Here is a 60,948-nt window from a genome sequence, read left to right as displayed (position 1 = left end):
TCTGGGGGCTCCCCCAACACAAACAACAACAACCTTCAAAGTGTCTCTCCGCACGCAGCTGCTCTGAGGGCAGATTCAGGTTTCCCCCACCCCCTTCTCCCCATCCCTCCTTGCAACACCCACCTGGCAGCTAGTTAAAAACAATCTTTGGGTTTTTCAGGTGTGTTGGAGGGATTTACCTGACATATTCTGCACCCCCACACACACACACACACTCTTGTAGCTGAGGTCCTGGATTTCATGGCAATACTAGTTAATCTAACAGTAAAAAGCTCTGCGATTATTTGGCTCTAAGGCTTGGGTCCTTGCCCAGCTCTGACATACACACACACACAAGTTCACTTCTCCAGCGAGGGAGCGGGCGATGCCTCTCCTCTTCCTCCTCCTCCAGTCCGTCACGGAAGGGCTGGCTCTTCAGCGAGGCAGTTCCACCTCCTGCAACTTTCTCCCTTGCTGCTCTCAACCTGTGCTGCCGGAGTTTCAGCCAGAAAAATCCCTTCTTGCAGGAAGTTCTCTGAGCCCTCTCCTCTGATTTCCAAGCACCATGGACCCCCGGCAGCCAGCGAGGTGCTGCTGCGGGAGAGGATTTTCAGCAGTGAGAGCAGAGAGGCAGTAAACTTCAGGAGAGGTCTCCCTCCTGTTGCAACAGGTAAGGCACGCTGCTCGCTGGTGTGGGAAGTTGAAATGACTCAGGGAGCAGTCTGTACAGCATGGATGGAGGAAGGCATGGAGGATGCAGAGATTTAGTCATGAAACTGCTTTTGCCTGTGAGTAACTTTTGCTGGAAACAGCCTTATCCTAAAGATAGGGATTCGGGATGCAAAGGGAGAGCCTTTCATCTTTTCCTTCCTTCTGTCAGCCCTAGCATTAGAAGGGGTATGGAAGGAGCCAGGAAAACTTCAGCTGTGTTTGCACAAAGTTTGCATCTGGTCTTAGCTGGGAAAGTTTAGCACGTTGCAGCCAGTGCAAGCAGGTGGGCTCCAGGTAGCAAGCATGGAAGCCATACTGCTGAGCAAGGCGGGTGAGGAGGGACTGAACAGAGAAGCGCTCCAGGTGTCTGCATGGGGCAGGATTTCTGCAGGGAGCATGCTTGTGCTGGAGTAAATGGATGTACTGCTGCGGGAGCAGCGATGGCGTCCGGCTGTAGGCTCAGTTGTTGGCCATATACAACCTCACTAACCGGGGTGAGGCGGTACCACTCCAAGCTCTGTCTCCGTGTTCCCCATTAAACCACTTCCATTGTCACCTCAAACTTTGCTGTGCCTTGGGGATCCCTGAGAGTAGTCACAGTGCTGGCGTTTCCCAGCCCTACCTCCTTGTACAGCCAGGCAAGAACTCCTCACCTGCCCTGGTCCCGCTCCGCGACCAGCAGCAGAGCCAGGGAGCTGAAGCGAGAGCCACCATCCCCACTTCGCACGGGAGCGCGTACGTAAACGTGTGTGTGTCTGCATCAGTGCAACTTTGTTCACTGTCAGGTGCCTGATGGCAAAATAAGATGAAATCCCAGAGCAAATCCAGTCCCAGTTCAGGGCGTGCAGGAATTATTTCCCGTGTATGTGCGCGGTGCTGAGGAAAAGAGGTGGAAATAGAGTGGGAGTCCTGGGCACTTGGATCAAACAGGGCCCTTCCAAACAGCAGTTATCAGCTAATCAGCCTCCTGGGGGAATTAAAGGCAGACTTGGTGGAGTGCCACACTCCAGAGGGGCAAAGATCAACTGTCACACGGCAGGGGTTGTTTTGGACAAAACTCTTGAAAAAGCTGGTGCTCACTTGGGTTTGGGGCTGCAAAGGGCTGAGTTTCCAGGACACATGGAAACTCAGGCTGTGCGGCGGCTTGAGCTGGGCAGGCTTTGCTGGGGCAGGCAGGGCTGTGACCCACAGGCTCCCGTTTCGCCCAGGGTGCCCTGGATCCAGGCAGGAGGGCACGGAGCCCACTTCATCCTCTGCTCTGGCACTCGGGGGGCCAAAGAGTGGACATGGGATGCATAGGGAGCTGCCACGGCTCTCCAGGCTGTCAGCTAGAGAGACCTAGGAGGTTATCAGAGCCTCGGGACGGAAAGCAAACAGTCTGTATCGGGCTGCTGAGGAAGGCTGGGCTGTCTCGGTATTCGAGGAGGCAAAATCACCGGCTTGGTATTGTGCACCCTTATCACCTCCTAATATGCAGCGCACCTCACCTTATCGGGAACAGTTCAGGGACATCCGCCTGTCTGATAAGAGGTTGGGGTTCCTGAGGGACTGAGCAGGCAAGGGGTTTCTAACCCAGCCAGGGGCTTCAGTCTCTCTGCTTCTCCCCGTCTGCCTGTGCTCTAATGTACTCTGTAACGCTGCAAAATTAAGCCCAACCACCCTGCCTGCAGAGCAGAGCGCGCAGCAGGATCTATCTGCTCCTCTCCTGAGCCTGTTCCTTAGCTACAGCTCGCACCAGGAGCGTGTTTCAAATCCTAATGCTCTCAGAAACCAGTGCGTCTCCCAGCCCTCCAAACAAACAAGCATCATTCATGTACGAAGGGAGAGTTCAAAGGAGGCGTAACACCTGGAATCAAACATCTGTTAGAAACTAATGCATTTTGCATCCTACGCTCCTGCCAACTGCTCCAAGGCAAGTCCTACAGGATCGTTCCAGCTACCTCCATGCTACAGAAATGGCATTCCCTGCTCCGTGCACCTCGCTTTGTTTTTTTGCCACGTGTGGAGTATGTGAGTGCAGCTGCACCTCCAGCAGCAGTGGGCTTTCTTCTGTATCATGCGCAAGCCTAAGAGGATTAAATACCTTCATCCCTTTTTTTTTTTTTTTTAAACTGGGTTGGCAACACCGATGCTCCATTGTCTATTAGCAAGCTGATTTGCTGAGCAAGCAATTTTTCAACCACACTTCTTCCTTGGCAATGGGTAGGTACTGGTTTATTAGCAAAGAAACTTTCTTTCCTAAGTCTTGGAAGAAGGAGCTCCAGGGAGGGGCAGGCTGCAAGGGCTCTTAGGAGGTTTGTAGCTCAGAAATGAACAAGCAGCAGGTTTGAAACAAACCAAAGGAAGTATTTTATTTTTTTTTTCCACACAGAGGGCATAATTAAATTCTGGAACACATTGCCACAGGATATTGCAGAGGCCAAAAGTATACTTGGCTTCAAACAAGGCTTCGATCCATTTGGGATGGATTGCTCCAGTGGAGGTTATTAGACACAACTGTGTACTTGCACTGATGCTGGAAAGTGGAAGAAGGAGCACGTTACACGTGCCTTGTTTCTTATGCCTCTCCACTAAGCAATCAAAACTGGCCATTTTGGGAGAGAGATTATAGAGATGGCCAAGTGTGGTCACAGAGGTGTTGCAATGGTGAGAGCTTTCAGAAATGTGTTTCCAGCAGACAGTCCAGAGTGGGAGGTAGCAACTTGTGCTGGGACCTTAACGAGAGCTGACAAGGACACGCTGTGGCAATGAGACCAGCCTGGGCAAACATGCCTGTCTCAGGGGTTAATCTTTTCTCCAGTGAAACCCTGAGCTCCCCAGACAAGGGGGGCTAGCTTTGCATCCACTTGTATGGCACTGTGGATACAGCAGAGGAGATGGGCTGCTGTGGGCAGGTTTCCTGAGGGCAGGCAGGTCTGGGAGCCGAAGGTTTTCTATCAGCTTGCAGGTATCTCTTTGCACTCAATAAAGGTCCGCTGCAGGGAATTTCTGTGGCACAGCTACTGGCATCCTGGCCAGCCATCCTTTTACGAGGGAGGATCATGCCCTGATCATCTCATTCATTCACTGTCCTCTGTGTCCTTACACTGCCTCCAAACATGGAAGAGGGATGGGAAGGAGCATCGCAAGGCAAACAGATGGCAACAGAGTGAAAGAGGCTGCAGGTAGAGCAGAAAGCTGCTCTCTGTGCTCACCTTCAGGCACCAGAAGGGAAAGACCAGCAGGGTGCTGGACAGGGGAATGAGAATATCTTCGTATCAGTGCAGGGACAGGTCTGCGGGTGAATGAGAATTGGCTGGTAGGAGAAAAAAAGGTGAGGAAGGAAGCACGGGGGCCAGGGCTGTGCTGCAGGGCAGAGAGAAGTCGAGTGGTCCACGTCCTGCTGAGCACCGGGGCTCCTTACCTGCGTCTGGCAGGGCACATGGTCCCTCACCCAGCTCTTCATGCCAAGATGCTCTTGGACTCCTTCCCAACAAACTTTACTGATCACAGGATAACATGTATGTTCACCACAAGGAATCACAGAAATGGCATCAGAGGACTACCAGCACTCAGGTGATGTAGCCAGTGTCCTCGCTGCAAACATCCAGGTTGAGTTAAGGTGCGGAAGAGGACTCACAGGGTCAAACAGCTCAGGGTTAAAGCCCCTTCAAACACTGGGCGGAGCTGCTCCTCTCTCCAGGCTGGGGTGGGAGCTGAGCCCAGTCTGGACTCACAGCTCTGGTGGGTCAGATGGGAGTTGTGTGCTGGGATCCCAGAAAGGATCTCACAGGCTTTGCAGAACCTAAATAAACAGCTGTTTTGAGAGCAGCAGAATTCATGAAGCTTGGTTGCCTGGGGCGCTCTCTCTTGTGTGGATTCTCTGATGTCTAATAATCGGGTTGGGCTCACATTAGAGCCTTTTCTTCCAGCTGGGAGTCCTAATTTGGATTTCTCTCCTCTCTCCTGCTGCTTTTCACAAGCTTGTGCAAACTTAACTCCTTTCAAGTCTTTACCTATCTGGTTAAATTTGGCTGAAACTGGCCAGTGGATCCAAAAGGTAGCAGGGAGGACTGACAACACGGTCCCACGCACCAGCTTCCCTCAGAGGTTTGCAGACAGGGGAATGGTTATCAGTACAAGATAATTTGCATCCCAAGCATGAGGAAAATGTGAAAGGCTCAGTATGAGTTTTGGCAGGAGGAAGCAATCAAGAAAGAGCCCAGGATCCATTGTGGGCTCTCACAGCCTGTGCTGATGGTCACCGCATGCCTGCTGGGCCACCTAGTTTGTAGTGACCGAGGTATGTGGCCCTTGGCACTAACAGCCTCTATGGGAGCTGAATCCTGGAGAGAGATGCACAGTCCCAGCAGCAGAGTTGGGGCACGCTCACGTGAGTACCTGGCACACTGCAGCTGGCTCTTGTGTCAACATGTTTGGGCTGCTGCACTGCAGTGCCCAGCCCCTGGGCCCCTCACACGCTGCCTGGTGAGTGGCTCCCACTGAGCCCCCTCCCCACCGGCACTGCCAATCTCCAGCCCCCAGGGCTGTTTCTTTTCACAGGCAACAAGTACCCCCTTCCCATCAGAGCCACCGGTGGGATCTGCTGTTTCCTCCCTGTCTCCTGGCTGTTTTAGCTGATGTCCTTGGCCAAGGAGATAGCCAACCACCCCCCAACATCCCTGGTTATCTGTGCAATGGCAGCTTCTGGAACACAGGCAGGATTTACCCCCCATGCCAATAACTGGGGAGGGCAGGAAGCGATCAGTGAGGAGGGAAAAACAGCTGATCTTTTTGGGGGAGAGCAGAGGAAGGGGATTAGGAATAATGCATAAGGATGCTTCCCCCTGCCCCTTGGCACAAGCAAGTCAACCTCCCTGATGTCACACTTTCTCTGGGACAGGAGCCAGCAGCAAGGCAGTTGGCGCTGCAAGGTTCCCTCATCCCCCCAAGGCCTCCTGCAGTGACCCCAGACCCCTACTGAGGGCTCGACAGCTCTGGAGCTGTGTGATCAGCTCTTTCTCTAAAATGATGTTGCAATGCCAAGACAGATAAAGATCAGTGACCCTTATAACTCTATGAGGAGTTCAAGCCTGTTCAAGTTCTCCTGTGCCTAACAGACAAGCTTCTGGAAGCTTACAACAATGACAGAGAAACCTCAGCTATGTGACATATGTGAGCCAGGCTTAGGTGTTGGCAGCAGTACAAAATCAGGCTCTCCCTGGGTTCTTCACAGAGCATTGGACAGAAACGCACACCGCAGGTGGAAAGGTGACAAGAGAAAGCCTTTGGCTTCACATACAAGGTGGTGTCTTGCTCATGGACAGAGGATGGCTTGGAGGCAAAGATATGTAGTGCCTGTTTGCCCTGGTGGAGGAGAGAACCAGGGCAGCAGGTAGAGCAGCAGGGTACAGTCAGAGCCATGATGATGGGGCAATGGGCGAGATGTCTGAGGGGGAAGGGGATGAGCGGCTGGCTGGAGGAGGCCACAGTAAGATGTCATGGAGGAAGGTGCCTGTAGAGCCAGTCTGGATCTGAGCATCCAACTTGTGAACAACTGTCATGGTGACAAAGGTGGCAAAAGCATTCAGCTGTATGGGGGAAGGAGGGATGGGACATCAGAGTAACTAAACACTTTCCAGCCACCCTTCCCATGTGGAAGACCATCCCACTCTCTCCTTTCCTGCACAACCTGCCCATGTCTTGCACATCTGCCTTCACAGCATCCCACCACGCTCTTGCTGTCAGCCCTGAATGGTGGTCCTAGCAGGACCCCTTGCAGGTCCACTGGCTGCAGCAGACTAGACCCAGAGAAGGCAGTGCTGTCTCAGAATTAAGCATTTTTTACCAACCCCTGCAGCAATGTAGCCTGGCTAGAGAAAAAGGGTGTCCCAGCACCATGCCAGGTCTACCAACCCAGGCCCAGATTGCCCCACACAAGTCAATGACTCACAGGCTTCCCTCAAATGCCTTCACGAGACTCTCTGTTCCTCTAACACCCCTTAGAGACTGCCGGTCCAAGCTCCCGGGGTACCCAGACTCCCCAGGGTTGAAGCGCCTGCCTGGCCCAGCTGGCACATGATGGGAGGAGCATCTCTGTGCTGCTCGTAGGACTGTATCTGTTCTGCTCAGGGACCTGTGTGTGACCCCCCTGCCATGCTGAGCAGTCCAAGCAAGAGTCACTGCTCACGCATCAGCATGACACTAATCCCATGGCTTTCCATGGCTCTGCAGCTGAGAAGCCCCCGGTACGGCCCACCCTGCCAGCACACAGCTGCTTTACCACCAGGAACGGAGTTGAACCCTGAAATTGTTACAGCGCAGGGTGTGGGCACTGCCCACAGGCCACTCACTACACGACATGAGCAGCGTTTCACAGGTCACTCTGAGCAAGGGCAGACCTTGGTTGTAAAAGGCACCAGGTTTTAAACGATCAGCCACCTTGCTCCAGGCTGTTTAGCAATCTGGAAACAATTTCCAAAGGTCTATCCAAGCCATTCAGGGACTGGGAAGTTGAGAGGGGGAGATAACAGCCCAACTGCACCCTGGTGGAATCTGCAAGTCCAGAAAAAAAGCTCTACCCACACTAACACAGCCCCCAAGCAGGCTGTTGCAGAACACAGTTCTGCAAACATCAGCCCTAAGAAAACCATCCACGGGCACTGGAAAACCCCGAGATACATTAAAGAAGAAAACATCATAACTTCAGGGGCTCTTTTCATTAGTTTCCTGTCTTTGTGTAGTACCTCCAGGATTTATTTCTTCTGCTTTGCTGCAAAACCAAGCAGAGACTGCACAACAGAATGCAGGAGCAGGATCTCCAAGGACAGTGCCAGCTGCTAGCCCGATTTCAGCATCCCATTCAGAGAAACACTGACGAGATCATGGGAACAGCTCTGTGCCATGGCTTGAGAAGGGATGGATTGGTTTGTTTTTTGAAGTCCAACAAAACAGTTCAAAAAATACCCATCTCCCCCACAGAATTCAAACCCCACAGCCCAGCTTTGTGAGCAACTGGCGGGGAACTCGCCAAAACTGAGCAAGGCACCAAATGGAAAAGGATCTAATTCCCATCAGCATTGCTGCGGCAAAGAAAAGGGCAAACATTAACCAAGCATCCCAACCCCCACGCAGGGTGTACACAGATTATTTCAGTGCTGGGAATCAAAACATCTCACAGACGTGGCTCAATACCTGTACAAGAAGTGTACTTTTTAATCTGTGAGTTTCCAACCCAGGGACTGCTTTCTGGTTGATGCTATTTGTCAGGCGGCTGTAAAGATATTGCCCCAACTGTAGCCAAACCCATTCTGCTCAGCTACTACCCAAGCCAGGAGAAGACAGAGTGCCAACTCCTATCCACTTTCCCAAAGCCTGTACCCACCATCCTCTCTGATTTACTTCTTCTACTCTCTGTCCCTGTTCCTCAATGACCATTGAAATTCAGACCCACCATTAAACTGCCCCATCATTGATTATTTGAACAACTAAGCAGATGTCCCTTCTCCCTCACAGCTCCTAGTGCTTGTAGCCTCCAACAAAGATGTTGATGTGCTTGAGGATGGTTTTGATTGGTACCTATCCAGGGGGAGGAGGATGTTTCTTGTAGTGAAGAAAAAAAGGGAGAGAGAAGGGAGGGGAGGGGCAGGGAAGAGAGCAAGAGAGAAAGAAAGAGAGAAAAAGAGAGTTTGGGATGTGTGCTGGGAAAAGAGCAATAAGGGAAGAGTTGTCCTTATTTTCCTATGAAAATGATGATTTTTCTCTAATCTTCTGATCTCAAAACTTTGGGCCAAGCCCCCACCACAGCTAACATGGGGAATGCTGCTTTTGGTGCACTCAGCTCTCACCTTGTTTTGTGTTTGGGGTTTTTATGGCTTTTAAATTCTTCTCTTGAAGGGAATCGAAAGGTGGGGCTGGGGCCACACCTGATTCCTGGCAGGCTGCAGCACTTTTCTGCGATATGGCCGACAAACGTAACAGCTTGCACATTGCAGGAGACCCCTGGGAGGACCCCCGAGGCCATGCCCCAGCCGCTCACCCCAGCCAGCTGGAGTAGCCGTGCCCTGCACCAATCCCCCCAAATTGCCCATCTCCACAGCCTCCCCACGCACACACTTTGAACCTCGGCGCTGTGTTTGTTCCTTCATTTCAAACCAACAGATTTGGGCATGTCTTTGACAGAGGATCACAATTTGGATGTTAAATTTAGACGCGCGCTTAGGCTCTGATTAGAGATACACCAAATGTTTACTTGCTCTGAGGGGAGTTTGCATCTACAGGGCTGAGGGTGAAGCCCCTTGAGGCTCTCTGATCCTAGTCTGGTGATTAGGAGAAGAGGCTGAATCACCACATAATGGTGCCCTGGTATTTCCCTCAGTCGGGAGCATGTCTTCCCTTCCTCACTCCATCCCACCAATGGGCTTTCTCCAACACATCTGCCTCCCCATGGGCAACCAGCTCCAGGAGGGCATCCGTGCCCAGGGGAGCCATGAAAGCAAGAAGCAGAGAGCTTTCAGGAGTAGAAATAACAGATCCCATGAAATGAGGGACCAGAGGCAGGTGAGGGTGTTTAAGTGTTTAATGCTGGGAGCTTATCTGGCAGCCCTGAAGTAGGTATGGCCCTTGCCAGGAGTCCCATGGATCATGCACTAATTACTGTCAGCACAAGGACACGGGATAGCACAGCTCAGAAAAACAGCAAAAATGTTTCTCCTAATCTACATGAAAAATCTGTCACAGCCACAGTTGATTTCACCCAGTTTCAACATGGAGATCCTTGAACTCCATTGCAAGGACCCTTGAGCTTAGCAGTGCTGCCCCTCCTTGACAGTCACCTACATCTGGGATTTTAAGGGCTAGTTAATTGATTTTATGCTATTTTCACATTATACACAACTTTCCCACCCACAGTACAAGAGTCATAGAAAACCACCTCCTTTCTGCTAGTTTGTTACAGACACCTTCCAGGGACTTTCACTGGGGCTGAGCCAAGGCAGTAGTTAACCCAATTTGCCCTCTGCTCAGAGCATTGTGCCCCATTTTTCTGTTAAGCTTCACCACAGCCTCTGGAAATGTCCCAGTCTCACTTCTGGATGGGTCTGCATTGCGAATGTGGTGTAAATGATCCCAGAAGTAGGAGAAAGAGCAGGTACTGCACAGTTATCTCCTGGGAGATCTGTTATTCTTGAAATTACATTAAAACCATGCTGGAGAAAGAGAAACAAGACATCCAGTGTGTGTCATTGTTTCATGGAGCAATCTACTAAAGAAGAAACTTCAGGCTACAAGTAGTAGGTGATGGTTTCCAGTCCCAGGGTGGGAAGATGTAAGCTCTCCTGGGAGTCCCAGGACACTCAACTGGAATAGGCCAAGTCTTGAAGGACTCTACTGTCACCAATCCTCTCCATCTTATTCTGGTAAAATAAAATACAACAAACATGGGCTTGTGTGGAACTGCACATAGGATTTCCCAGCAATATTGGTACAGAAATTGTCCAAGCAGATGCGCATGCACTAATAAAGGTGATAAAGTAGCACATCTCAGAGCACAGGTAGTTGGTGTCAGGGGACACAACAGGCTCTCTGTGCTAATGTTGGGGCTTTGGGCATGGATCCTGCCACAAAGAGAAACTGTTAGACTTCAAAAGCTGATAGTGATGCTTCCTAGAAAATTCTCTGTAAGTTTTGGCTATGTCTGTCAAAGTTTCAGATCATTTCCAGAGGAAATGAGGCTTCTGCCTCATGCCCCATGTGTGTAGTTCCTCTCCATCCCTCATAATAACTGCTGAAGCCATTGACTACTTTCAGCCCAGCTTGTAATTGAGAGCAAAGCTCTCAGAAATATGAGGTCATGACAGGTTTTGCAAAATAATTAGCTGGACAGAGGAGTAAAACCCTGCTAATGCCCCCACAGAGGGAAAAACAGCAATGTATGTGAAGCCCTTTTCAGATGTCAGGAAATCTACAAGCAAGAGTGAGGTTAAGGATGCTCCAGGAGAGATTTAGAAGAAAGTTTGCATCTTGTTAAATGCCAGAAAACCCACTCCTTGCTCAAGGTTATCCTCCCATATTGAATTGCTGGTGCCCAGGAAGGCATGTGCTCTAGCTCCAGCTTTTCTTGTGGTTGTGGAGTTCATAATGTCTCTGCCTTGTGGCTTCTCTCATGTCTTATAAGAGATGAGTTCACATTGCCATTTCAGTACAATTCAATTAAAAAGTCAATTAGCCCAGATACAAAGTGATCGACTTCATTAATTCTGCTGTTCATGCAACAGCACTGGTTTTTGTTGCTGTTTTGTTCTGCTGTCTTATTCTACTCTGAATTGTATGTGACTTTTCCTGCTCTGCAGTCCTAGTAGACACACGCCGCGCATGCAGCATGCGTACAGCTTCTTTCCAGGTTCAGCAGTTGAAAATGTTGGAAGGGAGCAGCTCTAGGCAAGTCCCTACATGCTGCAAAACTCTTAAGCGTTGTTAAGTAACAAGCAGAGCTTTTAAGAACATGGTTTTCAGCTTCTCAGAAGGAACCACATGCCCTTCTGGATCACCTAGCCCTGTCCTCCAAGATTTTCTTTCATTTGCTGTACATTTGGGACTACACTGTATTTCCTAGAAGTGAAATGATGTCATTAAAAAAATTAGTCTGAATTTTGTCAAATCCAAATTGTGTCGACTTCTCTACAAATTCTGATAGTTTCACTTCAGCTTCAGAGTATTTGTTTCAAAAAAGAATGACCACAGCAGGGAGATTGCTGGATGGCTGGCACCTGTTTACCGAGGAAAAAGGGATTTGAAGGGAGTATGAAATTTACAGCTTTGTGTTTGTTGGTAATTAGATATCTCAGTGAGAGAATATGACACATGTTGTTAGTTAGACTCCAATAATTTGTTCTTAGCATTCAACTTATAAATTGAACTAGTTCTGGCTTTTAAAGAGATGAGTCTTGAAAAAGTGTCTGGAAAAACAAGTCTTCCCTGTTTAAATAAGGAATGTGCCAAATGACTGGCAGGTACTTGATATATAATTTAAATTTAAAAGAGGAAGAAACAGTTCTAGATAAAGATCTCCTGGAATATCTAGGGGAAATATATGCGCCTATATTTAGCTTATCCCTGGTTTCAACCCCTAAATGCACACACAGCAGCACGCACTTAGTTTTTGAAAAGAGCAGGCCTTGATCCTTTAACAAGCTCTGCAAAACTCACTAATAAAGTTACATCCTTGTTAATCACCTACGTGCTCCCCAGTTCCTTCTTTGATACACCTTATTCACAGAGATAAATCATGGAGCCACAGATGTTCAGGAATCGTTACAGAAGGAAGTTGATGGCAGGTGGTCACAGATGGCAGATCTTCCGCAGGAATCCTGACCCTGGGGTTTTGCAGTGAGAAGGGAGGAACCAGAGAGAGATTACTCAATGGCTAAGGGTGACATGGTCAAAGTGTCTTGCTAGAAATCTGCTCTTTCAAGCAACACAGAGGAGGCAGCCAGGGTCAGACCCGCAAATTAGAAAAACTTTGTGGTAACTGAGTCAAAAAGGCCATTCAGAAGGAATTTGCACAACATAGCAGGGCATCTCTGCTGGGGAAGGAGAACAGATTGCTGTAACAGGGGGAGGGGAGAGAGGGCAGAGGAAAGGGAAGATAAGCCACAGACAGAGACATCAAATCACAGTTTGTATATTGACTCTTGAAAACACTTTGCAAGAACTTGTGTGAAGAGAGAAGTTAAGATGGGAAAAGGAGGATGGAGAGACAAAACTGAAGCGAGGTTTGGACTGGGGGTGGAGAGTTCAAATATGCTGTTTGACTAGGGAGAAGGCAGAATGAAGGGTGGGGAAGATCATTTGCAGAATAGGGAGTCAGCCTGATCAGAGCATTTTGCATGGCTTTTCACATTTTGCCCTCTATAAGGGCAAAAAAGTGAAGGAAAGAAAGTGAATAGATCTGAGCCAGCATGGGGGTGTGGGAGGACAGGTCTCCCACTGGGACAGAGGGAAGAAGAGCTCAGCTAACAACCACACCAGCAAAAGTCGGGGTAGAGAGAGCAGGGAGGTGAGGCTGAGCCCATGGGGACTTCTCTCCCTAGCACACTGGCCTTAATGAAAATTATCGATATTCTTCCTTTGCCACCTGCAGGACCCAAGGAGACACCACACCATGGAAGTCACTATCAGGAGGCACTTCCTGAGTTTTGCTGTTTTCCTGATGCACTGTGTGGTCCACAAGGCGAGCTGTGAGAAAGGCAATACTTCCCCTCTGCACTTCACCCACTTCTTCTACAATGCCACCATCTATGAGAATTCAGCCCCCAAGACTTACGTGGAGAGCTATGTCAAAATGGGTATTTACAAAACAGACCCGGAGTGGGACATCAGATACAGAATAGCCTCTGGTGACAACACTGGTCTCTTTAAAACAGAGGAGCATGTGATCGGGGATTTCTGCTTCTTGAGAATAAGAACCAGGAGCAGCAACACAGCACTTTTAAACCGAGAGGTCAAAGACAGTTATATGTTAATAATCAAGGCCACAGAGAGCACCTTTGCCTACGAAGCCTGGGCCAAAGTCTTGATCCACATTCTGGACAGAAATGACTTGAAACCTCTCTTTTCACCTCCCTCCTACAAAGTGTCCATCAGAGAAGACACTCCTCTGAAAACAGTGGTCAGCATGCTCAGTGCCACTGACGCTGACGCTGGCCAGAATGCCGAGTTCTACTATGCCCTCAACACCAAGTCCAACCTATTCACCGTTCACCCCACTACGGGAGCAGTTATGACCACAGGTAGGCTAAACAGCACCCATCGAGGCAGGCACCACCTGCAGGTTTTGGCTGTAGACAGAATGAGAAAGATCACAGAGGGGAACGGCTTTGGGAACTTGGCTAGTCTTATGATCCAAGTGGAGCCATCTGCCAGGAAACCCCCTTCTATCTCCTCAGTGAAGGTGACACCTCCTGAGTCAGCCGATGACTTTCTCTATGCAACTCTGTCTGTAGAAAGTGGTGACTCAGAAGGAGGGATAGATTCAGTTGACTTTGTTGATGGAGATCCAGGAAGACATTTCAAAGCCATCAAATCCTACTTTGGGAGCACTGAGTTCATGATTGTGTCAACCAAAGAGATCAACTGGCTACTTTACCCGTTTGGTTTCAACCTCAGTCTGCAAGCCAAGGACAAGAGCAAGCCTCCACTGTTCTCTCCTGTTAGAGTGATCCATATACCTCCCTCCAAGTATGTCTCTGCCAGGTTTGAGAAAGAAGTGTACCGGGTCCAGCTCAGTGAATTTTCCCCAGCTGGAAGTCAAGTTGTTATGGTGAAGATCACACCAGTCTTCCCAAATCTTAAATATATTTTGAGACCTACTCCTAACAGCACAAGCTTTAAAATCAATCCTCACACTGGACTGATAACTACAGTCAGAGCAATGGACTTCCGTGAGCAGTCTCGTTTTGAGCTTGAAGTTACAACTGCTAACAGTCACACATCCACTACTGTTGTCGTTGACATCACTGACTGCAACAATCATGCTCCAAGTTTTAGTCAGTCTTCATACCGTGGGGCCTTTGATGAAAATGTGCCTCCTGGCACCAGTATCTTAACAGTAAGGGCTACAGATGAAGATGAAGGAGACAATGGCTTTGTCACCTACACCATAGCCAACCAGAAATCAGTTCCCTTTGTCATTGATCCCTATTCTGGCATCATTTCCACCTCCAAGTCAATGGACTATGAGTTGATGCAGAGATGGTATCATCTACGAGTATGGGCGTCAGATTGGGGCTCACCCTTCCGCCATGAAACAGAGGTATACGTCTCCCTCACGCTGAGCAATGTCAATGACAATGCTCCTGTGTTTGAGAAGGCAAGCTGCAGTGGCACAATCCCACGGGACTTTCCTGTTGGAAATCCTGTGGCCACGGTCTCTGCAATTGATAGTGATGAGCTGCAGCATATCAAATATGAAATCAAGTCTGGCAATGAGTTACGGCATTTTGAACTGAATCCCATCTCTGGAGTAATATCCCTTAGAATATCTCTGCGAGATCTTCCTTCTGAACAACCACTTTTTTACTCTTTGAAAATAACTGCAACAGATGGAGAGAACTACGCTTTGCCAACATCTGTAAATATCACTGTGGTCAACCAAGGTCTCCCCGTCAAAATGCAGTGTGAGGAAACAGGAGTCTTGAAACAACTAACAGAAACTATCATACACTCTATTGAGTCTCAGTCTCAGGGCCATGGGCAGGATGATGAAACATCTCTGAACTTGCACCTTATAAACCATAATGCTCCAAAGTTTGATGACAGCTTTCCACGATCTATTGATATTATAGAGACTGTTCCCATCAACTCAACTATTGCTGACCTGTCAGCTATTGATCCTGATACTGGTTTTAATGGTAAATTGGTCTATGTGATCTCAGATGGAAATGATGACAGTTGCTTTACCATTGACCTGGAACTGGGTCTCCTTCAAGTCCTTTCTCCTCTAGATCATGAACGAACCAGCTTCTACATTCTTAACATTACTGTGTACGACCTTGGCACACCACAGAAATCATCTTGGAAACTCTTGGCTGTGAATGTGTTGGATACCAATGATAACACTCCTAAATTCCCACAAGGTGCCTACTGGGTGGCGATACCAGAACATGTAGCAACAGGGACAACAATAGCTCAAATGAAAGCAGAAGATGCCGATACAGATGACAATGGGAGAATAAAATATTCTCTCCTAACCCCCACTGATAAGTTTGCCATTAACAGTGTCACTGGAGAAGTGACAGTTACAGGTGCCCTGGATAGAGAATTGTGGCCTTGCTATGTGCTGAAAATAGAAGCTAGGGACCAGCCCAAGACAGGCTACCAGCTGTTCTCAGTTATGGATCTCATTGTGACTCTGGAGGATGTAAATGACAACACCCCGCAATGCCTCCCAGCCCTCAACAGTGTGAAGGTCCCAGAGGACCTGCCTGTGGGAACCATTCTCCTGTTTCTGGAGGCTTTTGACCCAGACGCTGGCTCTGGGGGTGAGGTGAGGTACAGCCTCATTAATGATGAGGAGATGATGTTTCATGTGGATAAGCTGACCGGGGCACTCCGGTTGGAGAAGGAGCTGGACTATGAGAAGAAGGACTCTTACAATCTAACTGTGCAGGTCAGTGACAGTGGGAAGCCTTTCTCTCGCTCTTCTCTCTGCCACCTGGAAGTGAACATCCTTGATGTCAACGAGAACTTGCACCCACCACGCTTTGCCTCCTTTGTCTTCAAAGGCTGGGTGCAGGAGAACAGCCCTGAGGGCACGTCAGTGATGACGGTCACAGCAAAAGATATCGATAAGGGGAAAGATGGAGAGGTTCAATATTTCCTCCGAGAGGGCACTGGCCTGTCCGTCTTCCGCATTGAAAAGGACACAGGTAATGACAGCTTAGTTAACGGTGTACTTTAAAGACTTAAACTATATGCTGTGTTTGGCCTGACTCTTTGAACCCAATAGAACATTTCTATATTCTCTCTATTTACAAAGTCCTGTACATTCAAATCTTTCTTGCTTGTGTAGGGGTGTACAATATACATCTCTGTATCTGGGGAGGAGCAAGCAGGGTTTTTCTCCTTAAAGTAATGGAAAATCAATGTCTGTCCTCCCCCAAAATACCAAGGTCTTCCCTTTCGCTTGTGTATTAAATTATCCTCAGCACAAGCAAGCCCTCACCTTCCACACAATCTCGCAGCCATACAAGGTTGGTGCCAGAGTTTATACCTGCAGCAAAGACCAGGAAGGCAGATGAGAGACACAGACTGGTCTGGCATTAAGGACAAAGTGATCCGAGTTCCTTAAATCCCTCACAAGCACATTCTGTCATTCTTCTAGGCACCATCCGAACTATAGGACCACTCGACCGAGAAGGAACATCTCACTACTGGCTAACAGTGCTAGCTCTTGACCTGGGAACGATTCCTCTGTCTTCTGTGACTGAAATTTATATTGAAGTCACCGATACCAATGACAACCCACCTCTGATGTCCAGACCTGTCTTCTATGCCTCTGTGATTGAGAATTCCCCACGAAACACATCTGTCCTTCAGCTTGATGCCTTAGATCCAGATTCTAGCTCAGAGGGCAAACTGACTTTTCACATCTTAACTGGAAATCCTCAAGGACTCTTCACCATTAACCTCATTACAGGTAAGACTGACCCAACTCGGCATCTGTTTTTGAGGCTTCCAATTGCCCAGAGGATGTTACATATTCAATATAAACAGCCCACACAGCTGCCTTTGTCACACCTTCCTTCTGCAGCAAAAGTCCCAGTCCCCAAACACACTCTGTGGGGAGGCTAAGGGTTGAAATCCTCAAGCTGTGGGCTGCTATTTGCATCCAGATGGCTCTTAGAATGACACAAATATGCTACTTTCAAAGCCCTAAACAGAATGAAGCAGTTGTTTTTAATCTTCCCCCTTATAAACAACTGCCCTATTGCACAGCCTGAGCCAGGAAACACCCTTCTGGAGGTGAGTATCTGTTCCTGAGACAGACCAAGGCAGGATTAATAAAAATGAATCCCACTCCATTTAAAGGCTCCACCCATTCTCTGGTGTTATTAATGTAGTAAGTGTAGTAAGCCTCTTCTGCCATCTTCCTAGACTCTATCTTTCATCTGAGGATTAATTACCAGATCTTTCAGAGCCATCAAAAACCCGCTGATGTTTTGTGTAAACAGCTTCCTCAAACTATCCCGGCAGAGCTGACATTGGGCCAGTCTGGCAAGGAAAGCTGTGCTGAGCCCTTCACACCATCAGCTCCTGGGAGAAGAGGGAAGGGAGGGCACAGAGCCTGTGTATGGGAGAGGATTAATTGCATGACTTTGATCTCCTGTGGATGATAAAAGCAGTTCACCTACTGCAGCGGGCTAGAAGCCTGCTCTCAGATGAGAAAGGAGCTGGATGTATTGAAAAAGGCTAGTGCAGTTCTCAATTACTTGTTACCGGTGGTGTAATGGCTCTCTGGCAGGCCTCTACAGCTGGCTGGGAGGGAGATGTTTAGAAAGAAATTGTTATGCCGAAACACTGATATCCCTCTGGTTGCAAGAGATTCATAGGGTGTCTCCACGTGGCACCATATAGATACACCTGGAGATGTCAGCTAACTGTGACCACTGCTACGCCCAGTTGCAGCTATCATCTCCACTGTCAGAAGCTTTTTAGCCAGGTCAGGGCATTGCTCTCCATCCAGCTTTCCCACATAGTCCAAACAACGATGCACAACTCAGCCCCACAGACAGCTTGCACAGATGCAGGGTTCCATGAAGTGGTGCCTTCAGAGGCCCTATTTTAGAAGACCACTGCCTTTTCCATAGGATGTGGACCAGAAACAGCTATCAGGACACCAGGCTAGCTCCCCTCACCTGCTGACCTCCAGCTTGCACCCACGCACCCTGTGGGAAATTCAGCCTTCTGTGTGCTGCAGGCAGCAGGCAAAACTTTCACCCCAGTGTGAGTGCAGCCCTACAAAGCCATGCTCCAAGGCTGGTGTGTTTTATGGCAAAATAAGCAACACTGGCAAAATCTTAACGTTTGCTAATGAGACACTTCACCTCTAAGCCAACCCTTTAATTCCCATCTTAGACAAAAAAAGCTCTCTCGGGTATGAGTCATCTCCTATCCATCTCTCTCTACAGTCAGGTAATTTGCATGTGAAGAGTGATAAGTTTGTCAGTCCTGTAAGAAACCCATGAGCTGATCTTATCTCTTGGACAGTTGCTGGAGGTCTCTTCTTTAAAGCCTGAGCTTGGAGGTTGTTTAAGGGCCTGCTTCCAAGCCTCGTGAGGATTCAGTTATCCATTGTTTTACTTGCATATCACCCAAAAGAGCAAATAATAACCTGCAAACATTGCCATAAACTGAGCAGTTTATACCCTCGTGCTTACAGTATCTAAAGAGGAGTCATCTGCTACTACTGCCAGAAAGAATATCATAGCTTGTCTAAATTTCAGGGCTGTAGGCATCTTACTGGAAACCCAGTGATACTTTCATTATTCAGACAAGGGCATGCTAGTTGCTCCATTAAGTAGAATGAAAATATAATCTTTGGTCTCAGTCTGGTAGTGCAGCACTGGAAGATGAACTGCTGGTCTTCCAGTTCCTGGTCATTCATATCAGTCCAGGGTTGTATTCAAAAAAAGAATTATCCCAGTGCAGTGCAAATCAAAATTCTACATTTGAACGAGAGAACAGAGAAAACACTGCAAGTATCTGAGCACTATAGTGCTACTAGACCACTGATGTTTATTCTGGATTTTTATTTAGGACATGTCCTTTGTTTTTCAAATGCCAGAAATGCATCTCTTCTTTCACTAACTAGAGCAAATGATCACAAAAAGACCCAGAAACATTGCAGTTCTTGAAATGCCGGAGATTTATAGGATTCAGATTGCCAATACTCCTTCCATAGTCAATCCCAAATCCTATGACAGCAAAAGAGTTTTGAGTAGGTAGAGCTGCTTATCTGTGATGAAGCTGAATCTCTGTCACATTATTCAATGATAATTGAAGTTTCAAGAGGAAACCACAGAGGCTGCTGCTCTTAGTCACATGATTTGAGCAAAGCACGGGATAAACTGTATGTGTCAGGGGTTCCTCCAGCTTTCAGATCAGAAGGGAGGCTCCTACATGCAGAGAAGACTGTGATCAAGACCTCTCCTCTTCTCCTATTCCACACTGTCATCAAAAGACAAATAAGTCACATTGACACTGAAAGAAGCCAGAGCACAAGAGGGCCGGGGTCACTCTGGGTCTCTCCTAGGCAGGGCACTCCTGGTAGGAGCCCCTTGGCAGAAGGAGAGGAGGAGAAAGCTTGTTCTCATCCTGTGCACTAATAGGAATTAAGGTCCTAATTTACTATTACAATAGGCACGTCCACACCCAGAATAACCCTGCAGAATAGCCCTGCATAATTATTCAGGGCACAGTGGCACGCTATTACAGGTAACCTATTTTTGGTCCTGGAGCCAGCTTGTTCTGTGTTTGATCCAGTATCTCAACACAGGGGTGGATTGGCCAGTGAAGACATAACCAGCACAGCCCCTTGACTTCTCCTGAGGCCTTGCAAGGGAGACAGGAATGGCCACGATAACTGTCCCTCAGCAGGGCTTGGCTCCTCCAGCATCCCTGAGCTACCACAGAAGGGCTCGAAGCTCTTCTAGATCTCAATTCCCTAAAGAGGGTGGAGAAAAAGAGGGAAAATAAATGAAAGGCTAATGAGAAGAGGGAATAAAACTGTGCAGTAAGATGAAAGCTTTCTGCCATTGGCAATGGAATCTCTCCAGCCCAGCCTGGCAGCTGGTGCAGAGCAGTGTTTGTGGGAGACAGAGATAGATAGATAGATAGATAGATAGATAGATAGATAGATAGATAGATAGATAGATAGATAGATAGATACATGGAGAGAGAGATACATACATACATACATACATACATGGAGAGATGGGGCAATAGCAGGGTTTGGGGTACTCTTTTGCTGGAAAGGTTTTCAGCTTTTGTGTAGGGTTTGCAGTCCCTGATGTGAAGGGGGTTCCAGTCCAGACAGGACCAAGAGAAATCAGGAGTCCGTGGCAGGAAGAGTCAGGACAAAGCCATTCATGCTGCTGAAAGGCTGTTTGGAGAATCTTTCTACCTTGGACTATTCACCTTCAGCTCTTATCTAGTGCTTGTTCTTCTGGTGCTTCTCCTGCTGTGTCAGTGTCCACGGGCTTCCCCAGGATGCCTGTGGTTCCCTGCATTTCTCTGCATGGAAGGACATGCAGACACAGCCTGCTCTTTAAATCTGGGGGATGGTTACACTGCTGCTCCCTGAGCCAATTACCACCAGCTCCAGCTGAGCATGGAATAGTGCAAAGCATGGTGAGAACAAAAGGGGAGGTGATAGGAGGAGAAGAAAACAGAATAGAAGGTGAAATGGAAGCAACAGTGAGACAACAGAAACAGGATTTCAGGAGAACAACCTCTTCCCTTCTCAGGCTCTTGTGAAAGCCCCAATGCCTGCAAACTTGATTCTGGCTATTTTAACTATCTTAGATTTTCCTCCCTGCAGCGAGGGAAGGGGGCCAGCAACCTCCACCCCAGCCCTGATCTTGCCAGCAGAAGTTATTATTATTTTTTGTTCCCTAACAACAATGCGCTGTTAATTTTGCTGCTCCTGTTCCAACACGACCAGCTTTCCTCTCTCCCCTTTCCAGGCAGCAAACAGGAGAATTACAGACAATCCTTTCCCATTGCCGTGTGTAGATAGGCTGCAAGAGCAGAGCTTGTGCCTGCCTGTATGCAAGCAACAGAAAGGATTGTTTCTGGACCTTCAGGTGAATGCAGAGCTTGGCTAATTGACCAAGTGCAATTAGGACCTTTGACAGTTTTGTCCAGTCTCTGTAGGACTCAGGAGAAACTTTCAGGGCCACATACAAGAACACAAATAAAGGACACCCACTCAATTGCAAGTCCTGTGGAAAGGGCTAGCTGGTGTTTTCCAGAGGGGCAGAGACTGCACTGATAACTCACACATGTGCACACGCACACGCAAATCACTCTCATTAAAACCTAAACATGCACTTCCCAGGTCCTTGGAGGGGGCAGCAGAAAGAACCGAGGAACTGTTTCTCCAGGCCATGAAAGCTGACAGCAGTTCCCCTTTAATAACAGTTTCCACTTCCATTTTAGCCCTCTGGCTTCACAGAGTGTATAACCAAGTAGCAACATATAAAAATATGCATTAATTCCAGCTGACTTCTCTCAAGCACCACGTCCGATCCCCGTCTCCCTGTCTCTGGGTGCTCAGCTGCCGTGTGAACAGTGCTGGCAGTTTGTGCATCTTGGCAGCTGCACAGCACCACGGCTCCGTACGGGAATTAGAGTGATTAACCGTTAACCACAAGAGCTGTCTGATCTCAAGGCAGAGTGGTAACTGACTCTGCAGTGGGGAACTGGGAGCTGCGGTTGGGCACGGGGTAAGGGACAGAGGGAGTTTGCCTGGGGTCAGGAGGAGAAGCCAACCCTTTGACTTGTCGCTCAACAGATATGAAGCTAAACCCAAAAATGCCATCTGGTCAGACTCCCAGCTGGGATATGGTACAGGTCTGTGATAGAGAGTAGAGTCAGCTCTTACTTCCCAGGACATCTGAGCATCTTCAGTGGCACAGACATTCAAGATAGTCATTAAGTTCCAGTTCATCTGCCTTCACTACAGTCCTTCTTCTCCAGCTGTAGAAAGCTCAGCTACGAACCTGTTTTCTTTCATTTTTATCATTAGGTCATGAAAGAATTTCAGGGTGTGGCCAGGCAAATCCAAATAATCTCTTCAGAGTGGTTTAAGTTACCTTCCATCAGCTGACATGCAGTAGCCAAGTGCAAACAAGGTATTAGTCTGTTGCAACTGAATTTTGCAATCTGGTAGACTAGAAATATCCCGAGTGTGCACACAGGTATTGGGTAGCTCCATCGTTAGTATTTAGCTATGTGTCCTATGGGCTTCTTAGGCCAAAATTATGAACCATCCTCTAAGGTAGCTGGAGTTTTAGGCTTTGCTCCCCTCTTCTAGCCAACCTCTTGGCAACATGGACAGGTGCATCAGAGGTCTCAGTGAAATGCTGCTGCAATGACTCCTTTAGGCCCCCATTAAAAGAGCACTTCCATGCATATCAAGAGTTTTGCTGTTATTGGAGTCCTACAGCCTCCCACAAACCTGGGAGAGTTTCAAAAGCTCCTCAGCCAGTGTGCTCTCAGGCCACTGCTGAGTCCTCTTCACCTGCCAAGACGTCAAAAGGAAGATTAGGGAGAAGAAAAAAAATCCATGACATACATACAAACAGTCTTTCAAATCATCTTGTCATAACACATTAAGGAGTGTTGATTTATGATTGTAAAGGCATTAAATAAGTGTTTAGTGCAGCGGCTGGTGCCAAATACGAATAATCCCAGAGAACAAGTGGAAACAGTTAACAATAGTCTTGTTCCAAGCAGCTGCTCCTTGCTCCCTCCTTCAGCTGCCCGGTGTTACCTGCAGCCATTTGAAATTTTCTCCTGCCTATCATGATCAGACAGCAATACACCAAAGTATGATACAACTGAAAACAATACTATTAATTAAAACTTTCTGGCTTTGAACCAGAAATGAGAGTTGAGATGGGTTCATGCAACTCTGAGTTACAAGTCTTTCAGGATGCACAAGTCCACGTGCTCACACCGCTGCAAATGCACGCTGCCTCCCATGCAAAGCATTTCCCAGAGCAGCATGAGCCTGCATCACTGCTTGTGGTGGTCAGGAAAATTCACCCTGCCTTTCATTTGTGTGAGGAAGCAGGACCTTCCTTCACGAGGAATCAACACCATGATAACAGCGACCACTGGGAGCAGGAGATGCAGGGAACGGACAAAAACACTCACAGGTGTCAGACTTGATGACTGGCAGATAATCATGTATTATGCATACAACTTCATCTGTAAAGCAGTTGTGAAAATGGTCTAGAGCTGCTTTTCCCCAAAGGTGAAGAGTCAAGGCACCTGATAAGGACTATTATCAAACCAGATGTGGAAACACAAGCCTCAACTCCATCCTTTCCACGCTTGCATCTACTCAGCCTAGTCACTGACAGGCCAAAAAGAGGCAATTAAGATGATTTTGTTTAAACTCTAGTTTATTACAGCCACAATTCCTCCCTCCTGCATCCAACCTATTCCCTGTGGTTAAACTAGTGTGTATTTTTTAGAAATCCCTCAAATCTTGCAATTGTTAGAAGATTCATCCTGTCTCTCAGCAAAGCTTAAATAATATACCCCCATTATTATAGACTGCGTACCTTATTTTTAGCCTGAATGCATTTGTTCTAGTGGTAGAATAGAGGGTATTTCCCAAGACAGAAGACAAGCTTTTGTCAAAACACTGTAAATTACAAAGAGCAAGGTTCAGCACAGGGAACATAGGAGTCGAGACTTGTTAAGAAGCCAAACTTGTGCCAGCGCATGCAGAATGTTTCTTACTTAGAGGCATAAGAAAAGTTTTGTTTTCACAGTCCTGCAGCCTTTCTCACCAAATGCCTTGACAACCCTCAACTGATGTAGGCATCTGGCAGGTATCCACCTCCTGTGGCCTCTGTAAAATCAGAGGTGTGAGAGCAGCACCTCTACACAGGGATTTGCACTGGAAGTGGACAGCTTGCCCTCAGGTGATATCTGTCTCTCTCCTCGGATCACAAAGGGAACCTGAAGCAGGACGAGCGGGCAGGCTGGTGTGGGACATGCGGGGGTTTGATCAGCCCTGGCTTTCCTCGGACGCTGAGTCTTGGAGCTCAAAGGGTTTCTTTCTTGGCAGGTCTGATTTCTACAACTTCACGGCAGCTGGATCGAGAATACAAGGCTGAACATATCCTAGAGGTGGGTAATGATAATTGTAATTAGCTTTATTTACCTACAAGTGTATTAAGTCCTCAAAGAGCTTTCCTTGCAAGTTGGAGCACAGAGAAAGAATCTCATCCCATCAGCTCCCAACTGCTGGGAAACTTAATTAAACGGTGTGTGTTGCCCTAAGAGACAGCTGCAGCAGTACTGCGGGGTTTATTATTTCCTTACTGAAGACTGGAGCAAAAGGCCTGTTCTGGAAGCTGTGGGAATGCAGGAAGAGGACTGGAATTGTCCTCTAGCAGGATAGATAATAACTTATGGGGGAAAGAGCAAGCCAGAGAAATCCACCCTCATTTATCTCGTTGTATCAGACATTGCTGTGTAGGTTTGTGTTACAGGCCCCCAGCCCCAGCCCCTCCTAGCTATGCATATTTACATTTGAGGGATCTTGAGGTGTTTCACTCTATCAGGGTGATTGAGGATAATAAATTTCACCCTGCAATGCAACATGCTGGGAGCATGCACAGGCACAGCAAAGTGAGGATGGGTGATAACTTGCCAAGCCACTGCAATACAAACATTTTCAGTTGTGTGACCCCTAATGACCAATATGACCCACTGCCCGGAGCGATGGCAAGCAGGAGCCCTGCAGACGCATCTCCCTGTGCATGCACAAACCTTGCACAGTGCCAGCTGCAGCCACCAGCTTTTACCCTGCAGAGAGGAGCAGTGCCTCTGAAAACGTTGAGATACAAATGCAGATCCACACAAAACCCCTGGTTTAGTCATTGCCCATCAGGATGAAGCCTGGCTGCTCATGTCCTAGGTCACGACAAAGAGCTCTGTCACCCACTCGCTTTGCTTGCTGGCAGGTGGCTGTTTCTGACAATGGAGACCCAGCCCTGAAGTCCACCAGCAGAGTTGTGATACAAGTCCTGGATGCCAATGACAGTCCCCCCAGTTTCCCCCACAAGCTCTTCATGGTGCAGCTCCCTGAGAGAGAGGCCTCAGAGACGCCACTGCCGGTCTACAGGCTGATCGCTTCAGACCGTGACCAGGGCCAGAACAGCCAGATCACCTACACCATCGAGGAGGAGGAGGAAGGGATATTCACCATCAACCCCACAACTGGCATGGTGTTCTCCAGGAAGGCTTTTCCTGCCTCTGAATACAACATACTCACGGTGAGAGGAGAGGGAAACAGAGAAAGCCAATGGGAAGAGATGGGTGGAGAGGGAAAGAGGAAAGGCTGCAGAAACAGAAAAGATAAAAGAAGGAAAAAGATAGAGAAAATGCAGCAGTGGGAGGAGTCCTTGAATGAGACAGATTTGGGTTACCGGGAGAGAAACTGTGAGGGAATGATGGGAAATGCATAAGGTAAGAAGCTGTTAAAAATGGAGGGTAAATTTAAAACTTAACTGTCCAACCCACTCTGAGAGATGAACACAGTGATCCATGATACCATATGGATGTGGACCCAAACCTGAACAGTCTTTGGGTTTCAGCAGTGGCTCCATTTGGCAGTCTGATCAGGCCATGGAGCTTGGATATAGGTTTAAAGCTCTTCCACACTTGGGTCCTTGCAATGAGGCTTGTGATCCAGGTCTCTGCTGTGGATTGAGCTTGGCAGATTTCCTTGATGGTCAAGAGGAATTTGGGTTGCATGGCTCTACCTTGGAAGCAGCCAGAGCATGGGCCACTAGGTCAAGATTTGTTTTGTGGGATTCTGGGCACACTTGGACCTGAAACTCCTGGAGGGTGGGAGAAGCAGCTTCCCGTGAGGCTCCCATGGGCTAAACCAGCCTTCTCTCTGACTGCACGTGCATTTCCCGGCAGGTCAAGGCAACAGACGGCGGCAGCCCACCACTTTCCTCCCATGTGCGGCTTCACATCAGCTGGGTCGCCCGGCCTGGCCCTTCCTCAGAGCCACTAGCTTTCGATGAACCCCACTTTAACTTTGCCGTGATGGAAACAGATCCTGTAAACCATATGGTGGGAGTGATCAGCATTGAAATGGGCCCCAGCCAAGTGTGGTTTAATATCACAGGTGAGACACAGAAATTAAACCAGCAGTGTGTGTCTGGGAGCGTTTGCCCCAGCTGCCTTGGCTTTCAGCACTCGCATGCCTGAGCTAATGAAGTTGTTTGCTTTAGGTGTAGGTGAGCTACAAGGAAAGCTTTCTCACAGACACCAAAACGCTTAAACAGCCATAGACAAAGCTGCCTGTCCAAGGGCTCCCGTGCCAAGTGCAATTATCTAACACACTTTTTTAATGACATTTTAGGACTTGCCAGTGTTTGAGGTGTTCTCCGATGTCGCATGAAAGGCAGGGCATGCCAGCCCCAGCTCCTCCTGGGAATCAAGTGACACTGTTGGTTGTGGTAAAACAGTCTGCAAGGATCCAGGTGTCTGGGTGGGTCTTGCAGACACCCCCTTGTCACTCCCTCCCTGCTGAGCCCATAGTCTCGACAGGGAGCTGACAGGGAAGGATTCCTCAAAGAGCTGGTCTGACCTAACTGGTGGGGCTCTCCCTTCCACCTCACAGCATCCCACAGATGACTTACTTAGACATGAAACATGACGGAGCTCTAGGACCTCCTCTAAGACACACGATGCTAGGGCAGAGGGGATGTGGGCTGTCACCCCAGGGGACTCGTCAAGCAGCGTATGTGCAGAACTGGTCCTACCAACAAGGGCCAATTGTGCTCATGTAATTTGGTGTTTTGAAGTGGTGCCCCAATCTGCCTTGCTCAGCCTTTCCCTGACATTGCCTGCAGGGCTTGCCTTCGTCAGAAAAAGCCTTAATTGAGTGAGTGAATAGTTTTTCCCATTACTATGTTAGGGCAGGGATAATGGTGTATAAATACAATTAAGCAACAAGAGATAGAATGCTACCAGGAGCAGACAGTATCAGTGCAAGTCTTACCTGGCGTTAGTAGTGTCTGCTTGGGTTTGCAGAATTAACGGTATATTCCTCTGAATGTTATCCCATTGTTTTCCTGCTGAGTGCTTGCCTGTATGCTTGGCCTCGTCTTTGCCAGTTTCTAGTGCACCAAGTGCTACTCAGGGCTCTCTTAGTTTCTATACAGGTGGAAAAGGACAGGATTTCATTTTCCCTGCTAGGGAAGCAAAGCATCACAGTAGCTGGCAACCAAGCGGGTGATGCAGAGATCCAGGAGACTTCAGCACCTCATTCAAAAACTTGTCTTTCCCTGTCCACAAAGGCTCTGTCACTGGGGTTGATGGTGTCTGCAAAACTCTGACAGAGCAGCATCTTTCTTCAGCTCTTTCCTTTCCTGGGCTTCCTCTTTCCCTTCGGCACCGTGCAAAAGGAACCCTTCTGTCTTTCTCAGGGAAAGGCATCCATGGGTCTCTCTTTTCCTGTCTCTGCTTCTTTCTGTCTCCTTCCCAGCAGAAAAATGGTGGTCCAGATGGCTGGCAACCACTGCATTTCTCCCACAAGGGAAAATGTGTAATTTAACAACCAGCCAAGATTTTCCCAGATGGTAAGAGAATAAAACAGAATACCAAGCATCCAGCAGCCAGGAGGGGAAAAGTTGAGACCTGGGATAAATCGCAGAAAACTGCTTCTACCTCTCCATAGCTCAGAACAGCGTAGCAGTGTTTCACGTGCAATGGAGAACTAACAGGCCACCAGCAAGCGAGGCATGAGAAAGGAACTACCATGCCAGGGCTGAACAGCAGTAGCATGAGGGAAAGCCTTCTGCTGCTGAGCTGCTCAGGCCTGCGGTTCCCTGCACTACGCAGCCATCTGGGTTGGAGTCAACAGGCTCTGCTCACCCTGGAAGCACCGTCTGCCTCCCCAACTGTTCGCGTATTGGGCTTCTTCAGGTAGCTCACAGGCTCCCAACTGTGACAATGAAGACCATTGCTGATATGCCCATGGTGTGACCTTGAATTGGAAGCCAGCAAGACTGTTGTTCAGCCCTGCAGATCCCTGATCCATGCTAAGCCTGTGATGCTGCATAGCTGGAGACCTTGTGCAAATAAATCAATGTTCAAATGTGCCTGTTTCAAATCTAGCCAGGACATCATATGCATATGTACATCCCTTCCCCTTCTCTCCTCCTCTTTTTCTCTAATTCCCCTCACCTTCCCTTTTGTACTCCTTTGTCACCATCTGTGACTACCTCTTTGTCAAGCTTCTCCATATCCTCCCTATCTCCTGTGTCCATCTATCACATTTTGTATTGAGTTTCCAGATTAGGGGGAAACTTCACCTGTAGCACCATCCCCAGTCTAGCTGTGGCCAAAGAGGTATGGAGTTAATGCGTACCCCATTCAAGGTATATTGCCTGGCATGCCACATATCTGTGGCTGGGCATGAGCTCCTTATGTGGTTTGTGTATGGTGTCTGGAGGGGAGATCCTCATCCTTTGGATCTCCAGGGAGCTGCTAGAATCCCTTCCCCTGCAGAGGCTGCCAGCACCTGCAGCTTGCTCCAGACAGAAGTCTAAGTGTAACTGTCCACCCATTCCCTTTTCTCATCTCTCCCTTATCCCAGGTGGTGATGATGACATGGATTTTGACATTGAAAAGAGTACAGGCAGCATGGTCATTGCAAGAGCCCTCGATGCAAGGAAGAAGTCAAGCTATAACCTGACAGTAGAAGTCACTGATGGGTCTACTACCATCAAAACCCAGGTAACGTTGTCTTCTTTAGTAGAGACCCCATCTAGAGTGAGTATATGCCAAAGGGAGTCTTTCTTCTGACTCCACTGAGCTCCGGATCAGGTGCCAGGCACAAGAATCTCCCTACACTGTGATCTTACATTACACAGTGACCCAAGTCTTTCCTAAGTACCAAGCTAAGATTTTTTTTTACATTGTTGGAAACAAATGGTCTAGGGAAGCCTGGGCCTTTTCTGTTGATCACAGCTAGCACACAAGGACAACTCTACACCACCAGCCAAGTTGGGGTAGCAGTTCACACTCTCAGACCTCAGCTTGCTCTCAGTGGCTCAGGCTGAACTACAACATAACTGGGACAACATGCTAATACGTAAGGGAAGTGCATACACAGTTAGATCAGGCTTGGGTTCATGGTGCCGTGTCAAGAGGTGTTCTTGGGACTTGCTAGCCTACGTAAAGCCAGCACAGACAGATCTGCAAGAGGTGAGGTCAGGTCAGGCCCTGTGCTGCTCCAAGTGCGTGGCACATTGATAATATATCAGCACAGAGAGTCAGGGCGTGAGTGGAGCAACTGCAGAGATGCTGTGTCCTCTGAGTTGCCACATGAAAAGCAAGCACTGGTGAAAGGAGACACTTTGCTCTCAGGCATGTCCCTGATCCCCAGTTAAAAGGGCTGGTTTGCCCATCTTTACCTACCCTCGGGAGGGGTATTCAGGGCTTGATCTTTCACCAACCATTTTCTCCACACGTAAGCAACCAAAAATCCAGACCTCACTGCACAGGAAGACCTAGAATGTGAGTCACCCCTCAGTGACGCTTATCGTGGGAAATTCACTGTGGAGGTTTGCAGGGTATGATGAGTGAGCAACACTACCATTCCTGTGAAACGCAATGCTAATGGATGGCTAGCTATCTCAACTATCTTTAAGTATTGTTCCAAATAAACAAACAAAGCCCCACCTTGCCTGGTGTGCATTCCCTGCCACCTTGCAGCTCATACCTACGTTTATTTTGGCACTCAAGGCCGCTAGCAGATGTCAGAAAACTTGCTTGTGCAAAACACCCATGGCATGTTCAGGTTTGCTAGAGGAAGCAAATTATTACACTTGGTTGGGACTTCCTAAGATGCAGCGAACACATCAGTACGGGGGTCAGGACAGTCAGGGTAGAAGACCAAACAGAAGAAATTAGGTGACTTTGCAGGCAGGATTCAGGCAGGCCATTCACAGGGGTTTGCTGTCAAATGCAGAGGGGAAGATTTGGCTAAAAAGTGCAGACCACAAACTTTGCTACTGCATACGTTCTCCACACACGTGCTGCTCTTGAGATAGGCCAGCCTCTCCCTTCCTTTACCAAACATCCCCTCTCTGTCAGCTTTCTGGTGTGTAATTAATGAGGGCCAATGGCTGTGGAGGCATCAGCCAGCAAAGCTGGCACCACGGCTGAGCGACTGCTACTTTTCATGGCAGGCTGTGATGGTTACTCCGTGTGCCAAGTACAAGCACGTTCAGTCTGAATGGCTTGCCAGATTGGAGATATTTAAAAAAAAATGAGAGGAAGCAAACTGAAAATCACTAAGGGAAAGCACAGCAGGAGTTCCTTGGAGAGAAGGACAGAAGGGCTCCCAGCCACCGTGGATGGCAAAGCTCCAGAAGTTGGAAAGCTGTGACGGTTACAAGGCTCAGAGCATGGCTACACCCAAGAGGGGTTGGTAGCTGAGATTTTACATGGCTTCATAAATCAGGTTGCTCCCATGTCCCTGCTGCCCTCACTGTGCTGTCTCCACCACAGGCATTTATCCACGTGATTGACATCAACCAGCACCGTCCCCAGTTCCTGGAGAGCCATTACGAGGTGAGGATTCCTGAAGATACCCCCTCGGGGAGGGAAATCCTTCAAGTCAGTGCAACAGACAAGGACAAAGGCAAGGGGCTCATCTACACCATCCATGGCAGCGTGGACCCCAAAAGCACCAGACTTTTCCAGTTGGATCCAAGCAGTGGGGTCCTCACAACAGCAGAAGGCTTCAGTTCCCAGCCCATGCCCCAGCACACCCTAACAGTGATGGTGAGTCCTAGCCAAACCCTGCTGAGTCCCTCAGCTTGGCCAGGGTATATGGGTCACTGGAGAAATTAAAACTGGTTCTAGTCTTTGAGGGAGGATTCTCTAGAACAACAGGAAAGAGGGTGTTAATGTTTACTCTATAACCATCCTGAATAAATCTAGGTAACTCCCTCCTTTCTTCTAAGCATGTGCTGAGCCCATCACCTGTTAATTTCATTGGAGAGCCACTGGATTCTTATACAAGAAAGCACAGTGAATAATTGTTAATGTTTGTTTTCAAGTTCAAGACTGAGCTTTGGTGTTGAAACTTACAGGCTCACTCCCACCCAAGGGATTGGTATCACTGAAAAACACCACCCTCTGTAAGAGTCTGATGAGCTACTTAGAAGCCCGGTGCAGGCAAGACTGCCCACTCCCCGAGCGTGACCGTACCTGCTCTTCCTCTGTCATTCAGGTACGAGACCAGGAGGTCCCCATCAAGAGGAACTTTGTTCGAGTCATCATCCATGTGGAGAACTGCAACCTTCACCCTCCCCAGTTCAGCAGCATCCATTACGAAGCAGAAGTGCTGGACTCAGCAGTGGTGGGCACAGAAATTATACAAGTCAGAGCCCTTGATCAGGACCAAGGAGCCAATGCTGAAATCCACTACTCCCTTCAGGCAGGTGAGAGCCATGCAACAATACAGTTTAGGCTGTGAACATGCCTGCATTTCCATCCTCTAGCTGGTGGCCAGACAGTTGACCAGCTTTCTCTAGCTGTTGCAAAGAACAGAAAATGGCTGCACAGTTCTAAAATACGTTTTCCATCCTACCCAGAGAAAATCTAGAGCAAGCAGGTAATTTCCATGTTATGGAATATTAACATCCTTCCTTTAGAAGACAGTTCAATGTTTGGTCACTGGTCTAAGAGAAAATGTGACTGGATGAGTTAGTCAACTTAAAATCTGCTCTTCTCATCCATGGGAACTGAGGGAGGGATCCCTGTTCAGTTGTTAGGCAAAAATACTCCAACTCCTACAGCAGTCGTCATCACTTTCACCAATTCTACCAAGAAATACCTCCTTGAGGAATGATGAGTACTCTCTCAGCATTGGCTGATGGCGGGTTTGGGTCATCCAAGCTCAGTAGGCAGGTATTTTATCATTCATTCTAAAGGTTAAAACTTAAATATTTATGTCTGTGCCACACTGCCTATTTAGCAGGTAAATACTTTGTAGGAGACAAGCCATCCTTTGCTCCATCTTTCTCACTGCAATTTAGATCAAGGACTGAGGAATTTAATTGCTCCTGAAGTATTGGTAATTATAAGCATGACAGGGCTTGAAGAAACTAGTACAGTCTGTGCTACCATGTTCTGCACACGAGGCAAAAGCTTCAAGCACATGCTCTGCCACCACTAAATATGCTCAAATTAGAAGGGTATTTATCTCTAATTCACATTTTGATTGATTTAAAAGTTAGCTTGTAGATCTCAATGGGTTAATTGTTCTTAGAATGAAAATTATTTAGAAATTAATGAAGATTCTTGTCTCCCAGTGAAAGAAAGAGATGTTAATTAGGTCTGAAATCAGGAGCATCTATGGAAAAGAGGTTCAGAAAACCAAAACCAATAGGGTGTCTGCATTCTTCACTTTGTAGTTTCTCTTCTTGCAGGTAATGGGGAAGGTTTCTTTAGCATCGACCCATATTCTGGAATTATTACAGTTGCCCAGAAACTGGACCCATCCAGGCAGGAGCGATTTACTCTTATTGTAAAGGCAGAAGATCAGGGGTTCCCCCAGCTTAAAGATTCTGCTACAGTACACGTCCGCATTAGACCATCTGATCGAACCCCTCCAAAATTTCCAGAGGCCGAATACATCACAGAGATCAGTGAATCCACTGCTGTTGGCTCTCCTCTGATCCAGGTTTCAGCCACAAGCTTGTCACCAGTCAGCTATGAAATAAAAGATGGAAATGGAGATGGAGTATTCTCCATGAACTATCAGTCAGGCCTTATTTCCACTCAGAAGAGCTTAGATTTTGAGCAGGTATCTTTTTACCAGTTGAAAGTCCGTGGCACCAACATGGCTGGAGCATTTATGGACACAATGGTACTTATCTATGTCATAGATGAGAATGACAATGTGCCCATCTTCGTTAAGCCTTCCTTCGTTGGCTGGCTCATGGAGAATGCTCCATCACAAAGCATGGTGCTGGATGAAAGTAATGCTCCCCTCGTGACCCATGCAACAGATGCTGATCAAGACTCCAATGCTCTGCTGGTCTATGAGATTTTGGAACCGGAGGCACTGAAATATTTCACAGTAGATCCCAGCACAGGGACGCTGACCAGTCGTGGTGATATAGACTATGAGCTCACCCCAGTTTTCCACTTCAGTGTACATGCACATGACAGTGGAAGTCCCAGCTTATTTGCATCCAAGCCAGCCAAGGTCACAATCCATGTTAAAGATGTGAATGATTCACCTCCAGTCTTTTTCAAAGACACTTATGAGCTTTCTGTGTTGCTACCTGCCCACCCAGGGATGGAGCTTTTGTCAGTGCAGGCAAAAGATGCAGATTCGGAGGTGACCTACAGCATCATGGAAGGGAACCTTGATAATGCTTTCTATATTCATCCACTCACAGGTCTCATCTCCATTCTTAATGCTACTGGCCTGGGAAGCTATCGTGAACTCACAGTCAGAGCTGGTGATGGCTTATATAAGAGTACTGCTCTGGTTAAGCTAAATTTAACTCAAGCACAAGGTACAGGCTTAAAATTTGATCAAGACGTGTATACAGCAACTGTGATGGAGAACTCTACAGATGAGAAGACTCTCACCATTCTTGGGGTCAAGGGTTATCAGCTAAATGAACCACTTTTCTATTCGCTTTTGAATGGAAAGGAAAGATTCAAAATGATCCAGGCATCTGGAGTACTCCAGACCAAGGGTGTGAAATTTGACCGCGAAACACAAGACATGCATGAGGTAGCTGTGGAAGTGAAGGACAACAGAAAACCACCAAGAGTGTCCCAAGCCACAGTCAAGGTTTATGTAGAGGATGTCAACGACAATCCACCGCAGTTTGAGAATGTGCCATATTACACCTCGGTGCAGGACGGCACAGAGCCAGGGGACGTACTTTTTCAGGTGTCAGCAACAGACAAAGACATAGGGGATAACGGAGCCATTACCTACTCATTTGCAGAGGACTACAAATACTTTTGGATTGACCCCTACCTAGGAGACATCTCACTTAAGAAGCCTCTTGATTATCAAGCTTTAAATAAATACAACCTCCAAGTCATTGCTAAGGACAAAGGCAAGCCTCCCCTCCATGCTGAAGAGGAGGTTGTGATCAGTGTGAGGAACAAATCCAACCCTCTGTTCCAAAGTTTGTACTACCGAGTGAAGGTGCCAGAAAACATCCCCCTGTACACTTCTATCCTCCACATACAGGCTCGCAGCCCTGAAGGCTTGCGCCTCATCTACAACATTGTGGAAGAAGACTCCCTGAAACTGTTCAGCACTGACTTCAAAACTGGTGTCCTTACTGTCACAGGCCAGCTGGACTATGAACTAGAGACAAAACACGCGTTCACTGTTAGAGCCACAGACACAGCTCTAGGATCCTTTTCAGAAGCCAGAGTAGAGGTGGAGGTAGAGGACATTAATGACAACCCCCCCATATTTTCTCAGATCATCTACACAGCATCTGTCTCAGAGAGTTTGCCAGCACAGACCCCTGTTGTCCAGCTCTTTGCTTCTGATAAGGATTCAGGCAGAAACAAAGTGGTCTCCTATCAGATCTTGGATGATGGTTCAGATGCTACCAAGTTCTTTAATATTGATGCCAACACAGGGCAAATAACAACAGCTCAAGCACTTGATTATGAAAAAAATCAACAGTTTCGTATGAAAGTAAGAGCTATAGATCATGGGATGCCTCCACTTAGCAGTGATGCCTTGGTAATCGTAGATGTAACAGACATCAATGACAATCCCCCTGAGTTCAGCCAGCTTCAGTATGAAGCCAAGGTAAGTGAAATGGCTACATGTGGGCACATCGTGATAAAAGTCCAGGCCCTGGACCCCGACAGTGGAGACACCACCCGACTGGAATACGTGATACTCTCAGGCAACGACAACAGGCATTTCACTATCAACAGCACTTCTGGAATAATATCCATGTTCAACCGCTGCAAAAAGGACTTGGAGTCATCTTACAATCTCAGGGTTTCTGCTTCAGATGGAGTTTTCAAGAGCATTGTGCCTGTGTATATCAACACCACAAATGCCAATAAATACAGTCCCTCTTTCCAGCAGAATGTGTACGAGGCAGAGCTGGCAGAAAATGCCGAGATAGGTACTAAAGTGATTGAGCTGCTGGCTATTGACCCAGATGGTGGTCCATATGGCACCATAGACTATACCATCATAAATAAACTCGCCCATGAGAAGTTCTCCATAGACAATAAAGGCCATATTGCCACACTCCAAAAACTGGACAGGGAAAATTCAACAGAGAGAGTCATTGCCATTAAAGTCATGGCCAAGGATGGGGGTGGGAAGGTGGCATTCTGCACTGTCAAAATAATTCTTACAGATGAGAATGACAACCCACCCCGGTTCAAAGCCTCTGAATACACACTGTCCATCCAGTCTAATGTAAGCAAAGGCTCCCCTGTCATCCAGGTACTGGCTTACGATGCTGATGAAGGTGCAAATGCAGATGTCATTTACTCTGTTGACTCTGTGGAAGATGTGGCAGAAGACCTTGTGGAGATCAATGCTGCCACTGGGGTTGTTAAGGTCAAGGAGAGTCTTGTTGGTTTAGAAAACAGAGCCTTTAACTTCAAGGTGAAAGCGGAAGATGGCAGACCCCCTCACTGGAACTCCCTTGTCCCAGTGAATCTTCAGATTGTCCCCAGGGAGGTGACATTGCCAAGGTTTTCTGAGCCCCTTTATACATTCTCTGCATCTGAGGATCTTCCAGAGGGATCAGAAATAGGGTCAGTCAAAGCTTTTGCAGAGAATCCCATCATATACAGCCTGGTGAAGGGAACCACTACAGAGAGTAACAAGGATGAGGTGTTCATACTGGATGAACAAACAGGGGCTTTGAAAATCAAAAAGGCCATGGATCATGAGACCACCAAGTGGTACCAAATTGATGTTATGGCTCACTGCTCGCATCAGGAGACTGAGCTGGTCTCTCTGGTCTCTGTGAACATCCAAGTGCAGGATGTCAATGACAACAGACCTATTTTTGAGGCAGATCCCTACAAAGCTTTTGTCATGGAGAACATGCCATCAGGAACCACAGTCATTCAAGTGACAGCTAATGATCAGGACATGGGGAATGATGGACAGGTGACCTACAGTCTGGAAGCAGAATCTGGTAATCTCCGAGGACTCTTCACCATTGATGGTGAGAGTGGGTGGATCACCACACTAAAAGAGCTGGACTGTGAAGATCAGGAGATCTACCGGTTTTATGTAGTGGCTACTGACCATGGTAGGAAAGTCCAGCTCTCTTCCCAAACCCTGGTGGAGGTCACTGTCTCTGATGAAAATGATAATGCTCCACAGTTCACCTCAGACTTCTATAAAGGATCGGTTATTGAGAATGCGGAGCCAGGACAGGTCGTTGTCACACTGAGTACCATCGATGCAGACATCTCTGAGCAGAACCGGCGGGTCACATGCTACATAACTGGTGAGTTTTTCCTGACTTTAAATCTTGAGTGAGCAAAGACAGAGTGTCATCTCAAAGTGAGGATTTTATACCTTGTCTTACAGAATATTAATACAGAAATAGCATTATACTGACAGTTCTATCAGAAGCAGATGAAGCCTGAGCTCTGTCATGAGCTGGACTCTGCAGTTAAATGAGTCTGGGGTATCCAAAACTCTTTAGTAACTAACTGCAGTGGGTGGAATTATCATTATAATAACTATCTCACCACTGAATTGTCCTATTCATTTGGAAATAAATAAATGAATAAAAAATATAAGTAATTATGCAGTACTGTAGATATATTTATTTTCACTTTCTGAACAGAGGAATAATTAAGACAGTGTATTTTTATTACCTGTTGCAAGGACAAAAGCAGTGGTACAGCAGAAAGGAAGGTTTTTCTCACACATACTGTGATCTGTATTTAAGTTCTTTGACCCATCTTTTTCTCTTGCAAACAGTGCAGTCAGTTTACACATCACACATGTGTGTAGCCTGCCTGTATTTTTTTAATAACTATATATATGCACATAGGATGCATATAATGTTCTGGTATGAAAAGTGTTTCTTATGAAGCCACTTTGACTTAACAAACAAGTTGACCTCACAAGGCTGCAGTTAACCACTCTGCAGACTGGTGGATATTTGAGACTGTCATGTCAATCTTAGCACGGGTTTTGGCTAACAAGAAATGCTAAAGATGACTCTCGCATCCCTAAAACTTAAGTTGTGCCAGCTAAAATTAACCACTGCTGTAAAACAACAGAAAAGTTATACTGGAATGTTGGTTGTGCATCTGCACAAGTAGAAGCTTGATTTTACAGTATTTTTTGACTCCAAAGGGTCTTTCTCAGACCTGGAACAGATACTTCAAATTAAAATGTTTGTTCAAACTCAAATGAGGACCCTTCAGGGTCAAAACATTTAGCCAGATCATGCTGCAGCCTGTTATCTATTATTGTAACCATCCAAAACAGCGGAGGAATGCTGGTACTTTCAATTGGTTTATGGCATGCCTAGGTATTTGCAAGCTTTGGGGAGGAAAGATTCAATCCATATATGTATTTGTATTTCTGCCATCTTGAAGGTAGCAGTAACTTCCATCTACTTTAAGCCTGAGAGAATGCTCACTTATGTTAGTGGTGAATATCATATGCTCCATCTGCTACGTCCTTACACAGGTCAAACTCTACCCATAAACATATAAAAACAACTGCAGCATAACGCTGCAGCAAAAGAAAGGAGGAGGTGAACACAGAGCCTAACTTCCCGTTGTTCACAAGCACATCAACTTCAAACACACAGAAACTAAATTTGAGCATGGGCTGGAGTCTCCCAACATCAGAAGAAGACCTAGCAGAGGTCTCACTGTGTCTCCAGATTCACCACCTTGTCACCACAGTGCAAATGAAAGCAGAGAGAGAGTGAATTTAATTTACCTGGCTGTGCAAGGCCCATCAGAGTCTAACACAAACAAGCCCTGCAGCCAGCTCTCTTCATTGCCTCCCATTACCTAATGTGCTCCCTCCTTCTGCCCAACGGCATGGGTTCAGCAGAGGACACCAGCTCCTTGCCAGAAGAGAAGGATTCTCCAGGGGCAGCATCCACCCCATTTAAAATCTACTCTGTGTAACATCAGCAGGAGTGACATGAATCTGGTGGACTGGAGAGCCTGCCTAGTCTGGATTTACCTGTCTCTCATCATCTGGCTCTTACGGAATCAAAAAGTAGCCCCAGAAAGCACAGCTATATATTAAATACATCTATAGGTTAAAAGGAAGTACCGCTATACATGGTACTGTAACAATAAGATCCAACCAATGTCTGCAGGGTATTTGCAACTCTCACATCCCTTTAGGAACATGCACCAAGAAAGACTGACACGCTTTAGGAAGGTGAGACAATGTGGTTTTGAGGCAATGAATATGCACGTCTGCAGAACATTACTGAGACATTTTTGCAATCAGGAGTTGTTTCCTCCTTCCAGACAGCGAATAATAGAAACGGGCAGGGTGTTTCTCAGCTGTGCAGTGAGGTAGACGAAAAGCTCCTCACCTGCCTGATACGACACCAATGCCCGCTCTGCATCACCACTGCAAGTCCTTCAGCTCTCCTAAGGGACCAGCAGTGGACACATCTATATCCCTTTTCCTCATCACTTCTGATTTTCAGCACTCAGTAAATTCTTTTTTCATCCTGTCCCCTTCTAGAAGGAGACGTACTGGGACAGTTCACAGTTAACCAAATCGAGGGTGAATGGACAATTTCTTCCAAGAAGCCTCTGGACAGAGAAGATACAGAGAAATATCTCCTCAAGGTTATGGCCTCTGATGGGAAATTTCAGGCTACCACTGAAGTGGAAATTTTTGTTCTGGATATCAATGACAACAGTCCCGAGTGCGGCCAGGTAAGATGTCTGTCCTAGGACATTGGGGGCACGAGGGGAGGGGCTGGGAAGGATACAACACAATAACAAGGAAGAAAGAACAGAAAGAGCATGTGAAGAGGGTTTGGCTTGTCATAATTCTTCTCACACGATCCTGTTGCTTTGATTATGCTTAGCAATTTTAATTAAGATGCATGTCAAGCAAGAACATTAAATCTAGCCTCCGAGCATGTTTGCCAGCAGTAAGTGAGCGCCTAAGCATTATGAAGGGTAATTTTTGGAGATAAACAATGCCAGGAAGCCTCCTGGGTAGGGTCATGTAAATTACCAAGTTTTATATCCTGCTAAATTGAGAGATTCCCATCAGGAGGTTTGTTACTCTGATCGCTGGTATGGATGTTACCCATGGTGAGAAAGAACAGAAGTGGTTGCTTCCCAAAGGAGATTCAAAGGCTTGTGTGAAATGAGCTCACTGGTCCCAGTCCACACCCCGGCAGCCAGCAATGTGAGACACATTGTGTTCCCCTATAAACCACATGGTTTATCCTTCTCTACGAAGCTTCTGCTAGTCCATTCTTCCCCATGCGGGATGAAGGTATTTTGGAGATGGCTCAGATGCCAATGACACCTTCTGTCCTTGCCAGATATTCTACACTGGAAGAGTCTCTGAAGACGCTCTGCCGGGTCTTTTCATTTTGAAAATATCAGCATCTGACCCCGACGTCGGCAGCAATGCCCAGATAACATACAGCCTCCACGGCCCTGGCGCAGAGGAGTTCCGGCTGGGCCCTCATACAGGTGAGAGCTGGGCAATGGGATGCTTTATCCTCTTTCTCACCCACTCCTGAGAAATGCCAGCTCCCGGCATGGCTCAACACTTATCTCCTCTTGAACAAACAAAAGGACTGTTCATTCCAGCTCTCCCAAGCTGGGAAGGAATGGCAAACATCCAGGTGTATTGCAATAGAGTATAGAGTGAGCTCTGAGTCTTCTTGCTAGCTTTCTTAACAAATATTGGCATTAGCATTGTTAAAATGAAGGGCAGACACTATTGCTAACAGCCAGGTCTCAAGGATGAGAGATCAGCAAGTATTACAGTGCTGGCTTGAGCCGAAGACCCACGTTCTAAACTCTAAAAAACATCTTATCAGGTCTTGGGCAGTATATCTGCCCAAAAGTTTCCTCCTTTCCAGACACACATGATGATCATTTTAGAGATCACTTGGGGTTCATTACATTGCAGAAAGCTTAATGCAGTGGGGTTTATAAAGGTGTTTAGAAGTATAATTTATTTATGAGCACTTTTATCCCATGACGGCAGTCACTGCATGAAGTTCAGCCCAACTTGCAGGACTCCCCATGCCAAGCCCTGCCAGGGCACTGGCTGGCAGTGATCCGAGAATAGCCCTGAGCAATGTGGTGTGGACACATCACCACTATTAGCTGGATTACAAACCGTGTTCAAACCTGGTCTGTTGTCTCCCACGGTTCATCCAGGAAGGCAGCGTGCTTGAACCTCTCTGAGCTCTCCTAGGCTACAGCTGCAATTGCAGGAGACAAGACCATCTCCTGTTCTTTCCAACAGGGGAATTGACCACATCTGCACCTCTTGACCGCGAACAGAAACCTGTATACCATCTTGTTGCCAAAGCGACTGATGGCGGAGGCCGTTCCTGCCAGGCAGATATAACGCTGATCGTAGAGGACACAAATGACAATGCACCAAGATTCTTCCCCAGCCACTGCGCCGTGGCCGTTTTTGACAACACCACAACAAAGACACCCATCGCTGTGGTTGCTGCCAGGGACCTTGATGAAGGTGGGTCAGAATGGGATTTACTTTTTAGTAGGGTTTGTCTTTCATTCTGAATAGAAACCTTTGAAACCTAGGGAAGGGCTACAGTGATGGGTATAGATGATTGAATCTTGGTGAAGATGTGCCTGGATCTCAACGCTGACATGTTCTTGACTAACAGGCCAGCATCAGCATTTTTGTGACTCTATAGGAAGTGTAATACCTGTAGAAATACTCAAAGACAGACTTTCAGGACATGCTCAGTAACTGACGCACAGTACAAACATTCACACAGAGTTTGTCTGGGATCCAAACTGGACAGAAACTTTAACAAAGATGGAGATCAAGAATGAGCATAATAAGGAAAAAAGGAGCTTTAGTTCTGGATGGGGTAGATGATATGGATGGAGAGGTCCTTCTGAAGGCGTGAAGATTCTCAGAAACCTGAGTAAGGCTTCTAAGAAAGGAGCTTTCAAGAAAGCTCTCCAGCAGAGACTGAATTTGCAATGACAGAGAAGCAAGATCATGTTTATCTGCTTTGGAAGCAGATACAAAGGGAAATTATGTTTAAAAACAAGGGAATTAAAAATGGGAATCACCAGTAAATACAGACAGGTGATGCTGATGGATGATGGTGAGGGTGGCTAGATGTCTGAACCTACAGATGGACAGGGGCACACTTGATCTTCATACAGCCTCCATTTTCCCTAGGAATTTAAGGTCATTAAATAAACAGAGTCTTAATGGATTAAAAAAAAAAAAAAGAAAACCAGAAGCATTGCTACCCATGAATTAACACAGACTGTCCCTTATCCTTTCAGGTCTCAATGCTGAGGTGGTCTATTCTCTGTCTGACTCTGCCAATGGACACTTTTCAATCGAGGAAACCACAGGGGTGATCCGTCTGGAAAAGCCTCTGAAGGATTCTCAGCATTCAGCATTTGAGCTGACAGTCTGTGCTACAGACCGGGGCACCCCGGAGCCCCTCTCTGCTCTTGGCACTGTCACCGTCTCCGTTGTGGATCTAAATGAATACCTGCCTGTTTTCCTGGCCCCTGAATACGTGGCCATGGTAAAAGAAGATGTGGCTGTGGGTACGGAAGTCCTCAACTTGTCAGCTTTGACAAGGGACAATGCAGAAAACACAGAGATCAAGTATGAAATTGTGAATGGCAATGACCACGGGAAATTTCAGCTCAATTCAAACACAGGTAAGACGATCTCATGCCCAAGCACATCCAGGCTGACCCAACATCAAAAGCTGTCCTTGTATGTGTCTTCTCTGGTTCTTCTCCATTTGGCTTGCACTTCTCCTCCTCTCTATCTTTAGCCAACACAGGGTAGGGAATACAGTCTTCTCTTCTACATTAAATTTTGCCAGCCAAGTCACTTAAGGAGTCACCCAAGTCTTAGTGAAATTAATGGAAAGATTCCTGTTATATGTCTAGGACCTGAGACAGGTCCATGGAAATGAGGAATACATGGAGAAGAAGATGGGGAAATTTTTCCACTTGAAAATGTGGGAGAAAGTGGTTTCATTTAAAAAGTCACTCCATCCTGATCCCACAAAGAACCTGCAGCGCAGAGTAACAGGCAGCTTTATTAGGTAGCATTCAGTGTATGTGGATAATAGCAATCTGTTACCCATGAGCAGGTGTTGAGCCAGGTTTACTAGCCAAATAAAGCACTGCTCTGTTTGCACAGTGATCTGATAAGAGCTGTTATCAGAAGGCCAATGTCAACTCCCTGAAACAAGCCCTTGGCTGCGTCATCAATGGCCTTCTGCCCTTGGCTGTAACATCCTCATCCACAGCACTTTCCTCAGCTTGTCTGTCCCCTAGGCTCTTGCTAATTTTTCCACACCAATCTTCTTATTAGTTTGTATGTCTTAAAAGACACAGAACAGTGTCATTTCCAGGGAATAATTTTGTGACAGTTTCAGTGCCGAACCCAGGAAAGCATTGAAGTACACAGGCACATTCTGTCTTCCCCCCCCCCTCTATTTTTTGCTTTCACTTTGTCTTCAGTCCATGTTCCTCACTCGTTTTTTGAGATTAACAGCCTCCTCCTTCCTGTGTTGCATCACCTACAAATCACAGTATCTTGCCATACACCTTTTTCTCCTGTACAGTTCTGCATCTACATCTCACACCTTTTCATCTTGCCTATGACACAGTTCAGTGATGCTCTACTACTGCCTTGGTCACAGCTTTCAATAGCACTGTTGGACTCTCATTCCATTTTGTCCCAGATCTCCTCCAATCAAGATTCCTGGAGACCTTCCAGAATGAAAGTTTATTTCCCCTCTTCAAACACTTGATACCAGAATGAGGCAGGTTATGGCAGAATCAGTTCAATTATAGTTTGTTTTATGTGATGCCATGACCTTCAGTATCCTGATATAACCAGAGAAGGTCAAAGTTAGGTCAACTTTTCAGCTGGCAGCTTGGCAATCATCTCAGTATATCTCCAGTATCCCAAGAAATCTCACATGCCATTCATTCAAAGTATCTTCTCTCCGTTTCCATCCATCTGCCAATGCAGGTGCCTTATACATAAATGGGAGCTTGGACTTTGAAGCAAGTCACGAGTACTACTTATCCATCGAGGGCACGAGGAAGGGCTCAGCTTCTCTCAGTGATGTGACCATGGTGGTGATCAACATAACTGACATCAATGACCATGCACCAGAGTTCATCCAAGATCCTTACTTTGCTGATATCCGGGAGGATGCTGCCGTCGGAGAAATCATCCTCACGGTATGATTATGAACCAGGCCAGCTGTCTTTACCTATTCTTTTACTTGTGCGATGCATTATTTACTCTTCTTTTGCACTTTACTTTTCATTGGACACAGCCACTTCAGTGGGTTTGTGTCATTCAACATGTAAGATTTAAGCATGACTCTAAAAAAAGATGATTGCCAGAATTCCTGACACTCTATAGACAGGGAGAACACTTTGCTTTATAAGACATCTTTAAGTGAAAGCTTGAGATACCTAAGGAGGGCTCAGGAGTCTGAGGGTTGTGCAAAAGAGTGAAAATGCCTGCAGAAGGCCAACACCCTTCCAACCTAGGGAAAGCAGAGGCTTCCCTGGGCAGAATAGCAGAGCCCAAGGTATTTCCATATGCAGTTCCCTGTCCAGCCTGTTACCATCACAGGGCTGGTAAAGTCAGGAAAGGGACAAAGATTAAGCCGTTGTTGTAGCTGTGTTGAGTTTTGTCTTGAAAAAACTAATGAATGACACTTATGTAAACCACCTTCCTTCCTCCTCACTTGAGGCAAGCTCAAATGACAAGGAGGCCCTGCCCCCATTCCTCCGAGAGCAAGGCATCTTTGGGCCAGGGGTCCTAGTTTTTTTCTCCTAACAGGTGTCAGCTGATGACTTGGATGGAGCAATGAACAATCAGATCACATATTCAATCGTGGCAGGGAACCCGCTGGGACATTTCGCCATTCAACCCAAGAGCGGACAAATCAGCATCGCTAAGCATCTGGACAGGGAGGAGGTGAGTTCAAGGAAATGGGAACAGGAAGGCTAAAACAGATGTGCCCCAGAAGACTGAGGGAACACAGTATATTCAACTACCTCCTGTTTTCTGAATGATCTACTCATAAGACTGTAAGCAGAAGGCATCTTTTTCATTCATTCATTTTCTAGACTCATAGATACTGATGTAGGAAGGCTGGGCTTTAAGGAAGGCAATACAGCCTTCAGTGGTCACAACTCTGGGCTTTGCTCTGCTCCACTGGCTGGGTGAGAGTCAGCCCCAAACTGGAAACCAGCATGGTTGGTTTCCACTTCTCTGCATCAGGGCATCATAGAAAACAGGTATGGGGAGGAGATGCAAAGGTCATCTGGACAATATCTCGTTCATAAAACAGTAGCAGCTCAAACCACTGTTGACAGATGTTTGCCCAGCTTAGTCTCATCCATATTTGGTAAGTTGTTTTCCTTCTCTGCAACTACTGTGAGGCTGATTTTCTTTAGCAATGTGCTTTGAGATTTAGGGATGGAGAGCCTCAGCCAAGGGCAAAGCTATTACTATAGTGCAACGCATGGCCTCAAGCATTTCAACAAGCTGCAGCACAGTAAAACATCAATGTGAAAAAGCTGCCATTCCTCCATTTCTCCAAGTAATTATGCACTACAAATCCTCCAGATCCCCAGTTATTCCCTGACAGTTCGAGCCACAGACAACGGCCACCCTGCTCAATTCAGTGACGCTGCTGTGCGTGTCCATGTGTCTGATGTCAATGACAACCCTCCTCGGTTCTTCCAGCTCAACTACAGCGTGGTGGTGCAGGTAAGCCAGGAGGCAGTTTGTTCTCCCAGTCCATCTCAGGGTACTAACGTACTCATGCATGGGCTGCTGCTGGAGCAGAGGGGCAAGACAGAGATGAAGCATGCTGTTCTTTGTGCTTATTGCCACAAAGAACTGGTAGCGTCTGCAGGGGTAGATATTCTGCCAACAGATGCCATTTTCTCTTTCCAATAGCTTCAGGCACCTCCTGTCCTTTTAGTACAGAGAGTGCAGAGCTTTTCACACTTTCTGAGCCTGACCTGCAGCCCCTTTCTCCCTTGCAACCATCCATGTCTACACCACAACATAAAGAACAGACCCAAGCACATGGTTAAGTGTCATCATGACTGCCGGATGAAGCCCAGTTGTCACTTGGACTCCAAACACCTATACATACTCAGAAAGAAACACACACAAAACATGCTTTCATCTGCCCTTGTGCTGACCTGACTCAAGGGGAAAGCAAGGGCAGCAGCTCAACTGTATACACTTAGCTGCCACATACGTAATGCCATGAAAGGGAGTCCCTTGCCACCACTGGGTCTCTGGCATTTCTGGAAAATCTCAGTCTGCATGTACTGGAGACACACACACAGGCTGTGGGATCTGTTTCCATGTTTCTGATCTAGCAGCTCAAGGGGCACTGTGGGTTCCCCTGGGCCTTTTCTCTTTGCTTGTCTTTCTCACCAGCATCTTTCCCCATTTCAGGAGAATGCTCCTGTGGGTACAAGCATCCTGGAGCTGATTATGAGCGACAGAGACTCCCCAGAAAATGGACCACCATATTCATTCCAGATCACCCAGGGCAATGATGGGAAGGCTTTTGATGTCACCCAAAATGGTCTGCTGGTGACATCATCCGTCCTGAACAGAAGAACAAAAGAACAGTACCTATTACAAGTCCAGGTAGAGCCTGCCTAACTGTCCCGGTATCTGAATTCCCCAGCCAGATTAAGTAGCAACAAAATGGGATTAGGATGGCACAGCTGGATGGAGATGTCTCTGACTTTGGAGAAATCCAATCCAGGAACAAATTTTTCAGCTTGGAGCCAGCTCCAGAGCTCATTTCTCTACACAGTCTGCCCACAAGAAGCTGGGGGCCAGCTTCTGCATTGATAAAATCAGATAATATGATCATGAGAAATACTCTGTCAGCTGTTTCCTTGGACATGCTTTTCCAGGCATCATTCTAGTGAGTTCTAGTTTAAAGTGAGACCTGGATCTGATCCTGCAAACTTTCTCCAAGTAGCCTTGTCATTTAAGAAGTGGTTTAAGTTGCTCTTCAAAGAGGATTTCTATTATTCTGTTGTTGCAGAGTGAATTCTTTAATATTCAATGTTATCAGTAAGGGTAGTCCATTACAAACAAAAGGATAATAACATGTAAAGTACATACTTCTTCAGTAATGGTAGATGTGCTAAAGCTAGGTACTATTATGTTTTAAACCTCAACCACTAACTGCCTAAAATTATGGAGAAATTTATCCTATAATCTGATTATTCACATTTTTGTATTTTGAGGTTCCATGAGTCATTCTAGACAGACATTGTCAGAGGTGGCACATAGGCTTAAATAGTCCAGAAGGTGAGCAAATGTGTTGATGTGTGTAACTGCTTTATATCTTTGTACACTCACCTACACATGGAGCCCCAAAGATTGGCAACATCTCTAAAGATGATTAATCCTCAGGAAATCAGAGCCATTCAGGTGTGCCTCAGCTGCTGATGAGCACACACGGAAATGAGCACAACCCCACCACTAACAGAAGGTCTCAACCAGACTCCATGCTGGAAGACATGTTGCCATTTCCCTGGGGCCATCTCCAGGCAGAGGTCCAACACTGCTGCCAATTTTTCCCATTCCTTCTTCATTCCCAACCTGCTGCCTGACAGCTTCCACCCATTGCTACATGCAAGGCGCTCTCCTTCACAAGACCTTATCAGCCCATCCAGTCAGGTGAGGTGACAGTAAGCCAGCGTGTGGCTATAACAGATCCTTCTGTTTTCCTTGGCAGGTCTCCGACAGTGGTATCCCTCCCCTGTCCTCATCTGCGTTTATAAATATCCAAGTGACTGAGCAGAGCCAGTATGCCCCCTCAGCCCTTCCCCTGGAAATATTCATCACCACCAACGAGGAAGCCTTCCGAGGTGGCGTTCTGGGCAAGATCCATGCCACAGACCGAGACCCCCATGACACCCTGGTGTACACTTTGGTGGCGGAAGTGCCCCAGGAAGGGCTTTTCTCTGTTGGGGCTGCAGATGGGAAGATCATTGCTGGGGACAAGCTTCCTCATGGCCACTATCTTCTGAACGTGACAGTCAGCGATGGTACGTTCACAGCCACTACCAGTGTCAACGTCCACGTGTGGTGCTTCACGCAGGAGGCCTTGGACAAGGCAGTGGTGCTACACTTCCGCCACCTGTCCCCTGAGGAGTTTGTGGGGGACCATTGGCGCAACTTGCAGAGATTTCTGGGAAACATCCTTGTCACCCGTCGCCAAAACATCCACATGGCCAGCTTACAGCCTGCAGCTACCTCTGATGGAGTGGACCTGCTCTTGGCTGTTGGAGAGCCACACGGCTCCTTGTACGAGCCTCGGGTCCTCGCAAATAAAATCACTGTGTCAGCTGGGGAGATGGACCAGCTCGTCGGTCTCCGGATGAAGAAAGCCATTCATGTGCCATGTCATGGGTCAGATTGTGCCCACCGTGTCTGCAAGGAAACCATTCAGCTGGATCCAGGCATGATGTCTACTTACAGCACTGCCCGACTCAGCGTCCTCACCCCACGGCACAGCTTGGAGCAAATCTGTTCTTGCAATGGTGAGCAATCCTTCCTGGTAATGTCCCGCCCTATAAACCTGGGCATATTGTGTTTTCCATCAGTACACTGTAAAGCACCTGGACTTGCCCTGGAATTAGGTTGCCCAATGACCAACAACTCCGCCTGCAGTTTCAAAGCCAAATCTAGACTCTGAGAGCTTGAAAGTTTCACATAGTTGTGTTTGGTTTGGTTTTTTTTAAATCTCCAGTAGCATTTAATAGCAGGAACACTTATCTCATTGGGAAAAGTTACTCATACCTAGCAGGCAATGAAGTTCAGTGATCAGAATTTCAATCTCTGAGCTCCTGTGTTGATCCTGGAGTCAGCAAAGCACAGACTGATAAATTTGAGGAAAACCAAACATTTGTTATACTTACTCTAGAATACTTCAAGAAATAGAGGGAGTAGGGATAGAGATTAGCATCACTTGGACTGCAGTGGTAGGGGGATACCATAGAATAATAGACTTATTAAGGGTGAGGAAATTGAAAGGTGTTTTAGAACACGCTGAGGGCACCTTCCAGTTGCTATAGGACAGAAATAGCCATGCTGATATTTCTGGATTGTTTTACAGTTGAGTACATAGAAGAAATACTGGGAGCTCCAAATGGGAGCTGTGGGAGATACAGCGCAGCAGTACATGGGTTGCCATGGATGAGACTGTTCCTGGACAATTATGGTGTTGGGCTGGGAAAAGAGGCAAGGCTTGGTACAGTCCATAGTCTCCAAGGGTGACAAAGATGAGACATTTCACTCACTCTCCTTCCAGGAACGGCTGTAAGGTTTGGGGGTCACAGCTACATTTGGTACCAGCACCCACAGATCGGCTCCTGGCACATACACTTTCGCCTGAAGACCCACCAGCTGCACGCTGTCGTGTTCTACGCTAACGGGACCGACCATGCCACTTTGGAGGTATGTCTTGCAATGCACAGAGGTTCCTTTCCAGCATAAAAAAAAAAAAAAACACAGCTTACTGTTTCAGGGAAGGGAATCACAGAAAGAAGATGCAATCATATGTACCTTAGTAATTCATCTAGCAAAATTATAAGACATGGGGAGACCAGGTGAGAGCCAAGCACAGTTTGACAATTGCTGCAACCACAACTAGTGAATACTTTTTTACATCTGTGAATGCACGTGCTAGTCTCTGGTGTGAAGGCAGCATACACCCGTATCACAGATCTACATCATCTTCTTTCTTTACGGATTACTTCTCCATCCCTCTCTTATATCACAGCTCTCAGGGCAAAGAATTTACCAGGTGGAATTTTCCCCAGACCAGTCTGTTTCCACTGTAGCAAAGGGCAAAATTCCCCCAGACCTTAGGAATGGAGTCAGACTCCCACCACGCACACAATTTGCCAGACCACGTTATGGCTCAACCCAACACAGAGGAGGCACCCACGTTGGGCTGGAGGGTTGGGGTAACAGGGTAGAGATAAGGAGGGCACAGGTGAGCTCTGACACTAGTAACTAGTAATGATATCACCAGCTTTACCTGCATCAGAGTGTATGCCAGTCAGGTCATGCACCTAATCAAATGGACCTCAAATTAAAGGTCCTTTACAGTAATGAACAGAACAGACAAAGCAGGGGTCTTAAATGCTATTTCTCAACCCCCCACGGTTTTCAACCACTTTCTTCAGGTGGTTTCACTATTTAAGACACCTGCAGAGCCAGGAACATTTCAGCCTGATCGCTCTCCTCCCTCTGGCTGCACACTGAATCTACCCAGCATTCAAAGATCATCTCCCTCTTCCACTCTGGCAACAGAAGGAAAGCAGCAGATGGCTAAAGAATAGGGGTTTTGTATATTCCTCATCAATTAAATTCAGACTAACTGGAGACCAAGATCATAGGACATACTTACCAGCTTACAGAGATTTATGCCTGAGACTAATCACATTGAGATCTACATACTGTAACCTGCCTGGAAGTGTTCATGCTGTCCCTGAATTCTCTCATCCTTTCTCATGGTTTCACAATCCCATCTTCCTATTTTGAAATCCTTTTATTTCCACTGTTATAAAAGACCCACACAGAAGAGCGCTACACAGCAGCCAACGCCCAGGGACCTGCCCAAAGTACATATTGCAAGCTCCTGCTGCCACAGCCATCACTCCTTGAGAGCAAGAACAGAGAAACATCATCCATATGTCTTGTACCCATCTCTGAGTGACTTTAAGCTGCACTGTAAAGGGCTGATGAGAAAAACTTAGCTTCTCAAGAAGGGTCTCTAGCTTTCTGCCCCATCTCTGGGAAGGGGAGTCACCAAGTAGTTCAGCAGGAGTCCAGCACTCCAGATGGTTCTCAGAAAGAATGAGATGGCAGGAAGCTCTACTGAGCCAGGCCTAATACACAGGGTCAAGGGAGAAAAGACTCATTATTGATGGAGTTCAGTGTGCCCATGATCTCCTGTGCTTGGATGTCTCCACAAGCTTTTCAATAGGAAACATTCATAAAGCCTCCACCATGAAGTTGCCTGGGAATCATTTCTTCCCTGACTCACTTTATTCACAATATCTCAGGGATCAAAACTTTTCTAGACCATCTGGCCTGAAAAAAACCTGAAGGAATCCCTCAAGATTTTAAGCTTGTATTCCAGGTATTCTAGTATTCTAGGTATGAACCAAAGCTTTGAAAGAATCATAATCGATGGTTTGTAGATTTGGTGAAGAGGATGAGTTCTCCCAAGGGCATGCATATCATCACCCCTCCAATCACTAACTCTCCTGTTGTTCAGAAATAGGTCGCAACAAGAGCGGGGCAAACCACGCAAGCTGGGAAAGACTTGGCAGTCTGTCAGTTCTTGCTCGAGGGAATTGAGTTCTTAGCTGTCTCCCAGCCCCAGAAATTGATAAACCCAATCTACAGACCCATCTGAAGTGAAATCATGTTCCTCTAGATAAAGTGAAGTGACAGAGTTCTCTGGTGCGCTTGCCAATTGTGCAAAGAGATTTACACACATGCTGCCCTGAGGCCCTTCCATGGCATGTGCCAGCTGCACCTCGTTCCTCCTTCCTTCAGCAGCTGCTCTCTCCTCCCACTGGGATTTATTTATACCATGGGCTTCTCTAAGACTTAACTGTTGTCCTGTTCTGCTTTTGACCCCTTTTGGCCCCTTCATATCATATGTAGGTTCCTCTAGAGTTCAGTGTAGCCCATAATCACTCCTCCTCTTCTAGCCTCTTCCAAGCATCACCACTACTTGCTGTCTCTAATTCCCCCCATGGAGATCTCTTTTGTCTGGGATGAATTATTTGATGTTACATAGCAAGATCTGCAGGTTTTCCATGAATGTTTCATTCTATCTCTCTTCTCCTTCTCTATAGACTCCTGGCTTTTATGAGAGGTTTTATCAGCAAAGCACTGGGGAGAAAAAGGTGAAAGAGATTTACTCCTGTCTTCTCCCTGAAACAGCACAGCTAACCTTTCCTTTCTCCTTCTTCCATATGAGTTTTTAAAATGAATCTTGGGCTACCAATAGGAATTTCTGATGTCCCAATTTAATGCAGAAGACACTGGTGTAGTTCACTTAGCAGCTCAATATCTTGTCTCCCTCCCGTTTGCTGGATATCAAGAATTGGATTGCAACACCTGTCAGCAGCTTTGGCCTGGCTTTCCAGCATGCTGGTTAGGGGCTGGGTACAACAGTAATTCCTTTCACTGCCTCCTCCAGAAAAAGCTGTCAGTGATCCTCCTCGACAAAGTCTTTCAGCACCCTCACCCATGCCAAAGGGGCAACTGCTCCACCACCTTCCCCACCACTAACGAGACAGCAAGAACAGAGTAAAGGCCACATGGCCCAGAACAAGAGTCCATCTGTGACTGATGATGGAGTAACAGATAGTCTCGATACGAGGGCTCTGATTAGGCTCAGAAAGGGGGAAGAAGGGGCAAGCAGCTGCAGGAGTGCATGATCACATGGCTCTGCACCCTGTTATGTGAAAAGATGATCTTCCCTCCCTGCACACTGGTCAAAAGTTGCAGGGAAGGACCACAGGTGAAATTGTGCCAGAAAGATGAAGGTGTTTTGCAAAATAAAGAAGGTTGCAGTCACTTAAACAGGCTTTAACTGATCCATGCATAGCTTAATATGGGTGAAAGGGGCTGCATTTGTCTAGCTGGTAATTTCTGGAGTCTGAAAACCGGGATTCATCTTGACTCTCAATGCTTAGGCAGGAAGGGAGGGGAACAGGCAGCAGGAGAAGTGTTGAAAGCCTCCATGAACAGCAGCTGCCTGTACCACAACTAATCGCGACTTCTGGGGCGTCTTTTGCAGATGGTTAACGGAGTGCCTCAACTTGGGTACAGCTGCAGGGGGAACTACACTGGGAACCTCTCCTCCTCACGGTTTGTGAGCGACGGTGAGTGGCACTCAGTCTTTCTGGAGGTGAAGAATACGTCTGTCCGCCTGCTCATCGATGGCCTGGGAAACACCTCTCTCCAGCTGCCAGGGACCTGCAGTATCTCCCAGGGCAGACGAGACCTGGTTTTTGGAGGCCTCTGGCAGCCGCTCCAGTCCCAGAGAGTCACATGGGGGTTCAGGGGCTGCCTGGATGTGGTTGCAATCAACGGCAAAGAAGTGGTTCTCCTACCTGGGAAAGGGCAATCAAAGGAAGTCATGGAGGAGGTGGGGATAAAGCAGTGTTGCTCCCCCACCGGCGCCTGCAGCAGCAACCCATGCCTCAACAACGGGATGTGCTCCGAAACTCATGGAGGAGGTATGTGAACATCCCACACAGAGCAATAGGAGAGCAATAAGAAGCGAGGGGAGGGAAAGATACAACGTCTTCATTCATCCCTATGCCAGGGGCTACTCCAGGAGACAATCAGAAGTCCCCCATCCCAGGGAACCTCAAGTGATAGCTGACTCAGTGCAGCAGCAGCTGGGGGGTATGAGATCATCATCCTGGCTCTCACCAGCAGACCATGGCCCGGAGGGCAGGAAGGTGTTTCTAAGGAGTGTGCATGACCTAGGAGAGTGCAGCAGTTGCCAAAAACTCAAATGCAAATAGAGATTCCACCCACCCCTCTGCATCCTTTTTGCTTAAGGAGACATTAGCGAGGCTGGAATCAGGCAAGATGGGATCATACAGTGATGGTATCTGCGCAGAAACAAGCCAAGATCTTGGTCTGCTCCCACTGCAGCCAGTGACTCCCCAGGGGTATGGGATGGGATATGGGAAAACCGTAAGCTCAAATCCAAGAGTCTCAGGCTAACATGGGGTGCCCATGCTCAACAGAGGCTTGATACCAGGCTCACTACTGCCCCATTCCTCCCATCAGAGGGTCGGTATCACAGGGACAGGGCTAGTTTGCAGTGGTCTTGGGGGGAGGAACCACTCCCAGTGATGTCCACCCTTGTGTCACTGCCCTACACCCATGTCCTAGCTTCCAGCACAGCAGGGCTGCACCCCATAACACCCCATCTATCAAGATAGATACTGTCTGTGTTTTTGCCCTTCCTTGGGGTAGACGGGTGCTTTCCAGACTGCTGCGTGGGGCAGAAGCTCCTCCTGCAGCTCTGTGCTCCTTGGGGCCATTGCCAAATCCCACACCTTGCCCAGCGAACAAGTGAGGACGGAGGAGGCAACACACCTCCTCCTGCCCTGCCCGGAGCCTCTGGGAACAACATTCCCAGCCCTGTCGACTCAGCAGCTGCCTGGTTCAGGTGAACTTGTTTGACACGAGGTGTATCTGTACCGAACAGTTAGCCTGGCTAGCACTCGTGCCCCAGCCTTAGCCTTGAGACCCTCCACACAGAAAACCCCTCTGACTGGGCTGAAAGGGGCTCAAAGCCCACAAGGTGAAAACTCATCTCTGCTCTAAGTCAAGGCATCACCTGCTTGCTTTGCAGAGACCACACAATGGGAGGGGGGAAGAGGAAAATCACTGCCTCACTAATAATCTACTAATCATCCAGTGCCCTTCCCAATTTCCTTCCAAGGTGATCAACTTCTCCTGCAAATGGCCCAACAGCCCAGGAAAGAGCCCGTGGGACATGGCCACAGTCAGAAACACACAGGACACTGCTGAGGGAAGGGGTTGCTCAGGGGACGTTGTAGTTTGTGAGGTTATCCTGGGTGCTTGGCTTCCTTGAGCATTGTGGGCTCAGTCCTGGAGACCACGGGCTTGCAGCACGAGTTTATGCAAAGCTCTGCCCAGGGATCTCAGGCGTGGGATTACATGCACAGGCAAAGACACGTCTGTGCAAGTGAGCCCAGGTAAGCCACGTGGCCGCGTGAGAACCCATCTGTGCGGAAAGGGTCAAAGCCAGACCAGCCACCACATCAACCACAGTGCTCAGGACCACAGGTGCAAACACATGTGAAGCCCCACATCCAGGAACACATGTGTTTGGGCACACGCAGCCCCTACAGGCAGTGTCCAGCACCTGCTGCACGAGTGTCAGCACGTCCTTGGTTGTACAACCACTAACACGCGTGTGGAAACAGATCTACATTTGCTCACCCTGTGCTCTAAAGAAGGGATGTTTAGCTTGTGGATGAGTAGCAAAGACTTTCCAAGCGTGCTGCAAGGTGGAAATGCTGATCTTCCTGCACGGCACCACCAGACGAGTGACTAGCAGGAGCTCAGCACAGCCAGGGACATTCCCATGCTTAGGGCTACACTAAACAGCTGCCAAAAATGCAACCAGTAGCAGCCCCCTCCAAGTCCCTGGCTATGCTGGGTTTCTCTCTGGCTGCGAAACAAACACCTTCTGTAGGCAAGAGAAACCCGACGTGTTGAGACAGGCGCTTCATACCGCGAGAACTCGCAGGACCAAAGACTTCAGAGAACAATAAGTTACAGACGATTGCATTTAGCAGAGTCAGAAACTGTGAATCAGCCAGCCAGGCTCCCCTTCCTTTAACCTGAATTTGTCCCCCAGCTTCTCCACGCAATAAAGCTATACCCCAAATGCATCCCTCGTAGGAGAGGGTCAGTATCAGGAGAGGACAGGCTTGACTTGTTGCTGAAATAGCTCTCCAGTGCCATTGTATTGTCCCAGAGTGGCCACCCAGCCTCCAGCAACTGCTTCAGGTCCTGTAACGTACCCACCAGCCCTCCATGGATGGCTTGGGTGCCCCACAGCACCTGTGGCAGCAGCAAGGACCTACGCTTAGGTAGCTGGATTGAACCCTCTGTGGGTGCCATCAGTAGCAGGCACTGCTCCTCCCTGCTCTTGCTAGTTCTTCCATACGGATAGGGTCTCTGTATGGCACTCTCTCACCCTCTCCAGGTTACACCTGCATCTGCCCTGGGTTGTTTTCGGGTGAGCGCTGTGAGCTTGGGGACAGTCCCTGCGAGTCCAAGCCCTGCCTGCACGGGGGAACCTGCACCCTCTCCGCCACTGGCTACTCCTGCCACTGCCCTGACTGGTACCTGGGCGAAAGGTAAGGTCCAGGAAGGCTTTAGGATGGGTGATCTCCCATGTTAGGCTGAAAACACGATCTCTACCAATAAGTATTGCACATTTCTGGAGCTCGCTAGATCCAGACACTCTAGGATTAATTGCAAATTGTGTGTACCTGAGCACTGCAGCAGGAAAGTGTCCAAAAGCAGAGATGAGCAGACCAGGACATAAATAGCTCTGCCATCGTGTGGTCATTGCTTCTCTGTGCCCATCTCCTCTGAGCAGGAGGAAAACAAGAAAAATCTCCTCTCCTCGCAGATGCTTGGAATGCCTGCAGATGCTACGGTTGGTGCAGGTTCAGAGCCTCTCCTTGCGAGGGAAGGGTCTCTCCCCACATGCTGCTCCGCCCCACAGTGTGAGCTGAGCTTGGCTGTGACAGGGGCACCCTGGCAGCAGGATGCTGGCAGGCACTGCCCTGGGTGGCATGGGGATGCTCCGAGGCTGAGAGGAGGCTGGCTAGCACAGTTGTGAGCTGCCCCCTCCTTCAGCAGCTGGGACACCCACCCTGGGTGCTAAAAGGGCTGCTTCTGCCCAGGACCAGCTCTGCAGAGCTCATCCAAGGGAAATTTCTCTCCCAGGTCACAGCCACGATTCATCCACTTCAAAGCTCAGCTCAGGATAGTGGACTACACTGAAAAGCAGGTGCAGGATGCCATTCCCCCTCTCCTGTCAGATAGCCTACAGGTCCCCGTTATCACGAGGTGTCAGTGTTTGGCTTTGGCCCTGAACCCTATGGTTCATATAACTTTGATGTTCTCACCATCAGTGGTACAGCTTGAATATATTTCCCATATATGAAATGTCAGTGCACACTTGCCAAATAGCTGCAGTTAGAGAATTAACCCAGGCCCAGAGGCTGCTCTGCTGCTCAGCGTTACCCACCACAGCCACGCACCCCTCTAAGCCCCCGCCCTGCCTCCAGCCCACCCTGGTGAGAAATGCCCAGCACAGGCTCCAACAGCATCACATCCAGTTCATCCTTCTGCCTCAGCCATTTAGCCAGGATGGACACTGGTCCTTTGAATCAATGCAGAGGCAGAAATTATTCGTGCAATTCTTGGAATAAAAGCATGTAGCTGAGCATTAGGTGGCAGTGTAATATCTGAAACCATCAGTTGTCCAGCTGGAGCCTGTGGGTTCATGTTAGACACACCAGCTCACACATCCTAAAACACTAAGAAACAAGAGGAGCCCAAACCTCACAGAGTTTGTTCAGTAACAAGAAAAAAAAGGAAGGAAAGCCAACAAAGCACTGTATATTCCCCTTAGCATGGGGAGATCATTACTGAGAAAGGAAAGGTCCCCCTTACTGTTGGGGAACGTTTGTGTGGGGTGGAGCAGGACAGGGAATCAGAAATTCAGTCTCAGTTCTGCAGATGCTCCATAAAATGCCAAAACAGCCTCTTCAACAAGGATGCCCATTCATCACTTCTCAGGCTAGAAGTTCCCCAAATGTTTGCTGCAACCTGCAGACATCCACAGATGATCCTGAGACCCCACAGAGCCTGGAGGACATATGAGACTTCTTAAAGAGTTTAATACATCTCAGAGTGACCCTGGGCTCCCTAATTTAACAGGACAGGAGCACCTCTTTATCTTAGCCCTAGAAACTCCAAATACTCCCCTGAGGCAGGAAGCCCCCCGTTTTGATTTGCTGCATATGACTGAAAAATAGGACCAGCCTATAAAACATGGTCTCCTGAAAAGCGTCGTTCTATACTCAAATATCATAGTCCTCTGCCAGGAGAGGCAGGTAGCACGAGTCTAGCAAGGGAGGGAGAGTAGACCGGGATGGAGCACCCTTGGCTGGTGCGAGTCAGAGCCCCGAATAGGATGACACAGTTTTAGCTGCATCCCCAGGCTGATGGTGGCTGTCTCCATCCTTTCCTACCCGCAGGTGCGAGAAGCTGGCCGAGGAGTGCCAAGACAACCCATGCCGAAACGCCGGGCGCTGCGTGAGCACCCAGGGCTCTGTCCACTGCATCTGCCCATTGGATTACCAAGGGGAGTACTGCACACAGCCCATCATCACCCCCGCCATCGTGCCCACGCAGTGGGCGGTGGGCCCCGAGGAGATCGCAGAGATCGTAGCCGGCGTGCTGGGGGTGGTCATCCTGGCCGTGGCCTTTGTGCTCATCCGCAAGCGCTTCCGCCATCGGGCCAAGGCACACAAGCCTGTGGCCAGAGAAGACCCCGACCTGCTCTCCAAGAGCGAGTTCTCCAAGAGCGTGGGTGTGGGCACCCAAGCCGTGCCACCCATCGAGCTCAACATCCTCAGCGACGCAGCACACAACAACCTGGACCGGGCCACGCCGGAGCAGCGCAAAACCACCAGCACCCCTGAATTTGTCACCTTCAACTCAGCCAACGCCCCAAAGCACCGGGGCACCATCGTGTGCAGTGTGGCACCCAACCTGCCCCCCGCTGCACCCCCCTCCAACTCTGACAACGAGTCCTTCATCAAGTGCACCTGGGCCAGGGAGGAGATGGGTCAGTAGCCACAGCTTTTCCTTGCTCTTACACATCCTTCTTCCTCTTGTGAAGTGGATCTAAGGTTTGCAAACATGAGGGACACACAGTGTTGGTTAAAGCCAAGCAAAGCACAGGCAAATGCTGCCCAAGACCTGCTATAGGTCCTTTATTGGCTCTTCCCTCCCTGCTCACCAGTACATCCGTTTTCAGCTTTAACCTGCTCACTCACACAATCAACAAGGAAACTGTTACTGCATAGCCCGGATTCCCATACATCCTGGGTCAAAAGACCTTATAAAAGAGAATAATGAAACTAAGGGGAGAAAATTAAGATCCTAAAAATCAGTGTGAGTTTTAAGGGAGGCATTTGCATCAATGCTCCTAGGCAGAGGGAGCACACCCTCAGGGAAACACCTTGTGTGGCTGCAGACAGCAAGGTTACTGCTTTCTCCCCATGCAGGAGTTCACCACCAAAGTACACTTTTAGGAGAGCGTTCACAAGTGTAACTACAGGGAAAGGGAGAGATGCAGTGGATCACTTGCATGATGAAGGGATGGGGGCAGAGCAAGCTGCTTGCATCCAAATGGCACGATGAAGTGTGTCTTTTGGGTTCTGGAGTGGTGGATGCCTGAAGGCTGGTGGGAACACTGCCTCAGCACAGCCATGGGTGCCCTCAGGTCCCCTTAATTCCCAAAGAAGCAACTGCAACTCCCCTGTCCCCACTTCTCTCTTTCCTGGTCTGTCACATCTCCTGCAGGCTCAGAGTCTACAAAAGGAATTAGAGGGAGGGCAAGAGAGGCAGAACAACAGCTTGAACTGCAGCTAACACAACTCTGTTTTATTCCAGTCTACCCAGCAGAAACAACCTACTGGCCTCCCCGGTACCTGTCATCAGACGTCCAGGAATATTCCCATTATGAGATCATTCAAGGCCCCCCTCCATCCTCCTCCCACCCTCCTCTCCCCCCACCGCCTCCTCCGCCGGCAGACACGGAGCCGGTTACTCTTTACGGGGGCTTTCCCTTCCCACTGGACCAGAGCAACAAGCGGGCCCCCATCCCACCCCGCTACAGCAACCAGAACCTGGAGGACTTCTTGCCCCTCGGCCCAGTGGACATGGGAGCCTCCCAGTGCCAGAACGAATATACAGCCATCAGCTACTACCCAGCCCAGCTGGTGCAGGGCGAGGGCGTCCCGTACCAGCCCGAACCCGGCTACAAGCGGGTGAGCATGCGCCTGAGTGTGGCCCAGCCCTCCTACGCGGACTGCGAGGTGGGTCACCAGCCCAGCATCCGAGCCCAGCCCCTTCCACCCCCCAACTACGAGGGCTCCGACATGGTGGAGAGCGACTACGGGAGCTGCGAGGAGGTGATGTTTTAAGGGGGGGCTCATTCTCGAGATGAGAAGAGAAGCACATCTCCACACAGAACAGCGTGCAGGGGGCTGGCATGTGCTGCTGAAGGGAGGTTTACGTGTCCCCCCCGCCCAGCTTGCAGCATCTCCCCCTGCACGGCTGGGTTGTAACTTGGCTGGATCTTTCCCCCCACTGCCCTCCATGGTGCTTCTGCTGCAAACAGAGGGGAAATGCTCCAGCCACTGCCAGGACACGGAGGATGCTCCTGGGATGCCAATGACTAACCTGCCTCCTTGCCAAGGGGACTTCCTCCGACACCGTGCAGGACCACAGCATGCCACCTTCTCCCACCCCAGGCCACAGGGATGATGATGAGGAGGAGGACAAGCACTGCAGGCATGGCAGCAGTTGTGGTGGAGAAGGTGTGAAAGGACTAGCGATGCACAGCCTGGGAGTACCCCAGGTGGGATAGCAGAGGCTCCCTGCCCCCAGCTCTGGCTCCAAGGGCTTGCATCAAGCCAACAGTTTGTCCAGTGGAATGGATCAGCTGGCGCAAACCCTCTTCCATGTCTTCTCCCCATGCAGGGAGAGAGATGAGGGAACACAGCTGGTCCCATCAGCACATCCCTCACTTGGCCAACAGATGTCCAAGAAAAAAAAAGTCTATTTCCATAGAAAAACCAAGCAACAAGCTTCATCACACCAGGAACCACCCGCAGACTCAAACCAGTGCAGCTAGCAGCAAAGCAAGACCCCTGCCCAGCTGGGCTGCGCTCACAGGGGTAAGGGAGACCCTGCCCCAAGGATGCGAGCACAGACATGCCCCGTGGCTGTCGTGGTCCCATGCCGAACGCAGCGGTACATGGTCCTGCCACCCAGCTGGGGCTCCCCGGTGTATCCCAGAAAAACTGGCCAGCACCACGTGGCTTCTCCTATCCAAGATGGAGCACTGAGGCCATTGAGTGTGGGTTTGCCTGTATGTCCTTGTGCTTGGAAATGTATCATTTCTTCGTGAGAGGTTTTCTTTGGTTGGTTGTTTGATGTAACTTTTTTGTTGTTGATTTTTGGAAAGTATTAAAAGAGTTTGGATTTTTTTACTATGATTTTATTCTGTAACTCAGGGATTCTCTTGTAAATAGTACATCCCTGCCTAGCTCCAGCCAAGAGCAGCCCAGGGAATAGCAGCTTATTTTGGACACCAGCACCCTCAGCCTCTTGAGCCTTCAGAGAAGTACCAAGTCAGCAAGTTCAATGCATCTTTGAGGATATTATAAGGGCCAGAGGAAGGAGGCAGACCCATGGTAGCCTGCCTCACTTCAGAAAGGCATGAGCCTCCCTTATCTGATAGCTCAGGGGAACAGGGGTTAAAGGACCCAAATCCAAGCCCTGCCTTGGTTTCCATCCCAAACCAAACACACTTGGGAAAACAGAAATTCATCTAATTTCTGCAAGTAAAACCACAGCCCTTAAGGAGATGACTATCACCCAGTTAACCTGGAAAACACACCTGACTGAAGCATATCTGCAGATGGGTCCCCAAAACACCCAGCACAGGCTCTGTGGGACACAGCAGCCAGCCCCAGCACCTGTAGACCCTGCCCACAGCCCCACACCCCTGCCCGAGGCTCCCCTGGGCATCAGGGCTGCTTGCCACTCCTCCAGCACCCACCAGCCACCCCCACAGCCCCCCAGAGCACTGCCTGCTTTACCTCTCAAAACTCTCATGCGCCTTGACAACTATTTTTTCACCAAAAACCCCAGGCTCGTCACTGTTGACACTCCCTCAGGCTCACTGCAGCAGTCATGCCATGGCCCAGCTAGCAATGGGGAAATACTAGTAAAACACTCAGTTATTCAACAGCCCTGTGGGGAAGATGCCA

General features: G+C 48.1%; 1 protein-coding gene across 2 annotated transcripts; it reads left to right on the top strand.

Moving 5' to 3' along the window:
• Positions 1-433: 433 nt before the first annotated feature.
• On the top strand, positions 434-60,168 carry FAT2 (FAT atypical cadherin 2). Of its 2 annotated transcripts, none has more exons than XM_074838650.1 (24): positions 434-649; positions 12,809-16,094; positions 16,550-16,864; positions 24,035-24,096; positions 24,936-25,247; positions 25,900-26,110; positions 28,589-28,728; positions 30,508-30,783; positions 31,235-31,445; positions 32,436-36,488; positions 38,720-38,916; positions 39,540-39,693; positions 40,481-40,714; positions 41,512-41,901; positions 43,235-43,449; positions 44,063-44,200; positions 44,855-44,998; positions 45,704-45,901; positions 47,010-47,817; positions 48,588-48,733; positions 52,104-52,545; positions 55,068-55,221; positions 57,139-57,731; positions 58,562-60,168. In XM_074838650.1, the coding sequence occupies exons 2-24, from the start codon at positions 12,830-12,832 to the stop codon at positions 59,092-59,094; spliced, it is 13,191 nt and encodes a 4,396-aa protein (XP_074694751.1). In that variant the 5' UTR covers positions 434-649; positions 12,809-12,829; the 3' UTR covers positions 59,095-60,168. The 2 variants fall into 2 exon arrangements, with proteins under 2 accessions (XP_074694751.1, XP_074694749.1); XM_074838648.1 differs by having other exon boundaries at positions 32,421-36,488.
• Positions 60,169-60,948: the final 780 nt, after the last annotated feature.

This window comes from Strix aluco, chromosome 13, assembly GCF_031877795.1.
Source record: "Strix aluco isolate bStrAlu1 chromosome 13, bStrAlu1.hap1, whole genome shotgun sequence".
In the NCBI taxonomy this organism is placed as follows: domain Eukaryota; kingdom Metazoa; phylum Chordata; class Aves; order Strigiformes; family Strigidae; genus Strix; species Strix aluco.
This window is presented reverse-complemented; position numbering and strand designations above follow the sequence as displayed.

What these genes read in the sequence shown, in the direction of transcription:
- FAT2 (XM_074838648.1), top strand. Translation starts at nt 12,830, where the DNA reads ATGGAAGTCACTATCAGGAGGCACTTCCTGAGTTTTGCTGTTTTCCTG. An exon ending in CACCATTAACCTCATTACAG is followed by an intron (nt 16,865 to 24,034) that starts GTAAGACTGACC and finishes CTTTCTTGGCAG; the next exon opens with GTCTGATTTCTACAACTTCA. An exon ending in ACAGTCCCGAGTGCGGCCAG is followed by an intron (nt 38,917 to 39,539) that starts GTAAGATGTCTG and finishes TGTCCTTGCCAG; the next exon opens with ATATTCTACACTGGAAGAGT.